This window comes from Tursiops truncatus, chromosome 3 (assembly GCF_011762595.2).
Source record: "Tursiops truncatus isolate mTurTru1 chromosome 3, mTurTru1.mat.Y, whole genome shotgun sequence".
In the NCBI taxonomy this organism is placed as follows: Eukaryota; Metazoa; Chordata; class Mammalia; order Artiodactyla; family Delphinidae; genus Tursiops; species Tursiops truncatus.
Genome location: NC_047036.1, coordinates 103177750 through 103249838, shown reverse-complemented (window position 1 = coordinate 103249838; position 72089 = coordinate 103177750).

Genomic DNA, 72089 nt, shown 5'->3' with positions numbered 1-72089 from the left:
AAAGGAAATGAAAAAACAATAGTGAGTGTAAGGATAACATTTTGCTTCAAACTTGTTTCCCCAGTTGAGTCAGTGTTTTGAACCTGACAATGACAGCCAGAACTCTGTTTGGGGGAAGTAAATGTTTTAATGCTGTTTGGGTGTGTGTAGAAAAAACGTTTTTAGGGAATGTGGAAGACAGAGTTCTTTGCATTTCCATTATTTCCTCAAGTTCTTGATGACCTATGAACATTTACTTTATCATCCTTTAGGAACCAGCCTGAAGTATCTAAGCTTGCAAAGTAGGAGAATATAATGTAATTAATGACAGTAGGTTGATAATATGACAACCCAGAGGGAAAAAGAAACTCTTTGCCATGATTTCTCATGCAGTTTTTTCTTCCTACAAAGTAGGGCTACATTAAAATAGATTATTTTCTGAAGATTCATTGTTAGACAAGAGAAATTTCAGTCTACTTTTTTGTGTGCCTTAAACAAATGTTAACTCTGTAGAAAAATTATATTTAAAATTTAATACCAGGAAAAAAAATTATTTGTAATCCACTACTCTTTCTCAGGAGAAGAAAAAAAAAATCTCTTTTCTTTCTTGTTCAGTAGTGACATTTCCGAAGAAAGCATTTGTTTCAGCCAATTTATTTTTGTAGCAAGCTTGATTTTATGTAGCATCACGTGGCTCAGATCAATTGACATCTTTTTTGGTGTGAGCAGGCACATGTCCAGAACAAAGCTAAGGTCCAACTTGGGAACTAAATGCAGGTGTCTTCAAATGTGCATTTAAAATGAAGAAGATCCAAGACACACTGCTCAAAATATTACCATGAATCCAATATAAAACCAAACCTGTTCACTTGGCAGAAAAGTAGTACAACCCTGTGCTGAACCCACTCTAGCAGAAGATTTTATTGATGCAATTGCTTGGAGTGCATTGGGCCACTATATCCATAAAAATAATAATTAGGCTCTGGGATGTATTACATTCCACAGCTTAGCACCTGAACTATGCCCAGAGCATTGATTAATATTTCTATTTATATGTCTGTTTTCAGTTGTCAAATAAGGTACCTACAGGCCATCCATCATCTTTCATTTCCATATTACTTTTATCACTACCTTTATTAAAAGGGAATTAAGAAAGCAATGGAGTTTCCTTTCTAATAAAACAATAGAAAGGCCTAACTCCTGAATGTGTTTTTCAGATTGAAATCTTCTAGGTTTAGTTGAATTTTCATTTGAAAGTGATGAGTTGTAGTCATGCTGACTGACTGCACATACAGCACGATGGAAGGGGATGTGAATAACACACCATCTACAGTTTGGTTTTTAAGCAGTGCTCACAACTCAACCTCCCATGGATCCAGGGAATCCCTCAGTCTAACAGGGCCAAAGGCAATTTCCCACAGGCACGAAGATCCCTAGTTCTGGAAGCTGTCCTCCCCAGACAACTCTGGTAAACAGCTATGATGTAAACTCAGACTGCCTGGCACCCTCACACTCTGCTTGCACCCCCATTAACACTGTCACTCTCATGCCTACCCTGTAAGAATGGAGAACGAAAATCCATTCTAGTCTAGCAGGTTACCCAGACTGTCTAGAGCTCTTGATGAAGTGCCGAGAGGAAGGAAACTGCAGACTTTATCTTCTTCGTGATCCTTGCTTGAAAAATTTCCTCAATCATCCATACAATGTAACCTGGTGGAATTTTTTTCCAAATTCTGCTACATGACAGGTAGCGATTATAAAGAAAGCCACCTTACTTGGTAAGGAGTGGTTTGCATTCCTTTTCAAGCTGAGGGTGTGGGTCTCCAAGTCCAGACCCAGTGAAGATATAAGGCAGGAGGGAGCAGTAGGGAAGCTTCCTTGTCACATTTGAAGGGTGACAGTTTCAGCCAAAATCTAGGCTGGCTCATCTGCATTGTTGTCTGGTGCCTGTTAAAAAAAAAAGCGGCGGGGGGGGGGTGGTTAGAAGTTGCCAGCAGGAGCCTCCAAGGGAGTTGGGGAGAATCACAGAAGTCAAATAGTTAACTCAGGTGAGTGCTTGGGATAGGAAGTCTACAGTAACTAAACAGAATGATTAGGAAATGAGAACCAGATAGCAAGACTTTATAGGATCAAGAACTTGTGGATCATCCAGGAAGCCAGACCTAATAACAACAGATCCTTAAAAACAACAAAAACAAACAGACAAAACAAAGTGTAAATAGCCAGAGAGAGAACTTGTCAAGTTCTTGGGAGAAAGGCAAGCATCACTGGCAATCTATTGGCTGTTTGATGTAAAAGCAATAATGAAATTTTCTGATCCCTGACATCTACTATCTAAAATGGTTTGCTCATTATCATTGAGAAAGCCACGGTGGGTGGGGGGAATGGAAGAGACCTTTCAAAGCAGAGTATCATATGTCCCAGTTTGTGTGCGACAATCTCAGATTTTAACTTTGTCCTGGTATATCAACAGCACCTCCCGTCACTCTAAAGAAAGAATCCTGGTATCAATGACAAACATTATGGTGACTTAGAGGGCTCCAATTGGGAGAAAAGGGGGAAGGAAAGAAGGAGACAATTATCATCCATTTATTCAACGAATATATATCGATCATTTATTCTGTGCCAGGCTCTGGTGATACTGCTGTAAATTAGATAACTATATCTGCTCCTCTCACAGAGCCAGCTACATAACAAGGAAGAAAAACGGGAAAGGGAAAGTAAACACCAGACATAGTCTGATTAAAACTAACTTAATAAAGGATAACCAGGTGGCAATTAGAGACTGCTATCAGAAAATGATATAAATATTCCAAAAGCATGAAACCTAAAAAGTCAAAAGCTATAGAAAATAAGATGTATTATTGACCTTCTAGCCCTTGTAGTGAACTGGACAGCATATCCCCTTTTTGCACTTCACCCCAACTTGATAGGTATGAGTTGGTAAAATTTCCCTTTAATAGCTATAGGATTGATTTAATCTGTCAGTCTGTCCAGCTACAAAGATTTATTCGTTCCTGCAGTGCTCAGAACAGTTTGCCAGTTGGGTATACAATGGTGAACCCACGGGTAGACCTTAACCTCACAAGGCTGAATAAGTTGAGTTCTGAATAGTCAGAATTATCCTAAATACTTAGAGACTAGCATTACTGAACACCTACAAGTCAAACCAAGCACATGCATTTCTTGAAAGTAGTTTCTATTTTGTATTTTTTAAAAGGAATTGATGTAGTTATCATGAGAATATATATATTACTTTTCTAGGCGTCCTTTACTTGTTTTACATATTACTCTTATCTTTATGTTTAAGAACATACGGTATGTCAGAGTGAGGAAGGGCAAGTATTTAGTTTTGTGCTTAAGAACTGGAAGTATCTTTATGCAGCCCCAGGTCTGATATCTTGCCCCAGACTTCCTTCATTGAGATTTCCTGCCTCTCTGTTTTTTCATTCCCTTTGGCCTCCTGCTGCCTACGACAGCACCCATTATTGCACCCTTACCTTCCCGCCCAGTTGCTGTTCTTTAAGAGATCAGGGAAGGGTTGGTGGAGCATTTATGACTCTCCTCACACCACTGCTGCCCCTCCATCACATCCACCACACTGGTCTCATTAATAGCATGTCAGTCTATCTCCTCACCAATCTCTGCCTGCACACCACACACCTTCCCTCCTGTCACAACATCCAAGATAGCGAGGGTCAAGAGGATCTCCCGAAATTGAGTTAAAGTTTATGTTATCCCACACTACCAGTACTAAATGCTGTTATTAAAAAAAAAAAAGCAACTATGTGTAACTATATTTCTTCCAAAAAGGGGGGATTATTATTTAGATTAACCTGAGTACATAACTGTATGATAAACTCCAGTTGGTGTAAGATAAAAAAATTACATACATATAAAGAGAGAGTTTCAAATCAAACAACTGAATGACTTCTAAAAAAATCTCTTGGAACCAAACTCTTAAAACCATTCAGTTCCTTTTGTTTTGATTCATTAATCACCAAGCAGCTTTCTGATCTTAATTTACTTTTCCCAATGGGAGGAGTACCCTAATGGGTTGACTCAAGTATTTCAAACTATTTAATAGCTAGAATTCCCAGTTTAAATTAATAACTTATCACTGTGGCCTACTGAGAGTTCCCTAGGATGATAACCACTGTGACTCTGCACTCTGGGAACTGATGACAAATCCCTGGAGCCAGCTAATCACTGGATGAAGTACAGAAGTTACCGTGCTTCCAGAGTACCCACAACTCATTTATGGACTCACAAAGCTGCCATATCATTCACAGCCAAAGAACACTAGAGGGTGATTAAACTGACTCATCTCAAAACCATAGCTGATACCTATGTGCGAGTGAAATTGGTTGAAATCAAAGAAAAAGAGGGCTTCCCTGGTGGCGCAGTGCTTGCGAGTCCGCCTGCCGATGAAGGGGACGCGGGTTGGTGCCCCGGTTTGGGAAGATCCCACATGCCGCGGAGCCGCTGGGCCTGCGCGTGCGTGAGCCTGCGCGTGCGGAGCCTGCGCAGCCCGCGCGTGCGGAGCCTGCGCTCCGCGGCGGGAGAGGCCACGACAGTGAGAGGCCTGCGTACCGGAAAAAAAAAAAAAAGGAGAAAAAGAAACAAGTTTTTGTTTTTGTGGTACGCGGGCCTCTCACTGCTGAGGCCTCTCCCGCCGCGGAGCACAGGCTCCGGACGCGCAGGTTCAGTGGCCATGGCTCACGGGCCTAGCTGCTCCGCAGCACGTGGGATTCACCCTGGACCAGGGCACGAACCCGCGCCCCTTGCATCGGCAGGCGGACTCCCAACCACTGCGCCACCAGGGAAGCCCCAAGATTCGAGTTTTTAAAGGGTAAGGACCAGCTTGTTTTTATCTCTGCAACCCTACACTCTAGCATAATTTTTACAAACTAGAGTAATTTATTCTCCAACTATAGGAATTTTGTCATATTTCCCACCTCTACTATAAGCTTAGGTTTGTTTAAAACAAACATTAAATTAAATTACTTTTTTAAACTTAGCCAAATTCTATGAATTCTTCCAGAATTTTATGTGCTAAGTTATATATTTACATATACATATATAATGTATAGATACATAGCTATACAATCATTATAATAAAATCATCACATATATGATTTGTGAAACACAGTTATACTTCAAGAAATTATGATTCATTTATCTCAGCACGTGGAAAATGGAAAGTAGAGGCTGACAGATGAAAGCATGATGCAATAGCTAGCCTCTTACCTCCAAGACCACCCAGCCAACCCTGCCCTCTTTTCCAGTGAACCTGGGACTCACCCCAAACTCCCTCTGAGACCGTTACTCCAGATAACTGCTTTGAATAATCAGAGTGGCCAAGAGGGAAAACCTGCTTACCATCCTGACTTTACCAATTCTCTAATAGAAAATAGCACTCAAAGTTTTCAAGGTTTTTGCCAAGTGCTTTATGTGACAGTGACACTCTTGACCAGTTAACAGTAGTCTGAGGCTATTCAGAAGATTGTCAGAAGCAGTGGTATAGTTCACTGGTCAGTATCGCCTGTGCCTGAAGAATGCATTTACAAGACAACTGGCTCAGGTTAGAGATGTTAGCAAGTGACCATGCCCAGAGATTTTTCTCCATCAGATCTGGAAACCTAGACAGGAAGAGACACAGAACACATTGATTGGAATCCAGGTGGTATTTGTTTCATGTGTTTGTGTGTGTGTTTGGATTAAAAAACTAAAAGATTTTTCTTTTTGCAAAAGCCTGCTCTTAATTTTATCAACCAACACTGCAAATATCCATGACACTGGTGTTAGATAGATTGGGTAGGATGGGTACCTCTCATCAAGTTATCAGTGCTGTTATCTCATGCCTATCAGGTCCAACGATGCCATTCTCTTATGTGATGGACAGGTTATTTGAAGGATTTTCCAATTTTACTAAGAGACTCTCAATTTGTCATCTCATGATGATGATGGTTGGCTGATAATGCCACAAAAGAACATTAAAAATCCTTTTTGTACTTCAGTACTTGATCCAAGTTGTTTTATAACCAAACATTTTCAAAAGCGCCAATTCTGACTCTTCAGTAATTCAAGCATTTGCTTTAAATGGGAATTCTCAAGCTGCAAAGTGAGCAGTAAGAGGTAGAATTGAGCTAAACATGGACATGACAAGGTGCAATATTCAGTGTGTATATCAGATTTAATTTTGCTTAAGAAATGAATTTCTTCAGCTTATATTTTAATTAGCTTAAGCAACTGAATTCAGGAGCCAATAACACAGACTTACGGGAACTGAATTACCGGAAGGGTTCTGAGCCCAGGCTCTAAATCACGGGCCTTGAGCTGATCTCATAATTAACACAGAGCTGAAGCACTCCATCAAATGCAGCAGAAAACACTGCCAAAGAGCGGATGGGGAACACAGCAATCATTAGACTCAGGCAGTAGCATCTCAGGGACTACAAAGCTTTGCTGAACGTTGGGAAGTCAGTTATATCAACGTGCTAAGCAGTTAATGTCCTGTCAGGCACATCTGTGTTTACTACCATCAGATACTCCCAGCTGTTCACATTGCCTCTGTTTGATGGTCATTCTGGGACCTGCCTGATGTCGAGAAGTGTGTTATTAGAGAAGTAAATTCCTTACTGAAGATTGATCAAGGAGGGATGTAAACTCCAGGATGCTGGAGTTGGTTCATAAAGTCGAGGACAGAGATGTGTACTGGCAATTACAGAAGGTGAATTTATTTAGGACTCTTGATCAGAGCTTTTAGGGGTCTGTTATTGCTTTGGTTTAAATTATGCTTTGAAATCTTTCCTGTAGTCAGGTTCTTATGGGGCACCTCAAATAGATATAAACCATTCCTTTCCTGTGGGGACTGGAAGCAGGCAGGTGCCTTGCTACTATATAGATAAGGAAAAAGAGCCATTGAAATGCCAAGAGCAGCCTCTTAATCAAACAGCTGGTTACTGATGGCAGGTGCAGTGGATTTATAAGAGAAAGGGAAGTGTGTCCGCGCTGAGGATCCTTAGTTTGCCTCACCCAGATCCCCGCTCAGCCCTTCTCAGTCATACTCTGTGCTCAGGGGGCTTCTCAGGACTCCTGAGCCCTCTGGCTTCCCCTTGAGCTCAGCCCATGGGTGAGCCTGGCAGGAGGGGCAAGGAAGGTAAGGGAGCATTCTCTCTCTCTTTCTGGCGTGCCCTCCCCCAACTGGCTCTATGAAGGGTCGCAGAACAGAAGCTTTAGGACTCTCTTTTTCTGGCTTTCTTTGAGCTTAGGGTGGTATCTGCCGGTCTGTTACTCCCAGGGTACTGTATTTTCCCCTGTGGTCTCCTGACACCCTGCCCACCTTTCTTCCTCTATTAAACCCTCCTTGAACTATCCTAGTCTGAGTGTGCCAGCCTGTTAGGACCCTGACTGGCATAATATCCCTGCCCCAAACAAGCTTACAGGCTGTGGTGGAGAAAACTAATTAGACCACATAAACAGTAAGGAAACAGATCAAGACCTGGCTTGTTTTGCAAGTGAGTAGCACACCTGAACCAATACAGATCTTGATGCTTCACCAGGGGAACGAGGTCATTAAGTCTATGCTGTTTTCTCCTAACTCTCTCTCTCCTCCTAATAAACTTACAGGATAGGGGAAAAGGGAAGAAAACCTGGCAAGTCAGCGTCACTCTGAAGAGTTGGACATGGTGTTGCGCAAACTTTTACCATCAATCCCAGGGGCTTTCCATCCCATTTTTATTCTTGCTGTCTGTGTTCTCTTTCCCCAGCCAGCCTACCAAGAACACTTTGGCATCCTCTGGATGAGACACGATCTGGTATGAGCCAAAATATTCTGGCTCATGCAGAAACTATACACCCATTTTAGAATTAAATGCTGAAATAGTCCAGCTTGCTTGGACTCTCCTACTACTACTTAAAACTGTAGCTGATCATTTTGGTGCACGCAAGCAATGGTTAGAAGAGTTGGTAAAACCAACTTAACAAACGCGGAGATAACACACAAAGCAAAAGCAACAAAACGGCTTCCCACTTGACTTACTCACTGTAGCTATTTTCTACTCATGCAGTTATATCTGGTGGCCAGTTATCAGGGGACAGGCTTTGGTTTCGATCGCGAACCAAAGTGAAATTTAAGATGGGTATGAGAGGGAAGTGCTTTGTGGTGGTGGTGGTGATTGTTGCCTTCCTGATAAACCTTTCATTGCTCTCCAATGCAGGATTTGTATCTTTCCTGGAGTGACCCAGCAACGCCAAATGGCTCAATCCTCAGGAAGCTCCCACTGGCTAGAAGAAGAACTTCTAGCTGCTCTGCACTGCCTTTATTATTGGCCATGGACCACCTTCGTGGAACTACTCAAGATTTCCACAGGTACAGCAATTTCTTTTTTTGGCAACTTTATTGTCGGACAACCTGCCTTCTGTGTATGTTGTTATCACGGTAGTCAACTGATGTTTCTGACATCGTTCTTGGCAAGCTCGGTTTCCCAGGGCCCCGCTCAGGAAGAAAGCATGAAAAGCCTGGCACTGTTGTATGCCCTTTTCCTTCTTGTGTGTTATATTTCACAAGAATAAAGGTGGGGAAGTTATACTTTAAAAAAACATGGCACCGCCGAATAAAGAAAAAGAGTGACATCCATCTACAAAAATCTGTCATTGCCAGACTTTCTCAGGAGAGCCCTGAGGTGTGTGGAGTTTTAGCAGACAGTTTGAAATTGTTTAGTTCACTTTTCTTTTAATCCTATGTAGTAGATGCATCAAATTTAACTCATATCAGAACTCGGGTAGGCAAAGAAAACATGAATATCTTGTCTTAAACTAATCTGAGCTTCCAGCCCTGTCACTATTCAGTCCCCCCACTCCTGACCCCGGCCAACTCCCCATCTCCCACCTAATAGGAAAAAAATCGCTCAGGGTTCAATCCTGTTTAAAGTGTAATCCATTCTGGTAATTTCAACAGCCTATTCATGGTGTTTCATCTTTTGAGTAAGCATGTTTTTCTCTGAGGTAGCTCCCATCCCGTATTTCTTTTCTTGTGATGTTGTCTGGGCATATTGGTTGTAAGAGGTGGCTTATAAAACTTTCCAGGAGCGGAGAAGAGTTAGGGCCCTGCTACCCAAACTTTTCTGCCTTTTATTCATGTATGTGCAGCTTACTGTGAAGGGGTTCTCAGCTAAAGTCTGCAGCTGGGGTAACTTGCGATCTTGACTCAGTCTGATTGGAGCCTATGAGTATTCTCAGGTTGTTTCGCCCTCATTTGGGTTTGTGCTGTTCGTCCAGACTTCTGTGAGATGTGGCTTCGACTTCCATTTGGCCCCAGCTTGGTTATCCCCTCGGCCGCTCATGCCAGAGAGACAGCTTACCTTCCGTCAGCAATCCTCTAGCCTCTTCTTCAGTCAGACTCTACTACTACCTGCTCTGTCTACACCTGTCAGGAACCAGGGATGCTTTGGAAAGCTAAATATCAGGGTTCCCCTCTGCCTAGACATGGAGCCCTGCCAGGTTAACACGATCTATCTTTTATCAGGATAAGAAAATCTCCTCTCAGAGTCACAAATGAAGATGAGGGCAAGAAATGATACCCTCAACAGTTCTTTTGATGTATTTAACAGGACTCGTGTTCTCCAAGATGATACCTAGAGAGGAAGATTAAAGAGACATACATATGGCCATATAACTCTCCTTTCTACTCCCCTCTAGGTCTCCTCACACAAATTTCCTGGGATCAGAAAGAAAGCTTTTATTTAAAATGCTTACTTATATCTTTCTTAACTCCTGCTAAGCCCCAGTATTGTCAGAAATATTTTGTCTGTATGTATTGTCAGGTAAAGTAATGTTAACTGTTGTAGCAACAACCCCAAATCTTGCTGACATAATACAGTCCAGATTTATTCACGGTCCCACCACAGTCCAATATGGACCAGTGGGTTGTTGGAGATCAAGATTCTCTGATGCATGGAGTTACTCGGGACCCTGGGACCCTTCCAGCTTCTGGCTGTAGCATCTTCTAGGGTATCTGAGTTCTCCACAGGGTCCTCTGCATTTGGCTGCAGCTCAGGAAAAAGAGCTGTACAAGTGGAGGAGTGCACAAGTTTGGGGACTAGGCTTAAAAGTATAAACATCACTCTATCCTTACACTATTAGCCACTTACCTGCAAGAGAGACTGGGAAATACCATCTTCTTGGGTGTCCAGGAGCAGTAGGAGACAGGTGTGATGAGCATATAGCTGTGTCCGTGTCACAATCTAGTGATACAGTCATTAACTGAGCCCACCAAGATTGATAGCTGATACTGTAATGGTAGGGTAAAGAATGGGAGGAGGAGCTTAAAGGAATTTGAAATGCCTCCTCTCAAGCTATGAGCTTCCATTTCAGAAGCTGAATATATCTTTCACTTCAGATTCCTTTTTAAAACAAATACTAATCTCCCTTGGGAATATGGGTATCTACTATGAGCTAGAGTGAAGGTCTGGTATGTAGGCAGGGGGAAAATATTTTTTAATAATTTAAAAATTACCCCACTACAATATAATTTGAACAGATTTAATGATGCTTTCCCAAGGCAAATAAGAATATGAGAATGAACTACAGCATAGACAAGGGTCATTGAGAAAAGATAAACACTGGTTTAGAAACCATTTAGTACAAGGGTTTTCAAGGTAAATCCTGGTCTACACACAAGGCCAGCTTTACAGACATGCAACCTATGCAGACATTCAAAAGGGCCTCATGCTTGGTTCTGCTGTTGTCACCTTGAAATTCTCAATAATTTTTTAACATGGGGCCCTGCATTTCCATTTAGCACTGGGCCTCACAAACTGGTAGTATTTCTGCCCACCTGTGATCATGCCCAAAGGTGAGGGGATATATCTAGATGCTAAGTGCCTTCAAACCACATTCTGAGAAGCCCTTAGGATTTAGTAGCAGTTCCTCAGAGGTCTCTGCATGATGGAAATAGAGGGGAATCAGCAGATGTTCTGCTGCCCACTTTGATTCGTTGTGTGCATCAGGTTTATGCATGATAATTCATTTGAGGAATGAAGTCAATGCTAAAACAAAGTTGAAAACCATTGGAATACAAATTTCCTCTCTGTTTTGATACTGTAACAAAAAGTCAACTACAGTGAGGTGAAAAGAGATCTCAAACTTGGTTTCAGAGCAGCTGGGTTTATTTCCTAATTCTATCATTTATTCACTTTGGGACCTTACGCAAGACATAACTTCTCTCAGTGTCTGTTTGTTTTGTTAAATTGAGATAATAATAAACTTGGTATGATTATTGTTTTTATTGTATAAAGTGTATGACTATTTCAGAAATAATAAACCCATATATAAATAAAAGGTATTACAACAGTATATAAATATATTTTAAATAGGTTTCTTTATTTTAAAATATTTTAATGAAAATTAATACAAAATTGATATTAACAGTAAGGGGGTGGGAAAGAAACAATAGATCATATTTTATTCTACTTTTCTTGGCTGCTTGCTGATTCTATACCTTACATGACAGGTATTATTAATAGCATTGTGTTGTCAACTCAGTAGAAATATTAAAATTAAATGAACAAGATATCAGTTAAATGTGGCTTTCCAAAGAGTGTGTAATTAAATGGCATTTAATACTTAAAATGTTGAGAAACATCACTTCTGTTCCCCAGTGCTCCAGAGTATACTAACAGAATTAGCGTCCTGGAACTCCGCATCAGCTGGCTACCACACCCAGATATTTCTAAAGAATAAATGAATCTACTGTCAGCCAGTATACTCTCAGTGAGTTCTAGAGCTTCTGGACGCCCTGTGGCCTTCCACCTTGGTGACTAAAGGAAGACAGATCCCATTTAGTTTCTTTTCCTTGACTTTGCTCCTTGAGCTATAACAACACAGTAAAGTGAAAACCCTATACAAGGAAAAAAGACTTTCTAGAGAGGAGCTTCCCTTGTTTTGTTTTTTTCCCCCCAATGGATCCCATCCCAGTTTTTCAAGACCTCCCCATTTCAGAAGGCTCTTCCCGAACAGTAGACAACTTTAAATCTCTCACCAGTAACTTGGGAGAGAAGAGGGAGGGACAAAGTAATATGAAGGAATTTGAAGAAAAAAGGGAAAATATTCCAAAGAGAAAATAAATCCCAAAGGAAACCAATCTAGAGTACTCCACTGGCAGGAAGAGCCCTTAACTGCTTTTCTTTGCCCGCTCTTCTGTAGGATAGTGGTCCTATTGTCCTCATCCTTGATGTACACAGCAGAGGTCCCCCTGTTTGCGGGTAGAATGAGATACCGATAGGAGAGACAGAGCCTTGATTTCTCCATAGAAGTAAAAGTTTACAATCAACATAAATTTCCGATTTCATGTTGACATATCATTCTTCTCCTGTCTTTCTCATATGTGATGATTCCTAGGCAACCAGTTGGTAAACCTGGGATCTCATATGACTTAGAAGAAATCGCCATATTAACTTAATATTAAAGGAGTGTCAGAGGGGTTATTAGTGAGAAAACTAAAACAATGATGATGATAATATAACATTTTTGAGCATGTCTAATGACTAAGAACTACATTAATTATCTTATTTCACCTTAATTAGGTATTATAATAATACCTAAATCAAAGAATTTAGGTATTATTATTTTCCAGATCTCCCACTGAGAAAACAGCAGCTCAGAAAGGTTAAATGGCTTGTCCAAAGTTGAACAATTTTTACATGAAAAGGACTTACGCCCAGGATTCCTGGGAACCAGAGTCCATGCCCTTAGCCCTCTCTTTACTGCCATTTTCAGGGCATAAAAATAGCATGGCTACAGGAACCATAAAAAGATTAAAAAATAAAAATAAAAAGACCACTAGACTTGGTAACCACAACTTTAAATTTATATCTAGGACTACAAAAAGGCAAATGTACTTTGGCAGTTTTCTGGTGAATTTGATCTGTGACTTAGAGTCAGAGAAAATTAATCAGTCCTACCCACTGGCTTGATGATTACTAATTTCTTACTTCCTTTGAACAATGTCTCAAAGAAGACATCACTCCCAGTGGGGAGGAGGTGTTTTTCCTAATTCTTCTTCATCCTTCAAACTGGAAAACACAATTTGAATTTATATCCTGGGCCTGCAAATCCACCGGAGGTCTCTTTAGCACAAAGCTTCTGTATTCACCATAAAACCCATTCATCCCATTTATGCCATCACGAGATGGTGTGTAGCTTGAGCATTCAATATAAATCATACTTAATCATACTTTGTTCATGTTTTTATTAACATTTATGAGTTTGTCTTTCTACAAGTTAATAAGAAAATCTACTCCTTTTACCTTTTGGTGTCCTTGATTCAAATATGAAAAGATAGTTCTAGACAATTATAACCCTCAGAGTATAGCACACATTTTAAGATAAAACTACTAGTTATCCACCAGAATCTGTGGCAAATAAAACCCATCAAACTTCCAAACAAAAAATTTCCTACTAGACTGTCCATGAAGGCGGGGATGATGGCGGCCCGTCTCACCACTTTATGCTCCCAGCCTAGTGCAGGGCACAGCATGTGGCAGATAATCACCAAAGAGTTTGGAAGAATAGCCACAGAGCTACAAATCCTCTTTATAGCCCCCTTCTCACATTCTGGGGCTGGCACTGTAGGAAGAAATTACCAGTGGGAGCACATTTTACTTTATAAAATTTTGTCACAAGGCCTTTTTTATAAATTGAAATTTCAGTTCAGTCAAATCGCTCCATCACCCAGTATCATTGCTCAGTGATTATAGTCAAGGCATTGTGCCAAGTTACACATGGTTCTTACCTGAAGGTAAGCGATGACCTCCTCTATGGGGATTTGTTGTTATTTTTGGCCTCCCCTGGATTTTGACCTGCTTCTAACAACCACCTGCCTTAATGGGCTCTCTATCTAAATATACTGGCTTAATAGACATAAGTTTTAGCAAATTTGGGATTGATAGGATGTTACCAAGGGAAATAGTGTCAAGCTACTTGCATCCATAATGTTTCTCCTTAAGTCTTTTATTAATTTCTTCTACTTCATCATGTGGCACAAAAGCTCCAAACTCCCAGTCCTCCCTTGCCAAGCAGATGCTGAAAAATAGGTAGCATACATAACGGAGAAGAAAGAGGTCACAGAGATGACATTTTTTTTCTGTTCAGTTCCTCGTATAGGCCTGTTCTGATTTCTCTTAGGCCTTAGGCCTATTTTCAAGGCTGCTTTCAGCTTTAAGTAATTCTAATGGTTCCTTCTTGACTTCAGCTCCACATTACACATTGTTAATGACAAATAAATGTTTCCGCCATCCTTGTCACCATTGCTTTATTACCGGTTTGTGTGCATTACTAAGTCCAATGGCAGAGTCTCATTTCTTTGAAGAGCTTTGCAATTTCATGCACCTACCATAAAAACAAGCAAATTGACACCCTGCCAGGAGTAGCCAGAGGAGATCTTAGAAGAGAGTTCATAATGACACTGTTGCCATATTGCATGCCTGTAAATAATTCATTAAGTCAACCACCCTTTTGTTTTAATCAAACACAGGCAGATGCCACTTTAAATTGGATTCAGACAACAGTCTTCAGAAAAACATTATTGTAATATGACACTTACAAAGAATAACATATTTGCTTTATTGATTTTTGCAATAGTGATACACAGTGATTACTTCTGTCATCCATTTTGCCTGACTCATGGACTTTGTCTTTCACTCTTATTATTTTATACTTGTGTGCAATTTCATTGTTAACAGCAAGAGTGTGGAAAGGTGATGAGATCAATTCATAATCAATCAAGTAAACCCAGGTGATTTACCTGGTCAACACTCTCAGCCCAAAGAGTTATAATGTTAGACCCAGAGGCAGAACTCTGCTGACTTCTTGTTTGAGAAGAATATATGTAACCAGATTATTAAGGGAAATGGAACAGTTTCCAAAAGAAGCATCTCTCTCATATTTAAAGGATTGATGAGTTACTGTCTTTTAGATAAACCAATGTATATATAACTGTCAAGTGAAGTTTGGGACCAAAAATGAGGTTTATATTTTCTAAAAGGTAAGATTTGTCTGTGCTGACAGGACAATTTACTTCTTGAATTTATGTATTTATTTATAATATCCCATGTTCCAGGAAACATTTTGTCTGATTCACTCCTTGAAGTGGTCATTTTAAAAATCAGTGTTCAATAAACTGACATATTGATTATTATAGTAGTTTACAACCTTAGCTATAAGTTTGAATCACATGTGAGAGCTTTTATAAAATACATATGCCTTGTGCCAAGGAGTTGGGTTTAATTGGTTTCAGTGGGCCCTGGCAATAGATTCTATAAAAGCTCCCCAGATATTTCTTATGTGCAGCCATGTTGAAAACTATTACAATTGTCTATTGACTAGATATTCTCATTTATTTAGGATGATCACCATACCTGGGAAATTTTTAACACATTGGAACCTAGTTATTAGTAGAATGTGGGTTATAATTATCATCATAAAGATAGTACACAATTATAGGATGCTAGATCTGGAAGCAAATTTGGAGATAGGGCTTCTGCATGGTGTAAATGAATAGAAATTCTAGAAGATCACAATGCTAGTTAGCGTTAAATCCAAATTGGAATCTTAAAATATGTCTCAGAATTTTCACCCAGTTGTTATTCTGTGATACATAGAATTTGGATTGGCCAAAGTGGAGATAAATGTGAAACCACTGGGTCCAATCTAGCGAGGTCAAGAGGTGTAGAGAAGAGGAAGCAATCAAGGGGCTCTAGGGAAACAAGAGCTCAGGTCTGGAAAGTCAGGGAGCAGAGAGAAGAAACACTGAGGAGATTGAAGGGTCAAGGGTCAGCTACTAAAGTGGGTGCTGACCAATATGACAGCAGGAACCCAAGATGAAGTCTGGACTAAAAGTAGTCAGAGTTTAGGCAAAAGGTTTGGGAACAGGCACAAAATTACAGCAACAATAACAGAGGTTGAGGTGCTTCTTAGAATCAGTGAATGATTGGCATGCTTCCTATGTAAGCTCAGATTAGATTCAGAATGTGGGTTGGCCTGGGCTGTAGCCAGGGGCAAGGTGGTGTGCCTGTCTAGGGGTAGGCAGAAATAGGGTGAGGGAAGCTGTTGCTGACGGTCAACACAGCTCAGTCAGAACCTAGATACCTAATACAATCCTTGGGGGACACCCTTGCAAAGGGAAACCCTAACCAGATGTTCTTATTATCACCATTAGTGAATAGATTAGAATATTAGTACTGGGTTTATTGGTTCCTACAAGGCTCTCATGGTGATTAAAATGAGTGCAAATGTTCCTTCTGACCTATATAGCTAAGGAAACATTGCCCAGTGCCTCTTTTCTGTTATCATCTATAAGAAATATAGTAAAACTAAAATTTTGAAATGATCTGCCATTCTTGTCACTTCAGATGTTGGTATGATACTCACTTCAGTAAGATTATTATTTTTGTCATTCTATAGATTATATGCATTGTGCATGCACTTAACTTTCCTGGTGTGAACCTAATTAAACAACTTTATCTCTTTTTCTTTGTAATACTTTATAGTGTACATTTTCCTTCCTGAAAAACATAGAAGTCTTAGAGTGAAATACTGTAGGCAAACTGATAGGGCTGAAGTGTAAGAATAAGTAGATTTCTTTTTAAAACTAGATGGAATAAATATATATTCTCTATATGCATTCTTTAAAAATCGTTCTCTAAGAAGAATCATTCTATAACATGTATGCAAGATTTTTAATTGTGTTCATTTAGTAACGTGTTTTCAGAAAAGAAAATTTTAGGTTATATCATAATAACTTTTGACCTAAAACTACCTGAGTTAGAAGGAATATTTATGCTCACTCCTATCCAACACCACCCCTGCAGCTTAGAATCACTTGTAATTAGTTGTTTCCGATGCCTTTGAAGAATTGACTCAGTAACATCGTCATTTTTGTGTAGTCTTCTAGAATTCAAAGCTTCAAGTGTTCAGGTAGCCATGAGAAACTGTCTCTCTATTCCAGAAAAATTTGTTTCAATGTATTTGGTTAGAAAAACATTTACCTCACACCAGTTAGAATGGGTGTCATCAGAAAATCTACAAACAATAAATGCTGGAGAGGGTATGGAGAAAAGGAAACCCTCTTGCACTGTTGGTGGGAATGTAAATTGATACAGCCACTATGGAGAACAGTATGGAGGTTCCTTAAAAATCTAAAAATAGAACTACAATATGACCCAGCAATCCCACTACTGGGCATATACCTAGAGAAAACCATAATTCAAAAAGACACATGCACCCTAATTTTCATTGGAGCACTATTTACAATAGCCAGGTCACAGAAGCAATCTAAATGTCCATTGACAGGTGAATGGATAAAGAGGATGTGGTATATATATATACAGTGGAATATTACTCAGCCATAAAAAGGAATGAAATTGGGTCATTTGTAGAGATGTGGATGGACCTAGAGACTGTCATACAGAGTGAAGTAAGTCAGAAAGAGAAAAACAAATATCGTATATTAACACATATTTGTGGAATCTAGAAAAATGGTACCAATGAACCGGTTTGGAAGGCAGAAATAGAGACACAGATGTAGAGAACAAACTTATGGACACGAAGAGGGGAAAGCAGGGGAGGGGTGATGAACTGGGAGGTTGGGACTGACATATATACACTAATATGTAAAAAATAGATAACTAATAAGAACCTGCTGTATAGTACAGGGAACTCCACTTCGCTGTACTAGTAGAAACACAACATTGTAAAACTATACCACAATTTAAAAAAAAAAAAGAAAAACATTCAAGAATTTCACAATTCATTTGAGCTCTGGGCATTAAGAATAGTCTAATCTTGATAGAGTTTGAAATTGTGTCACTTACGTGGTATCTATGATACACTGTTTGTTTGGTTTTTTTTAAACAAGAACAAGCACTGAAATCTCTTTTGGAGAGATTTACAGCATTAATAACCCCAGGCTATTTTAAGTCCCAGTCAATCTTTATGGAAGAAGTACAGAGATTATACAGCAATTATTTTATATTTTTCCTCCTAGAATTGCAAATAGGTATTTCACATATAAGTTATTTGAAGCAAACAGTGCATTCACACTTCAGAATATGCCTAAGGTCATTACTTCCCTTTTTTTAATATTTCCATCTGTGGTCTAATGTCAGTGAAAAAAAAGAGCACTACACTAAATTTATCAAGTCCGAGCAGAGTCTGAAATTTAAACGTATTTGGTGGTCAGAAGTACATAGTCCTCCACATAAACCCCAGACTATCAGTTTTGTAGGGAGAGATTGAGACTGCCTGTGGATGAGTTGCAGGGTCTAAAGAGCAGTATAGGAATGTTCACAGCAGTGTTACTCAGTAGTAAAAAATTAGAACCAGCCCTAGAGTCCATAAATAGGAGAATTAATAAACAAATTGTGCTATAATCATAACAGAAATCCCTCTGCAATAAAAAAGAGTAAACTGGTGATAAGCCCAACAATATGCTTTTTGAAAGAAGCCTTACATAGTAGTACATACTATGTGATTCCATTTATAGAGAGAAATCTATGACGGGAACAAAAAGAAGAGCAGTGGTTGTTTCTGGAGTGCTGAGGGCAAGGTTTGACTTGCCCTTTCTGGAGCAAGGTTTGACTTGCCCTTTCTTGGAACTTTCTGGAGGGATGATCATGTTTGATATCTTTGTAACATAGATGCATGCATTTTTCAAAACTCGGAATGCACATTTAAGTTGTGTTCTTTTCATTGTATGTCTATTTGCATCAAAAGAATAAAACTATAAGGAAACATTGAACTCCAGCTAATGATATGCATGGTAAAATATTTCGGGGAAAATGTAGTGATGTCTGAACTGCATTTAGAAATGCATCAAAAAACAGATGGATTGATTGACTGTCTAGAGGGATGGACAGACAGATGGATAGATGGTAAAGCAAGTACAGTAAAATGTTAATTGTAGAATACAGGTAATGAGTATACAGATGTTCACTGTAATATTCTTTTAACTTGGCTGCTTATTTGAAGTTTTTCATAACAACATTGAAGAATGGGAGGGAAGAATCAGTCTTGAGAAAAAATATCTATAAATCTATAGGTGATTTTCTCAAGAAGCCTTAGTCTGCTGACATACTGTTTCATGTAATAAAATACATGAAGATGTCACAAAATAGTGTTGAAGTATCAACATTAGCCTGAGGGTGATTTAGTTCCTGAACATGCAAGTCTGAATTGTGAACCTTACTAAGTTAAAACACCAGAATGTCTTTTTCTCTACATAATACAAACATATTCTTTGACTTTTTACTTCAAGTGTATCCCACTAACTGACTTTTTTAAAATTAGAAACCAAAGAGAAATGAAAACATTCTTAGTTCTAGAAATCCCCTAATAGCTCCTAATAGGTGTGTTGTTTGGTTTTTAGCCAAGATTAGTGTTTGGCTTCTTTGGTCGGGGGAGAAAAAGCCTTTTTATTCACTCTCTCTTTGGGAACAACCATCCAGAAATCTTACAGGTTCTCTCTACTGTTCAAAAAATCTGGTCATGGGACTTTTCAACAGTAAGTAAAAATACTTACACTGATTTATCTGGAGGCTGGTTTGTCTCAATATGATTCCTTCAAACACCTCATTACTAAGTTGCTGTTTAGTTTCCCGAAGGCGGTTGCCATCTGCAATTTTCATAGCTTTTAGAAAATGAAGGACAGTCCATATGTGGGCTGTGGGATGATTGATAGTAGAGTCACATTTTTGCAGTTTGTGACAAGAATGACAAGTCTCTCAAGACACTGTTCATCGTGAGCCAATTCAGCATATCCTTCTAAATGTTTCTTCTGACCTAGATTTATCTGTTGCTGAATAAATGATCTTTCCATATTGTCTTATATAATGTCAGATCTTTGTGCAGTGTTGTCTCTGACCTTTAAATCTCCTTGGCTGTTCCATTGCTGCAACTCTACTCTGCAAGGTCAAGGACGAAGCTGTTTTAGCAGCAACTGGAATCTGTGCCTTCAGTTTGTGCTGGTTTGTTATTGATGGGGAGTAAACAATGTGCAGTTGCTTTGCCATAAATTTCTCAAGATTGATCGTAGCAACATTTGGCTACACACACGTTAGAAGCTAGGAAATTTGGTACAGATTTGCTGCTAGTACTATGAATAAAATAGTAGTAATAAAAATAATAGTAATAAATGCCATTTCATCTTTCACTGTCCATTATGGTCCAGGCATTTTTATTATTAACTAATTTATTATCTTTTCCTCTCCTCACTGTATGTATATCTTAAGGAGAATAGGAATTGATTTTGTATTTGCTATCCTTTTACCCCTTTTCCTCCAAATTTTCTGTGCCAGAGAGAGAGAGGGCTGTTGGGACCAAGAAAAAAAAGTCTCATCAAGCAGGAGAAATAGACCCTAATGTGTTATTTATGTGATATGATTTTGTTTATGAGAAGACACTCGGGATGCCAAAGATGGATAGTCTCAACATATGCTCCACTTAATCTCTTTGATTGTTAGAAGTCAAACTGTTAAAAGAAAATAAAAAAGCCTGTTTCAGTAGGGAGAGTAGGAGCTTCTATACAAATTAGCTGAAATAGTGTTCAGTCTCTACAAATAGCTTGTAATACATCCAAGAAGAAAAAAAATTTCCTTTTGTCTGTCATTTTCATTGAAGCCATGAACCTTGAGTATATAAATGAGTTATATGTGCTCCTTTCTCTTTATTCTATCCTTTATTCTTTTTTCCTTGTTTACAAGTAGAAGTTTTCACATTAGAAAAAGCTGCATGATTGTTCTAATTTATTTCATACCAAGTTTATGTCTATGCCCGCCATTTTCACGTGCATTTGCACAAATCTTCTATACAATTAGCCATCTGGAGTAAAGTGCCTTTCTTGTCTACAATATTTTGTGTACTGGGGATTTCAGTTTTGTCTAATTGTTTCATTGTAATCTGAATTTTTTTCCTTGTCCAAAGTATATGTTACATTTTTTTGTTGACTCCATACCCCCCATAAAAGTCTGTTTTCATGTCATAACATTTTAAAACTAGAAGGGACCTTTGAAACACCTCGTAAAAAGCTCTCCTAGTTACAAAGAATGAGTCCCAGAGCCGTGAAGCCACACCTGGAACCCACATACCCTGACTACCAGTCTAGCTCTCTTCTCTTTGCAGGGCTGTATATGATCTTAACTGATTCTTATTCCACAAAGCTTGCTTTAGTCCATAAGTAAGGCAACTATTAATTTTCTGTAGATAAAAGAGTTGAGTTATGTACACTAGGATTTTAAAGAATGTCCTGAGAGTTTATTTTTCTCATGGAGTCCAAGAGCATCATTTGGAATCTAAACCTCTTAAAGTGATTTGAAAGGCACTGTATAATGCCATCTCTCTCTCTTACTTTCTCTTTCTCTCTCTCTCTCTCTCTCACACACACACACACTTACACACACATACATCTCTCTTTCCATCTTTTTCTACCTCTTCCTCTTTCCCTCTCCCACTTGCCCGGGTACTATATGAGACACTAAAGATAGAATGATAGATGAGGCATAGACCCTGCTTTGAGGAACACATGATTCCAAAGAAAGAGAAATAAAGTCATGTGATGTTTGAACTCAGCAGTGGTGCAAGCACTGCGTTCAGCAAAGAAGGGAGACTTAGGAGAATGATCTGGGAATGCTTCCTCCACGAGGTCACACTAAATATCCAAGGATGAGGAGGGATTAGCATGTAAAGGACAGAAGAGAGGTCTTGGTAAATATCATTTGCAAAAACCAGGTGCCTAGCCAGTAACTTTCCTTTTTGTATCCAATTGAATAGTATCAAAAGGTACTAATTGGACCCTTGCTATCACAAATATATTCACTATATTTACCTTGTTCTCATCAAATACATGTAAGTAGCAGTTGTTGTTGGAAAAGATGGGAGGTAGGGGGCACAAAGTGGAGAAAATGGAGAGATTACTAATTATGGAGTCTATAGTTCTAGAACCCTCAATCAGCTCCATCCCTCGAATCTTGAAAATAGTGTTTAAGTTCTTTGAACTTTAGTCTGCTCAAACTTTACTAGAGAAAAAATCTTTACTTCCTCACAACCTAATGGTGAATATCAAATGAGAAATAAGAAAGTACTGCAGAAAGTATATAGCATTATACAGATATAGTTATTGTTATCTACATATAATGTGCCTATAACAGCCCTCTACGTGTACCAATAGCTCTAATGTTTATCTGTACATCCGCGGAATGGAGGAAGCCTGTGCTGTATCCCACACTGATAAACACATGTCTATTTGTACTTTTCCTTTACAGTCCTTTTCACACTGGTAATACTTAATGTTTTCTTTTTCTGTTAGATCTGAGATTGTCTTATCCACCTCCATCTTCCCTGCACCTAGTAAATTGCCTAGGAATATGCTGAAGGGGGAGACACCAACCTAATCCTCAGTAAATATTTTCTGAGTAAAGAATGGGATTTTAAAACCTGAATTATATAACTAGCTGATCAACTTTTCCCTAGCTCTATAGGCATAATTTTCCATTTATTGTACGTGAAACAATATTTAATTGCAGAAGTTAATTTCCAGTGGATTTTCTTCTATGGTCCTTTTGGCCAACTGTGTTCCTTTCTGGGTTTTTTTGGTTTGTTTTTCAGTTGTTGTTTTTTTTTTTTATCTTTGCTTAATATTTTCTTTTAATTTTATTTATTTTTTATTTATTTATTTTTAAATTTTTATTGGAGTATAGTTGCTTTACAATGTTGTGTTAGTTTCTGCTGTACAGCAAGGTGAATCAGCTTTACATATATATATATATATATATATATATATATATATATATATATATATAGCCACTCTATCTTTTAGATTTCCTTCCCTTTTAGGTCCCACAGAGTATTGAGTAGAGTTCCCTGTGCTATACAGTAGGTTGTCATTAGTTATCTGTTTTATACATAATAGTGTATATATGTCATTCCCAGTCTCCCAATTCCTCTCACCCGTCCCTCCCCGCTTGGTAGCCATAAGTTTGTTTTCTACAGCTGTGACTCTATTTCTGCTTTGCAAATAAGTTCATTTGTACCATTTTCTGGAGCCTACGTATAAGTGATATCATATATTTGTCTTCCTCTTTCTGACTTACTTCACTCTGTATGACAATCTCTCGGTCCATCCACGTTGCTGCAAGTGGCATTATTCCCCGCGCAGCCAGCAGGACAAAAGAAAGAGCTGTGATCCTTTTGAACATGCATAGGAGTATTCTTAGCCACATTCCATTTCTTCAGTATATATTTGCTAAGTGCCTACAATAATAGTCTTATGTATGTCCTGTGCAGAGAAACAAGAAGTATCTAATAGGAGTCTCTTATCCTATATAAAGTTAGCAACACATGTCTAAATGTGCAATGAGGGATTCAGGCCAAAACAATACAGTAATTTAAAGGAAGGAGAGATGTGGGGCGGTCAGAGAATGATTTCATAGAGTGTTATAATAGTAGCTCAGATTTATTGAATGCTTGCCAAGTGCCAGGCATTGTTCTAAGATTTTACATATATTAACTCATTGAATGCTTACAACAACACTTGAATTAGGTCCCATTGTATTCTCATTTTAAATACAAGAAAATTGTAGTTGAGTGAGGTTAAATAACTTAATGACAGAGCTGAGTCTGAACCTCCACGACTCCAGTGCCTACATTCATAATTACTATCCTTTGCCTTTTCCAATAGAGTGTTCAGAGCCAAGTCAGATATGGTCTCTCAGAGAAAAAGTACGTTAATGAAGGATGGGGGAAGTGTGAGTAAGAGCAAAGGCAGCAAGGTGGGATAAGAGCAGCCCAGTCAGAATGCTGGGTTCCCACTGAAGAATAGAGGAAGTCTCACCTGGAAAGTTCTGACAAGCTCATCTGTGAAGCCTTGAGCTTGTCGCTGAACAATTAGATAGTGTCATTTGGGCAGTGAAGACTGGTTATCACATTTTCAGTCAAGCTTGAAAACATTTGGTGTGCAGAGGTTTGCAATAGGATCTGTACCTTCTGGCCTTAGAGGCCACCTTTATTTTTCCAGAAAGGAGTGTGTGCCTATCTCTGAAAATGCTACTATTTTCACCAGTCTCATACTGCACTCTATTTGGGCATCCATGAGTTTCCTAGGTTAAGGCAATCAGTGACTTGGAATCCTCTAACAAGAGAGATAGTCAAATTTGCATTAGTCTTAGGACTTTACCTTGAGGTCTTCAGACAAAGGCTGGAGCGGGGTATGGGTAGGAGCAAGCCTGAAAATGCATCCAACACACAGGGTGGAGCACGATGAAGATAATAATAAATAGAACTCGAGTCCTCATGGTAGCACTGACCTCTGAATCCCATATGCCTGAAGCCCACGCAACTTCTGGACTTTTCACATGTGTGAACCACTACATTCTCTTTGTTATTTAACCTAGTTTGAGTAGGCATTCTATTCATTGCAATAAAAATCACCCTAACTAATCCATTGCCTGATGCTTAGGATTTCCCCTTGATTTTAGGACATACAAAAGCTCTACCTGAGCTTGGTGACACAGCTCATAGTATTGTCTCCCTTTTTTTATGACCCCCCTCTTTGTGACCTCTTCACCAGGACAAATCTCAGTGATTTTTTCATAGTTCAGCTCTGAAGCCTCAAACCCCAAGTCAGTAACTTCTTTCCCAGGACTGCTAAAGTCCCTGCAATCTGGAGCTTGTAAAGCTCTGGGTGACCAAAGAACGGCTGTATATCACACCCAGAGCTTTCACATCAAAGTACCCAGTGGAGGCCTCATCCTGTTCAAAATGACAAAACGAATCCCAGAGCTTTATTCTTGAAACACATGAGACATGTTTTCTTCTTGAACATTTCATTGCACCGTCTTCAGAATCAAGCTCTCTAAAGAATATTATTGTACCTTGAGCTTCTTGACACGTTTCCTAATAATTTGAAGCTTCTGACATTTCTACAATAAAAGATTGCACTTCTGGAAAAAAAAATCAATGAATCTTTTTGGCAATCATCCTAAATCTGCAGAGATTAAATTCACTTCCCAGACATTGCTATTTCATATCAAATACAGAGTCCCGGAGTATAATTAAGATAGTTGCAACACGATGTATTTCATGCCCTAGCTGTCTGCTTTAAACTGTCTTGGGGAGTTCAGAAATAATAAGTAAGCTACATCTTGACCAGAGCAATTACATTTGCTAAGCAGAATGGGATGAGCAAGCGCTATATAAAGGAATAAAATAAATCCACCAGAAAACCAAGAAATTCTATATTCATTCTGATATATAAACCTTGCTGATTAAAAAAAGAAAAAAGAAAAAAGACTCACCTCCAGTTACAACCCCCAGGAGAATAGCAGCTATTATCCCCTATTGAGTTGGTACTTACCATATAGAGCCTGAACAATTCATACAGAAAAATAAACCGTAACATTCCTGTTTATTATTACTTTAGCTGAGAGGTGGTGACATTAAACAGTTCTGCACTGCTGCTATCAATCAGCAGGCTGGGGATGTTCTCAGCATGGGACTAAGACTCCTTGGAAACCATGCTCATCAAAGCAACCAGCTGTCAGAATTCTTCAAATTAAACTGTTATTACAGTAGTATTCATTAGTCAGTTACTGACTATTAAGATATTTTTATATCGGCACCATTGACATTGGCTGTTGCTTTTTAATATGCACGTTATATATAAACATGATTCAGTGGCTCGGGTGAGGATGACAGACTCTATTAGAGCTTGGTGTCCCCTGTCTAAAGGGTGCAGCAAAGGGCTCCTGTCTTATCCACGCACACTGGAATTTCACTGGGAAGTTGGATGTTTGTTCTGGTGACTGGAGAAGGGAGAAGGGTAGTAATAATACATTTCAACACTAGTACTTGCCCAGCAAAGTGATAGCTCAACATCAGAAATTATAACTCTGAAAGCTGTTACTGAGCCCCGATGACAGTGGTTTATGCTTCACCAGCTTGATGGTTTGGATTTCCTTTTTGTCTGAGTTGCTGGGCGCATGTTTAACTTTTGCTTGAAATCCAGAATCAAACAAAGCATGTCAGATGGGGTGTGTGGAGAAGTAAAGAGGAAAATCACTATACAAGCTCTGATAGGAGAAAAAATGTGAAAAGACATTAAGACTTGGGTTCTTATTAACTTAAATAGTATCCTTGGCATTTGGAAAACTTAAATTTTAGTTTCTAGGCAAATTTAACCTAAATCATTTTACTTCAACTAGAAAAAAAAGTGTGTTAAATACTCAGTAACTTAAAAAAGTGATACATTACTTACACGCTTAGCACAAACTTATTCATACATAGAAGCCACAGAGCTTCTAGTTCTCCCCTCCCCTGATGTTAATACCCATACAGCATTTAGAATACTAGTCTGTTTTGTTGGAATGGAGAATATTTAGTCCAAATTGTTTATGTTGTAGATGAAGAAAGCGAGATTCAATGTATTAGGTAACTGGTGTCAGCCTTAACTTTGTTTTCCTTTCTCTCTATTTTCAAAAACATCTTGGCGCTCCCATTCCACCTAGAAGCCAAGCCATTTCCTGGTCCTCACATGCACGAAGATGCCATGGGACAATATATAAACCACCTTTACCCCTGCTGTGAGAAAGTGTGGGATTAGTCCTTTTCCCTGACCCAGAATCTGAGACCCCCAGGGTTCAACACTTGGGTAGGGTTTGATTTGCTGTGTGAGAGTTAGTATGAACCATTGATATCATGTTAATAGCTCATGAAAGTATTAACTTTTCAGGAGTTTTGCCAGCCACTGACATCATGTTAGCAGCTTGAAATGGGCTATGGTTGGACGGACTATTTACACCACGGAAACTGGCAAACACTACAAGTCAAGCAGTGTTGGTGGTTGTTTCTTTCAGAGGTTGGTTTGTTCTCCACTTATTAGCTGTTTTGCTGCTGAGTTTTCTTTGCTGCATTCAGAGCCCGGGAGCGAGTACTCTGCTGACAAGCATTGTCACAACCACCCGTCACAAATTCATTCAGTAAACAGTTACTGAGGGGCTACCATATCTCAGGCACTTTGAACACCTTCTACCATTGTGCAGAACAAGCAAAAACTAAAGTTCAACCCACCATCTGCTTGTACACCTCATTTAAGGCCAGCATCTGCCTGGAAGAAGGAACACACTTTTCTAAATCTCTCAAAGGGACTCATAGAGCTATGGGTGTGTGGGGTGGGATCTGCAGTCCTGTGTCTATCAAGAGGGCTACTTTTTCTTAATTTCCTAGAGAGCCCTGTGGGCTGACAATGGTGCTCTGCATTTGCTGAAGACACGGCAGTGAGCAAGTCAAAGTTGGGATTTCATGGCTCGCCTTCAAGGAAGGAGACAAAATGAACGTGATGATTTGAGAAAGTGATGATGCCATGAAGCAAAGCACCAAGGAGATGTGAGAGAAATGGAAGGTGGTGGGAGGGGAGCTGCTTTGGGTCTGGAGTTCAGGACAGGCCTCTCTGTGGTCTTGGAAAAGAGTACTCCAAACGGAGAGAACAACAGCAAATGCCCAGAGCCAAGAGTGAGCTTGTGTTACTCAAGAACAGAAGACACCCAGCGTGACTGGAGGAGAGTAAGATATACAAGATGGGAATAGTGAGGTCAGCAGGGGCCTTTGGAACGGAATTTGGGTTTTATTCTTTGTGTAGTAAGAAGCTACTGGAATGTTTTAAGCGAGAAGTGATTTGCATTTTTTAAGAGATCACTCAGGCTTTTGTATGGAAATTAGATCGTAAGAAAACAAAAGTACACACAAGAGACCAGTTACAAGACTGAATTCTGCTCTCCTATGCCTGAGTTCAAGCTTCCCAAGACAGGGCGTCTTTGTGTTTTAATTTTTATTTATTTTAGAATCTTGCTTCTGAGGCCCAGCCCAAACCTCCTGACTCAGTTACCACTCACCAGCTCAAAGACCCAACTTCCATCTCTGTAAGCATTTGGTTTTCCTTGAATTGTTTCTAAATTACTTTTTATAAACACTATATCATGGTGTGTTTACTGAAATGATTTAAAAGATAATTTAAGGAGCACAGGACAATAGAAACAGAGCAACAAGACAAAGGAAAAATATGCCTGTTACATGCCAAAATTGATTTCAGTTTGAGACCTCACACTAGAGTTATTATGAAATAATAACTCTTGCAGGACTGAGGGTATCTTTTCTAAAAAAGCGGTTGTCCATTCTGGAAGCATGTTGGTGTCACCTGAAGGATTTTTAAAAATACCTATGCCCAGGTGTAACCCAAGAGTTTCTGATTTCATTGGTCTATGGAGGAATCAAGACATTGGAGTGTTTTAAAAGCTACCCAGATAATTCTAATGTAGAACCATGGTTGAATATTACACTTCTAAGTGCCTGGGCTTTTGGCCGAGAGGAAAGGAGAAGTAGCAAAGGATTCCATATAGCACGGAAGAAGCGTCACCTATCATCCTTGAGCCTGGAATGAGCAGCAGCGCTGTTTTTCTCCCATGAAGAACGGACAGTTCATTTTACAATTTAGGCCTCAAAACGGATGGACGTCATCCATCCCCAAAACGAGATGTACACCATCTCAAATACTAGATTTCTAGACGTGGATGTTTGCCAAATAGAGACTGACTCTACTTCCCTCTTATCTGTGGTCAAATACAAATCTGAAGTGGAATGATGGGCGAGTCCTCTCCTGCAATCCCAACTGCCACTCAGATACTCACATCTTGGAAGGAAACGTGCACCCAAATAAATGTCAAAAGAGCTCCCTCTCCCTTTCTAACCACCTGCTCCCAATATCTCCACCTTCCGGAAAATAAACGTTCATCAGGGAATGATGCAAAAAACCAGAGTTGAAGAATTCCAGGAAAGGGGAAGGAAATACCATGCCTTGCTTTCCTAATTTCCGTCAAGCATTGTGAGACTCTTCCCAAATTATCTTCCTTATCATCAAAATAACCCATTATTAATATCACCTCCATTTTGCAGTTTTTGAAACTGAGGCTTCCAGTGTTAAGTGATTTTATTTTTTTCAAGATCCCACATCTAGAAAACAGAAGAGAAGGGATCAAATTCCAAATCCCATATTCTTTCATCGTACTATAGTTCTTCCTCAGACAAAATACGGTGGGGCAAAGGAGCTTAGAAACTGGGAAAACTGGAAAACAGATAATGGAAAATCTGGAAAATTAAGAGATTGAAGAGAGACAAATACCAAAAATATTTTTCTTTCCCATTCTTTCTGGAGGAGAGGTACTGTATCAGGGCTGCAAAGGAGGAATTTCACATGGAATGTGGAGGGATCCCCAAATAAGAATGCCTTCATGGAACAAACCAGCAATGACATGGACTGCACAATGTAGGACAGAAGAAGAGAGAGGCATCTTAGATTAGAAGCACGTAACACCAAGTGTCAGCAAATTGCCTTGTGCGTTAGAAGACAACTCTTTCCTTTTCGTCATCTCCCCCATAAAGGCGTTGCAGAGAGACTGACTTTCAAATGTTTTTTTTTTTTTTTCACTTTTCCCTTGTCAAACTATGATATTCAGGAAAAATTCCTGTCTGCTTCTATGTTTACTTTATATAAGAGCTCATTCATCATCGTGATACAGAAGAAAAAGGCTTTGGAACGTTTGGGTTTTTGTTTTTTTAATTTGCAAAGGGATTTTGAGAGTTCTGCAGAGTACACCTGTTTTCTTCCCATGGAGTAAACATTTGCTGAAATGGACCAAGGAAACGGAAGCCAGTATTTTCTACCTGCTGCAACCCTTTCAGCCTGTTTTTGAGCACTTAGACACTTTGCTTCTAGTTAAATGACAATTTCTTACAGAACTCCACTTTTCATTATGAAATCATTGTCATTGCTTGAAGGACAAAATACTTTCTTCTCAACGAATAAAAATCTTGATTTTAGCCACTTACTCCAATCAGTAACTAAACTCCTGTCAAAAGAAATGGAATGGCACACAGATTTTCATAAAGGTTTATAAATGCTTTCCAACCTGCGTTTTTGTTTTTAAAACTCTCACAATGATTCTCTTTAAGCTTCTATCAAATTCCTTTTCTAGGTCTTCGTGAGATCCAAGTCATTATGAAGAGACTGTGTACTTATAAATGGCTAATGGGCATCTGTATTCTGCCCATCCATTCAGTGTATATGGGCCTTTCTCTTTGTTTTATTTTGAGTTCTGAAGAGCAAAACAAACACAAAGTTGAACACAAGGCAGTCACTCTTTGAGGAAGGTTGGGATGATATCAGAGGCTGCGGGTTATCTGTTAGGGAGGCTATTTGAATCCTGCCGCCTCATTGGTTTCCTGTTGAAAAGGTTGCTGTGGCCTTTTCACACACTTGGAGAAAATCTTATTCATTGCGTTGTCACATCTGTGAAATAGAGCTCTTTGATGACAACACTGCTGTGAAATAGAAGGTAACCTTTGCTTCACTATCAGGCAGCTGGGGAAGCGCAGTCATATCTCAGGGCTAACAGTGATGTCATTGAAAGGCGAGGCTGTTAAAAGAGAAACACCAAACACAAAACAGTGGACTCGCACTGCATTCTCCCTAATAGGAAGACATTCCATCCGGGAATATATGTCATGGCTGGGTAGGATTACCCCTGGAGTTACAGTGCCACACTGGAACAAAAGGTGTTGATAGCTGCCAGGAAACCAAACTGTGATATAAAACAAGTATGTCACGAAGTAGTTGTGTTTCCTCTCTTTTTGTTCTGTTGCCCTAAGCAAGAGAACTTTATCCCTGTAAAGAAAACACCAAGGCAGAGGACAAAACAGATAAAAGGTGATGTTGGAGACTTTAATTTTCCAAATTAGTAACCATTCTAAACCATAACTTCTAGCTCAGAGTTTGAGCTGGTACTTGGCTTTCTCTTACTTTAAACTAAAATGGAAGCAGTTCTTCTTTTGGGGAATGCCTAGGCGTCCATAAAAAGGTGTCCATAAAAATTCTCTATATGCTGCTCTATTCTGAAATGATAACTTTTCTTAACTGTGTGCTATATTCTTTTTTTTTTTTTAATCTATGTATTTATTTTGGCTGTGTTGGGTCTTTGTTGCTGCTCGTGGGCTTTCTCTAGTTGCGGCGAGCGGGGGCTACTTTTCATTGCGGTGGCTTCTCTTGTTGCGGAGCATGGGCTCTAGGCACGCGGGCTCAGTATTTGTGGCACACGGGCTTCAGTAGTTGTGGCTTGCAGGCTCTAGAGCACAGGCTTACTAGTTGTGGCACACGGGCTTAGTTGCTCCACGACATGTGGGATCTTCCCGGCCCAGGACTTGAACCCGTGTCCTCTGCACTGGCAGGCAGATTCTTAAGCACTTCGCCACCAGGGAAGTCCATGTGCTGTATTCTTAAGCTCAGTATTAAATTTTGAACTGTTGCACTCGCCAGCAATGTAAACATGTACTATTTACCATGTTTTCAGCTGCCATTTCCATTATCTGAGTGTCAATTTTTCTTCTGATTCTAGGCAACTCTGGCATCTTCAGTGATTTATTATTCACTTTGTGAATTTTTTGGACCCTTTCTTCATTTTCTTTCTCTCTCCTGCTGCATTAGCTTTACCTCACTATTCACTCTTATCTTTGCCAAATGGAAGTCAAGGATATAGGACTGCAACCAGGCAGCATGGCTCCTTGGAAACGGGTTTGGCAGAGGACTTGATGGGTGAGGACGTACTGGGAATTCTTGGCTGAAATGTGGTTTTAGAATTTTCCATGGATTTTTTGTTTTCTCTGTTCTCACTCTTTCCCATCCAAACTTATAATTAAAATATAACCGTTTTATGTGTCTGCATCTGGATATAATGCAGTCTGTTTGTGCACTATGACTGTAAAGATGCTTGGAGTGGTAGAACATCTGGTGGAAAAGAGGAGTTTTGATACTTGTCTAAACTTTGGATGTTGTCATTTTTATTTTTCTGTTTCTAAAAGAGTAAGATTTTCCACATTGTTGAGAGAAATTGCATATTGAAATCATATGGAGATTTTTTTTCAAAACACACATATGCCACGTCCAAGCCTGGAGATTCTAATTCAGTAGTCTGTGGTGGGGATCAGGCATGTGTGCTTTTTGAAACTTTCTAGGTGATTCTGAACTGGGCCTCTAGCTGAGAACCTATAAAGAGAATTTTATTTTTTACATGTTTTCTTTAATGGTATTACTTTGAATTTTTTAAAAAAAATTGTAGCTACTTCTCTATCTGCTATCCATCTTTAAAAGAACCCTCTGGAGGTTGTTTAAATGATTTTCATTTACATATATATTTCCACGGGTGAAATTTTTAAAAGATCCACTCCATTAAGTTGCATGCTGAGATCCTGATTGCTGTATTCATTGTAGTTGGCAAAATTAGATTTCTCGGTCTCACCAATTAGAGAACAGACATAGAAACACCTGTGGTCAGATGCTTAACTTTAAAAGGACACACTGTATAGTAAACCAAAGATTGGATTATGAGTCAGAAATGTGGGTTCTGATCAAATCTGTGCCCTTAACTCTAGGTCTCAGTATCTGCATTGGTTAAATGTAGGGTTGGTTTAGGTGAGCCCCGGGGTCCCCTTTGGCTTCAGCATTATGTGATTGCATTTACACTCTAGTCTTGTGTGAAATGGACTAGCAGTTGTTAACAGAAACAACAAATGCATGAGAGATTGCCTTTGCTGCTTTCCAGAGAACCGCTGTAGCTATGGAGTCAGGCGCACCCAGGAGCTACCCTTCCTCTGTGCCATCTGCCCTAGTCAGGAATGGCTTGGTTCACACAACCTGTTATCTAGGTAGCAGGCCTTGGACTGTCAGCTTGCTGTCAATTTCAGTTCCCTTAGATTCATGACCCTAAAAGGTATTAGTTGCCTGAGTGACTGACTGATGATGACTGACGCGTATACACAATTAACTCTTTAGGTTCACTAGCCCTAAAATGAGACCCATATGTTCCTAATCTACACATGTGTGTTAGTCTCTCCTCCCACAGTGAAATCACAATCAGGCGCTTCCAACGAGATGTAGACCAGTGATTTTTAAGCACTTTGGCAGTCATGCAGAATTTCCACTCCATTGACTGATCTGTACCACACTTAGTAATGCCTCTCTTTTACATGTGATTTTACAACCATCCACAAGAGACTGGGCATAGAGAAGTGCACTTTTTAAATGTTTTTGCCAGATCATACTTAAACTACCAGTGATCAAGAGTTTTTCTCTATTTTTTGCCTCTGGGCATTTTGGTTACAAACAACTTTTCTACTAAAAAGATTCTTTAAAAAGTATCCTGTACAAGTAGTAACAGTACATAGTTAAATTTTAACACATTGTACATACTAATAGGTCAATATATGATTCACAGGAATAGTTGCTTATTTGTGTATCTATGGTATAAAGTAGATACCCACTGAATTCCTACCTTTGATTTTGGAATGCCCGTAAGTTCTTGAATATGGTGCTGAGTGAGGCTTATAGGGGTAGATTGTAGACCTAACAGCACCGTCTCCATTTAAATACATGCCACCTACTTTTGCTCTTAGAATCCTTCAAAGCTGTTTACTTTTAAAAGAGGAAGAAATAATCTATTTTCCATATCATATTCATTTCCTGAGGGTTGTAAACCATTGAGGAGAGGAACAAGATCTATTCTTTGTTTGTACCCCGAAATAACAGTTCTCAGCACTTCACGTGTGTCAGTACCCTAGACTATCATACACTTTTCTCAGCTGCCCAAACATCTGCCTACTGTTCCTTCATGTGTTCAGCAAACATCCAATGAGTATCTACTGTGGATAAACCCTCCACAAGGCAATAAGGGAGACATCAATAGAAAAGAAGATGCTGTCCCAATGGAGCAAGGAAGACAAATGAATAAGTAAATAAATGAGTAAATAAATAAGTAAATAAATGAGTAAAGTAAATGAATAAATGTTAGGTTGATGCCCAAATTGCAGTGGGTTGAGGAATGAGTAGGAGATGAGAATGTGGAAACAGGAAATGTGATTTATACTTTCTAAATGGTCCTAAAGGGGAGAAGGAACAAAGCTCTGTATGGCCTCTCCCTGTATGGCCTCTCCCTTGAGGAGTTGCATGACCTCAATGACAATACACTAAGAAGTGAAAACTTAATTTTGAACTCTAGCAAACAAAATTATAGATGTTGAAAGAACTAAAATATCTTCAGTTCCCTGGAATCAGGAAGAACAAAAATAGAACCCTCTGCAGAATGCTCAAAAAAAACTAGCAGAAGACAATGACGATTCATTAGCTTCTAGAAGAGAGAAATTTTTTTGCAGGATGTTTCCGGACTAACAAAATAAATAACAAAAATGAATTAGTCAATAATAGTCAAACATGAAAATTATGAGATTGCTATTCTGCGAAGCCTTTTAACCATATAAAAATAGAGGCAGACACGAATTTAAGACTGACTCAAATATAAAAATGTATGACTCACACTCACTTCCTCCATTCCTGATTCACTTCTTTCTGCTTGTTTCCCCACAAACTGAAAAGTGCACCTTAGGTCAGAGAAATCAGTTGAAACTCCAAAAATACATTCCTTGTTAAAACTTTTAATACTAGCTAGGGGTGTAGATGTGTTATTTTTTCTGAACTCAGAAGACCTAAATGCTGTTTCCCATTGGCAAAATTAGATGCTCATTTATTGGGATACAATTTTTAATCAAGAAAATTGATTATCTCCAAGTATACATTAAAAATTATTCAACTCAATTTTTTCATGATTAACCTGAGGCCAATCAAAATTCCAAATATTTTTGGAGTGTGTGGTAGTATATTCAGCATAATAATACTAAGTTAGAAGCCAGCCTGGAAAACAAATTTATGAAAACTTTCAGGAAATTTCAGAAAGAAATGAAAATACATTCCTTCCTTACACTAAGTAAGTTTCAGGTGAACCAGTGATTCAAAGACAAACAATGGACACACACAAAATCAAAAAGAAAGACTGGGAAATTTTCTAATTATGAAATAAAAATACTTTGTTTCCTACATAATATAAAACCTAAACATCATAGTGGACTCTGACTAGATAAAAATTCTAAATATCATGTAATAAAACAAAAACAGAAGAATCACTTGCAATCATTATGACAAAGAGCTAACTTTCTTAACTTCCAGAAAGTGCATACAATACATTAAGAAAAAGATCCAATGGGATGATGGGAAGATATGAATAGGGACTTCATAGTGTAAAAAATGTTAATTGTTAATAAAATAGATGTAACAATGTATTCATTCACTTATAATTAAACTATCACAACTGCATGAGCTGAGGGTACTGTTATTACTCTCATTTTTAGAAAAATAGCTGATTGTTCTACCTCCATTTGCTTAAAAATCCCTCTATTTTCCACTGATTTGTAATGCTACAGCTGTCATACAGTAGATTGCCCCATATCAGTTGGATTGTTTCTGCACTCTCAGTTCCATTGTTGTATTTATTTCTGAACAAATGCCACAATGTCTTCATTACTGTTGCTTCATGATGTCTTGATATCTGATAAACAGTGTGCCTCCATGATAGTGTTCTGCAGAAATTTTCAACTATTTAGGGGTTTTCGCACTTTTATTAGCTTCAGAAAATCAGTATTTCTTTTTCTGTTCCACAAAACAAAGCATCTAACAGGAATAGGAAATTAATATGTTTGTGGAAAAAACATCTTTTCAAAAGTGAATCTTCCTCTCCATGAACATGGTATAGCAATGCATTTATTTAGGTCTTCTATAATTTTCTTCAATAATGTTTTACAATTTTCTCTGTAACCTCCTAAGATATCCTTTGTTAGAATTATTACAGTTACATCAGACTTTCTAATTACCTTTTTCTCATGTAGAAAAAGTTAAACAACTCTTAAAAAAAAAAAAAGTTAAACGACTTTTTGGATAAGGTTGTAGGAAAAAAAAACACACACTCAAAATTTTTAAGAACTGGATTATGGGAAGGCAAGGAGGAGAGTGCTTACCAGACAGTCTAAACGTATCAAAATGACAGCCTTTCTTTATATATCTGAGTATATCTAAGACCTGCCACCCATCTGTCAACCTCACTTCCAAGAATTACTTAGTGATTCACTGAAAGAGAGTTTACTTATTTACCCACAAGTAAATAAATTTTTAAAGAGTAAACTGGCAATATCCACTTAGAAAGAGGTCAAATGTACATTTGAAAGGAAAGGGAATCAAATTATTCAAAGGAGATTATGGCATTAATGATCTAATAAAGAGTAATGATAATTGGTCAAATGAGTAAAATGTCAAAAAAAATTTTTTTTGCTAGTTTTTAAGTTTTAGAACCACATGACATAATCTGTTGATTAAAGAAAATTATTTCCTCTTCAGTAGCCCTTAAATATCATGAACAATTGTCCCTATTCATTTCTTTGTAAAATTATTCATATTCCAAATTTGCAAGTGATGATCCAGTGAACAGTGAAAGGAGGAGTCTAAGAAGAAATATGGTTTTAAAAAAAATGATTGAACAACATAACTTCTTTTTGACCCATTAAATTCTACTCGTTACTGCTTTATTATATGCTGTATCTCTTCCTAGCCATTGTCACATTTTTGTACTGCTCATATCAATTGAGATATTTCATGAAATGCCTACTCTATAGCACTGTGCTAAGGACATATAAAATAATATAAGATACAATAAAGCCCCACAAAGGAAATTAAAATATTTTTGTGGAAGTAAGAGATACAAATATGGAATAGAGAATAAGTATGCATAGCATAGGTAACAGGTTCCAAAACATGCACTTGTTTGCTAAAAAGCAGAACAAAAGAAAGAAAAACTTAGAGCTTCCAAAGAGTTCTATGAAATACAAACTGAAGAAAAATAGAAAGGAGAATATATTCCCATTTTCATAAAGTCCAGTGCTTATAATACTGGATTCTCTGGTCTATCCCAGTTTCTTTTAGGTCCAGAGCACCTGCTCCAGAGAGCTAGGGAATAAAATGGGAAAGATTCAGTAGAACATTATAATCTTTTTACCCCTCCTTCAGTGAGAGGGAATGACCTATTCAAAAATTTTGTTTAACGTTTAGTTTTCATTTGCAAGAAAGAAAATGATCGTTCTCCGTTGCTTGTGTGGTTTCTATGGCATGCCTAAGCTTCTGAGTGTTATTCGTTGCTTGCATGTGCCCAAGTTAAGCAAAGATGTTCCTCCAATGGAGTTAAATCAGATTCTCCAAAGGTTACCCTAGACATAAGAAAGTAAGTCCAGCACGGTAGAGGTCTTTGTTTTGTTCACTTAATAATGCTTTGTACATAGTTGGCACTCATTAAATTGTTGAATAAACATTCGTTTATTTAGACCTGTTATGGGAAATAATACTCAACACATCATATTAGGGGAAGGCCATATGAAAGGGAAGATAATAACAGTGAACAAATGGTTAGGCTTCATGAATCACCATCCTCTGGGGCAAAGTCAGTAGGTGATGCTTTTGTTTTCTTTTGTTATATGTGTCTTTGGATTTTTGACAAAATTTTCTGTGATTTGTCAGTTTTTTTAAAGCAGAGTAGAAACGTTTCAAGAGAAGATATTTCAAGTAGATAAATATAGTAATTTCTCCATGTAATTATTCAATGTTGAGGGGAAATATTTTAAAATAGAACAAACTTGAACATTTACAAATAAATAGTACCATTTCACAGGTGAAGATGAGCAGGGAGTTTGATAATGTTGATATCAACTAATTTACTTCTTTCATTAAGCAAGACAAAAGATAACTTCCTCTTCCCTGCTGCAACGTGGAAGTAGTTTGTGAGGTGGAGAGTAAAATTTCAGTTTGATGGATAATCTTTGTTATACTAACATACACTGTCAATCTTGACCTTCAAAGTTCTCTGATATAGAAGCTGATTTCAACTTCAGCCTTTGTTCAGACTTAATGACCATAATATTTAAGTAGCAAAAGTTATTTTAACATTGCAATTGTTAGAATTTAGGGATGTCCATGAATCAAGGGAAAGGGGGATGTTTCTATGAAGAGAGATTTACCCTAACACATCCTTGGCCCCTCCCTGTTTTTTAATCACTCTGCCCCACAAAACGTGGCATGACCCACCTGACCGGTGAGTTTTCAAGCACTACCTGGCACAAATGACTCTCTCAGCTCTTCTTCCTCTTGAGAACCTTCATCCTCAGCACATCCAGGGGCTGTCTACCAGAGATGAGTGGGGGGGCATATTAGTTTCCTGAGGCTGTTACGACAAATTACTTCAAATTTAATGCCTAAAAAACAGAAATGTACTCCCTCACAGTTCTGGAGGCCAGAATTCCAAATTTAGTTTCACTGGGTCAAGATCAAGGTGTCAGCAGGACTGTACTCCCTCAGAGGCTCTAGAAGGGGGAATATTCCTTGCTTCTTCCAGCTTCTTTGGCTGCTGGCATTCCTTGACTTGTGGCTGCATCACTCCCACCTCTGCCTTTGTGGTCACATTGCCTTCTCCTCCTCAGCCTGTCTTGTATCCCTCTGCCTCTCTCTTACAAGGACACTTCTCATGGCATTTAAGGCCCACTTTGATAACCAGGAAAATCTCTCCATCTCAACATCCTTAATATAATCACATCTGCAAAAACTTTACCAGTTAACATTCATAGGTGCCAGGAATTAGGACCTGATATTTTTGATGGCTATTATTCAGCCCACTACAGAGGGGAAGACTGCCCTGTCCACTCTGATCAGGACAGAGCAGGAATCTCCCAAATTCTAGTCCATTTATCCCACAGACTAAGTTGTATTCTCCAACTTAACTTTGTCCATAATAAAGCTAGTGTTTAGTCTCCTAATATTTCTCTTCTCGGCATATTTAGAACATAGACATGGAAGCAGGGTGCTATTTATTGGGGGTGTCTTAAAACTTAGTGGGAGAAATGAGATAAAAATAATGGTATAGATGATCACAGGCAGAGTACTTGAGAAATCCCCTTTTACCATGTACCACCGTGAAGAGGTAGAGAAGCAAAAACAAAATAAGGTGAGGGAAGGGGAGGCAGAGCATGGAGATGTAGACTTAATTCAACCACTGTGTGCACCTTCATTATGCACAATGGGGTATCTACATATGGCACCTGAAAAATATCACTGAATTAATAATTTAGGTCGTGATTATGCCTCTAATTTCCTACCATATTCTACTAAATAGACATTGTAATGAAAAGCATATTTTATTTACAATTATAGTTTATGAACCCAAATGTAAACTGACAGTAATGAGAAGATGGTGTCACTAAATCCATTTTAATGTAAATTGCCACATTTAAAATATTCTGAAAGCAGGAAGGACAGTTAATGAACCTAGTACTGATATCCCTGTCAGAAATGCCTGGCTTAAACCCTCATCTTCTGTTACAGAGTGCTTGATGATCACCTCCTCATCGTTTAAGTGTTTATTGTTTCTCTTCCTGGTACTCTAATTATAACAGTTTTTCTTCCCTCCCTTCCACCCCTCCCAGCTATCAGCAAACCTGGTTTGAATTAAAAAGGAACAACTCTGGCTATAAACACAAATCTGTCTCCCAAGCAAGAGCTCACTTGCTGTGTATATAGCAGAGAAAGCAATGAGGTAACAAGGGTAATTATAACCTGAGCTGGCTGGTGTCACTGCAGAGAGGGCTTGTCAACATTTCACTGTGCATAATAATACCACTGCCTCTGCTGATATGAAACACCAGGTGTTAGGTTCTTGGACAGCTTTAGGTCTAACAGTGCAACTTTTAATTGAAGACTCTGCTACAAAATGCTGTGCTTAGTGCACAGTCTTTTTTTCCCCTGGTGGAGACCACTCTAGAATTGGGAGCTACTTAAAGCTAAGGCATTAGAAAGGAGCCATGAGAGGAATGATTCAGACTCAAGGTGAGAAAGTGAAAAAAGCAAGTTTATTCAACAGTTCTTTCTTCTTTTTTATTTCTTCCCTCAAAAACGTGTTATCTTGCTGGTATTTTAGCTTGTGTTACCCAGAGACCTACAACACTTTTATGAAATTTTCATAGAAACTAGAGAAAATAATGAAGAGGTCAAGGCTCACCTTTAAATTCATAAGAAAAATGAATAATTTGGGGGAAAATAGTTGCAATTCCTGTCACATTTGAAGTCCTCATCTTCTGAATATATGAAGAACCTTTAGAACTTGAATAGATAAATATGAACAACCCAGGAGAAAAGTGAGCAACAAACATGAATAGACACTCAGTACAAATAAACATCAATGTAAGGATGCTCAGCCTTATTGGTACAAAGAGAAATGCAAATTTAAATCACACTTAGATACCCTGATGAGAGTACAAAGTGGTTCAAGCCCTGTAGAGGGTGTGTATTCGTTTTTTGTTGCCGCTGTAACAAATAAGCATACTTTTAGAGGCTTAAAACAGGACAGATTTATCACCTTATAGTTCTGTAGCTTTAGACATCCCACAGAGGTCTCACAGGGCTAAACTCAATGTGATGGCAGGGCTGTGTTCCCTACTGGACATGCCAGAGGAAAATCCATTTCTTTGAGGTTCTAGAACTGAGGTCCCTATTTTCTTGCTCATTCAAGGTGTTGGCAAAATTTGGTTTCTTGTGGCTGTCAGCTGAGGGTCATTCCCTTCATTCTTTGACTCATGACTCTCTTCTTCCATCTTCAAAGATAGCAATGGCAGGTCAAGCCCTTCTCATACCACATCTCTCCCACGAGCTTATCTGCCTTTTTCCTCTTCCACTTTTAAAGACTCATGAGATTATATTAGGCCAAGATAATCCAAGATAACTTCTCCGTCTCAAGATCCTGAACCTTAATCACATCTTCTAATTATCTTTTGCTGTGGTAGGGGAATATACTAACAGGTTCCAAGGATTAGGCTATGGACTTTTTTCTTCTTCTCTTTTTCAGCTTTATTGAGGTATAACTGACAAATAAAATTGTAAAATATTTAAAGTGTACAACATGATTTGATATACGTGTACATTGTGAAAGGATTCCCCTAGGATATGGACATCTTTGAGGGACCATTATTCTGCTTACCACAATTTTCAGCATCTACTTCAGGGCAATTTTTCAGCATCTACTTCATTACAAGTACATTTATCCTTGACTCAATAATCCCACTTCTGGAAGTGCATTTTACATATATAACCGTGCACAAGCAAAAATAGATTCTGTGCTAACTTATTCTTTGTAGTACAGTTTAATCGTATCAAAAAAAAAAATCCCAAATGTTTACCACTAGGAGACTGATTAAACTATGATATATCCTCTTACTGCAGCTATAAAAATGGTATAAATAAACTTTGTATTGTTGTAGAAAGATCTCCAGAATATATTACTAAAAAGCAAGTTTATAATAATATATGTATGTGTACATACAGTATGCTACCTTCAGTTCAAGAACCTAATATTGACATTTTTGTAAGACATGCCTAGCTTAAACATTCATCTGTATGTATGTATATACATATATACTGTCTTTATAGTTTATCAGTAACATAAATATAGTCTATATACATATAGACTTTTTATAGTTATTTATTAATAAACAGGAACACGGCATAAGAAACTAATAGAAGTGAGATTACGTATAGGGCATAGATGGGCAGAAAAAGTTAAGACCCGGACAACGGTGCAAATATGATTTCTCAATAGACCACTTCTTAATATAATTTTGACATTTGAACCCTTTGATTGAATTACAGTAAGTCCCCTACATACAAATGAGTTCCGTCCCACGAGTGCGTTCGTAAGTCCAATTTGTTCGTAACTCCAATTTGTTAAGTCCAACAAAATTAGCCTAGGTGTACCTGACTAACACAATTGGCTATATAGTACTGTACTGTAATAGGTTTATAATACTTTTCACACAAAAGTAAAGTACACAAAAGCACAACCACTTGTAGAGGATGCATGCACATGACAACTTACGCCAGACACGTGGACTAACTTATGTGATTGGACATGGGAACAAACGTTCACGTCTTTTTCGCAACTTGAAGGTTCATATGTAGGGGACTAAGTGTACTTATACAGAAATATAGCGTTAAAGTAAAGATAAGTTTTAAAAAACTGTCAAAAAAGCCACTGGAATTAGGGAAATGGAACATTGTTTTGCATCAGAGTAGCTTTATTTTGTTAATTTATGCATTAAGATGCATCTTACATAAGTTAATAGGGGACAGGAACGCTAGTTGACATGGAAGTTTGTTTAATATTAAAGTTAGGGGAAAATGGTCAAATATAGAATAATCAATAGGAATTTTTGTACCCTTGGGAATAATGTGAGTTTAAAATAAAATGTTTTTCCACAGTAAACGTTTAAGTGGTTGAATGTCCACTGATAGTTTTTCTCCCTTTCTAATATTTCCTGTGCTTTTCAGTTCCTGTAAGTCCCATTCTTTTTAAGAAGGTAAATGTCATTAATTACAAATTTCAGCCTGGCATGAGCTTTTCAGTTTCTGCAAAGCATAAGAAAAGCAGGTGAGCCAAAGAACAGTGGTTCTGTACCCAGATCCACTACTGGGGTCAGTACCCTAAGTATCTCCAGTTTTGTCAGTGTCTACCCTCAAAAATGAACCCGTGTAAAGGTACATACTGGTAAAAACCTCTTACTTCAGTGGTGCAGTCTGAAACTACTTATAAGGGGTGCAGGATTTTTATATCACCTCGGTTTCCTACAAGCCTTCAAAGGACAGAACCTACAGGAGAAACATACGGGTTCTTAGTCATTTTTTGCCTCTCAGTGATGTAGTAAAACTCCAAAATGCATCACAATCTTAACACAGTTGAGAGTATTGTCTCCGGGTGTAGGAATTACATGATTTATATTTTCTTCTTTGAAGGTATATTTTCCAAATAAATATATGTTACTTTCTGATCAGGAAGAGGGATATATGATATTTAAATATTCATTATAAATATCTCACTCTAGCTTTGTATGACTCTTTCATACCCTACAATAATAATTAAAAAACTATCCAGGGGCTTCTCTGGTGGCGCAGTGGTTGAGAGTCCGCCTGCCGATGCAGGGGACATGGGTTCGTGCCCCGGTCCGGGAAGATCCCACATGCCGCAGAGCGGCTGGGCCCGTGAGCCATGGCCGCTGAGCCTGCGTGTCTGGAGCCTGTGCTCTGCAACAGGAGAGGCCACAGCAGTGAGAGGCCCGCGTACCGCAAAAAAAAACAAAAAAAAACTGTCCAGTGTTTGTCCAACAATCATGCCTATCAAGTTTATGAAATTTAGCTTCATTACCTGATTCCATTCCTTCTCATCACCCTCATCAGCCGGCTGCCTGTGATGCTTTGCTCTCCATCATACTCAAGAATGTCTTAAAAGTGAAATCGAGAAGGGCTCTGTGTGTGTGTGTGTGTGTGTGTGTGTGTGTGTGTATGTGTAAAACAGTGAGGGAGAATGCCTAGTTTCCTGTGAAAAACACACCCTACAAAACCAACCTATCTCCCACAGGCAGAAGAAGGAAAGAGAAAATCACGTGATCAATTGTTGTTTGTTAATAGAATGTCTCATGGTTTGCAATATACCATCATTTATGTGTACTTACTTCTTTATTGATTGATTACAAAATCAGCCCTCTGGGCATAAGGAACACAGGTTCCTGCCAAGGATTCAGCTTAGCATCAGCCTGGTTGCTCAGACACCTTCATTTTTAAGTCAGAAAAGCATCCCCTCCACATAACATTTTCTTTAGTTGTATTAAAAATATAACTTAATGCAGGTTGTTGGAAGCATCCGTCTTCATAGAACAACATTAGAACACTGCTTCTGAGGAGGATTTGGGCATTCACAGGGTGGCTGTACTTTATATTAAGACAAGTAGGAATTTCTCTAAGAGCTTAAATAGGACCCGTATATAATCTACCTATGATTTAGAATTTAAAAAGTCCTATATACCATATACACATTTGTACACATAAATACCTTTTTTGTATAGGCGTGTGATGACCTGGTTTATAAAAATAAATTACCAGTTTGCAGTTTTATCATTCTGCTTAGACTCAAGTTTATGAAATTTATTGGGATAGATATCAGTGTGAAGATACTGTTCACAAAGTATCCTAATAGAAAAAAATGGTCAAGATGTGTTCAGTATATTGAGCTTCTTACCCTCATTATAGCAAAGAGAACTAGACATTGAAATTGGGATGGATAGGGGGAAATAGACAAGCTTTATTAGATGTGAAAAATCCTTTTCCCCTCGATTTTATCCTTTAGGGAAACAAATAGAAAAACCTCATTAAGTCAATATAAGTTTAGTCACAATGGTTCACCATTCTAAGTAGCTCTAAATCCCTAGCCAAATAGATACCAATCCTGTTGTTTAATTAAAACATCAAATAACCCATTCTGGTCCAGATATTGGTGATCCATGCTTTTCAAATTAGTGAGGTTTTCCTGGTTGCTTGAGATTTTAAATAGTGAAAACAGAATACCAAATGGTATAATCCCTATCGGCTCAGAATGTCCATCAGTTTACATACATGTGCTCAAGCATATATACACACACAGGTGCCTACACAAACACATACAAACATTGAAATTGCTTGAGATTGCTTCCCAAGTCAGTTAGATAATCAGTTGCTGGAGCTCAAAATGTCAGAGTTACGTGAAGAAAGTCAAGCAGATGGAAGTCTGTTGCCATTGTGGCAGTCAGGAAGCCACAGAGAAATGACAGACTTTTATGCAGTTTGTAAAAACGGGAAAGAGAAATTTCTTTTTTTACTAAAAAGTCAAAAGTTACAAAACATGTAACCCCCCCAACTTAATTCTGGATCAATCATCTGATAATTCCACTTTTATGATCCTCTTTGAGGTAGACTTCACATTGTAAATCACACGAGAATCTGCTCTACCAAACTGCCCGGTACTCGCTCTCTGGCTTACTGCTGGAAATTAGCATAAAGCCTTTCTGTTACATCACTGAAGCTACTTGGAACAAAACCTCTGTGAACTCGAGAAGGTCAAAAAGAAACAAGAAGTATAACAAAGGAAAGCTTGGGTGAACTTTCCTGAACTTCAGAGGTACTTCAATTTGGTTTATAAATTACCTTTGAGAAAGAGGATCAAATACATTTTTTATTTTACCACTCCATCAAGACTACAAGTAGATCTTCACAGCACAAAGCAAACTACACGTGCTCTGATACGGGCACAGTTTGCTTGTGCCTATGACTAGCCCCGTGCCTAGACCATAGCAGGCATCCATAAAGGTGCTGGATGGAGTACAACTTTTACCCCAGTTACACACAGTTCTATGTCATTTTCTGCCTTTAATTGGCTGCATAGAATTGGTTTCAATATCAGATAAGCCTGAAAATCCAGAATCTGCTTCTGCTGACATTACTTTCTTTTATTCTGTTCTGTTTGATAAAGCAGCAAATGTTTGAGGACTGGTGCCAGGCATTAGCTTATATGTTGGAGTTAAAGGGTGTGTAAGATGAGTCCCTGACCTTAAGAATTGACATGTACACACCGCTGTATTTAAAATGGATAACCAACAAGGACCTACTGTATAGCACAGGGAACTCTGCTCAATATTCTATAACAGCCTAAATGGAAAAAGAATTTGAAAAAGAATACATACGTGTATATGTTTAACTGAATCACTTTGCTGTACACCTGAAACTATCACAACATTGTTAATCAACTATACTCCAATATAAAATAAAAAGTTAAAAAAAAAAGAAAGAAATGTACCAACTATTGGGTGGGGAGCAGTCACAAGGCTCCTTTTCAAGTGCTAAATTAGTAGTGAGGACAGTTTTGGGAAACTTTGGTGGAACACTTCACACAGATGTCACTTCTCCCCAGGACACCCATTGGTGAACCCCTGAAGAATCTGATTCACTGTCTCTCTCACGTATACAGCTTTAATGCATTGATTTTATGGCAAAATAACAGAAAACTGCCAAACACATTATTTGGTGAATATAAGAAATGAGTATATTATACTACGGCAAGAGAGGCACTGGATAGGACTATGTATTGAGTTACTTTTTAACCTTTTTTTTTAAATTTTGGTTTTCAAGTCAGTAGAAGAGTCACGTCTCTATCAGGAAGAAAAAAGACTATTTAGTTGCAACTACAACTAAATGTTTCTGATTCAGTGGTTATACTTTTCCCTGAGGCTAATTTGAGATAACTCACAGTTACCTACTGCAAAATTACCGTGAGTTTAGAGCACAGAGAAAACATCTGTATTTGGTAATGGAAGTGGAAAGTTTTTACAAAATATTAATAAGTTAAATTTATATATAAATATTTGCAATGTTGGAATAAAATGAATAAATAGTATTTTGCATGTTTATTTTATGTGATGCCCCAATTAAGAATGAATTTCTGGGGCTTCCCTGGTGGCGCAGTGGTTGAGAGTCTACCTGCCAGTTCAGGGGACACGGGTTCGTGCCCCGGTCCGGGAGGATTCCACATGCCGCGGAGTGGCTGGGCCCGTGGGCCATGGCCGCTGAGCCTGCACGTCTGGAGCCCTGGAGCCTGTGCTCCGCAGCGGGAGAGGCCACAGCTGTGAGAGGACCACGTACAGGAAAAAAAAAAAAAAAGAATGAAGTTTTTCAAGTATGAGATATTAAATTACTGAGATTTCTTATTTTTCACTACCAAGGCCATTGTTACACTGGTGGGGGGATTTGTTGTTGTTGTTTGGCTTTTGAATTATTTGACTCTATGTGCTGTTTGCTGAGGCAGATAATAGGGTGTGTATAATATTACTAAAAAAAAAAACCCATATTCTTGTATATAAATGCATGTTAAGTTTACAAAGTTGGGGATTTTTGTTAATACTTTTTTCATATAGTAGATGCTAGGAACAAGCCTAGAATTTCAAAGTACCATAGAGATCTGTTGTTACCGGTGCTTTGTGTAAGCTATCATGTGTCCTGAATCAGGAAAAATAAGTGTAGATTGGTCTGTTACTAGATTTATCACATGCTTTCTCTTCCTGCGTCAACCACCCATTATCTTCAAGGGATGTATTGCAAGCTGAGGGAGGAAACCCAGCAACGGGAGTGTTAGGCTCTCTTTTAACACTTTCTAGAATTCAGATGTCAGTGTGCATTTGAAGTCCTGATCCTGAGAAACCAAGTGATTTTTTTCTCTGATATTTAAGAATCACTTTTGTACTGGCTTTCACTACTGTATGCTTGCTGACATATAATTACAATAATTAAAACCTATTGAATGTTTACTAGCTGCCAGGCCTGAGACCAAGGTTATTACAGGCATTTGTTTTTATTGTAAACATTCGTTACATTTAACCTTCACAACTCAGCAAGGTAGGTATTATTACTCACCTCATTTTACACATGAAGAAAGTGGAGTTTAGAGAGGTTAAGTAACTTGCCACAAAATCACGCAACCAGTAAGTGGCACAGCATTTATTGGAAGCCTGAGCTTACTGATTTGGAGCCTTTGTTCTTCACCTCAGTAATACTCTGCTTAAGAAAATAATTCCTTGCTGGTAAAACGAGGGGAAAAAGAATATACCTGCCCACAAGAAATAGTTAAAGTTAAGTTCACAGTTTAAGTGAACTTTAGGAAGAAAAAGCAGCTAGTGTTCTCAAATAATTTACCAATACTCTATCTTTTGCCACTGGTTTGATAAGTGTCAAAAAATGAGGGGGAAGCACTGTAGGTATTGGGTGTTAGGGATAATCATGAATTTGAAAATCTGTTTATTTCTACCTAAATTAAATCTTGAATGTTAATGTATTTTGAATGGTAGGACTAAATTTGCCTATGAATTTTCAAATGCAAAGTACATATTTGCATGTATGTCAGCAAAATAAGGCCTTAACTTTTAGACTTACGTAGTCAAAGCTGTTTGCATGTATACGTTGCTAGCCAGGTATCTTTAATGTTTTTTATTATGTAACATTTGATACCTACAAAGGAATGTGTATAACCAATATATATACTACGAAGCGTATAATTAAAAGAAACACCAGTGATGCCACCAGCAAACCTAAGACCTACAGCCTTGCTAACCTCACCGATGGCAAGGATACCTAGCTCTGTGCCCCTTTTCCATGCTTTTTCCAAATCCCTGCCCCAAACACATCACTACCATCCTGAATTTAGTTTTATCATTTCCATCTCCCTGCTTTTTTTTAATTGAGGTATAACTGACATAGAACATGATTTTAGTTTCAGGTATACAACATAATGATTCAATACTTGTACATATTGCAAAATGATCACTGTAATAAATCTGGTTAATATCCATCATCATGCATAGTTACAGATTTTTTTCTTGTGATGAGAACTTTTAAGATTTACTCTCTAAGCATCTTTGAAATATGCAAGACAATATTATTAATTATGGTCACTGCTATACATTATTTATTTTATAATTAGAAGTTTGTACCTTTTGACCACCTTCATCCATTTCACCCACCCCCATCCTCCAGCTCTGGCAACCACTAATCCGTTCTCTTTATCTATGAGCTTGGTTTTCTGTTTTTTGGGTTTTTTAGATTCTACATGTAAGTGAGATCATATACTGTTTGTCCTTATCTGTCTGACTTACTTCATTTAGCATAATGCCCTCAAGGTCCATCCAAGTTATCACAAATAGCAAGATTTCCTTCTCTTTTATGGCTGAATAATATTCCAGTGTGTGTGTGTGTGTGTGTGTATATGTATTTCGCATGTTCTTTATCCATTCATCCATTCATGGACACTTAGGTTGCTTCCATGTCTTGACTATTGTAAATAATGCTGCAGTGAATATAGGGGTGCATATATTTTTGAAGTTATTATTTTCTTTTTCTTTTTATAAATACCCAGAGGTGGAATTGTTGGATCACATGGTAGTTCTATTTTTAAGTTTTTGAGGAACCTCCATACTGTTTTCCACAGTGGCTGCATCAATTTATATTCCCACCAACAGTGCAAGAGGGTTCCCTTTTTTCTACATTCTCACCGACACTTGTTATTCCTTGCCTTCTTGAAAATAGCCATTCTAATGCTATAAGGTGGTATCTCATTGTGGTTTTGATTTGTATTTCCCTAATGATAGTAACATTGAGCACCTTTTCATGTATGTGTTGGCCGTCTGTATGTCTTCCGTGGAAAAATATCCATGAGATCTTCTCTTCATTTTTTAATCACATTGTTTGGTTTTTTGCTATTGAGTTGCATGAGTTCTTTATATATTTTGGATATTAACCCCTTATCAGATATATGATTTGAAAATACTTTCTCCCATTCAGTAGGTTGCGTTGCATTTTATTGATGATTTCCTTGGCTGTTCAGAAGCTTTTTAGTTTGATATAGTCCCACTTGTTTATTTTTGCCTTAGTTGCCTTTGCTTTTTCCCTTGCTTTTAAAATAGAATTTCAGCATCCGTGTATGAATTCCCAAATAACATATTGCTTAGTTTTGCTAACCTTTGAATTTTCTAGAAATGGCATTTTACTGCATACATAGGCAATCTATGTGAACTTGTTTATTCATTCACCATTGTTTTATAGATTTATTCTTATTATTGAAAGTAATTGTGTTTTGTTGTTCATGGCAATATAACCTTCCCTTTTATGAATATAAGAGAATATCAATGATCTTAGTGATAGGCATTTGTTTCCTGTAGTTTGCTTTTATAAATGGTGGTCCTATGAACATAATTGTACATGTTTTCTGTTTGAGTCCATCTGAGCTGCTAAAACAAAATACCATAGACTGGGTGACTTCTAGACAAGAGAAATTTATTTCTTACCATTCTGGAAGCTAGAATTCCAAGATAAGTGCGCTAGCATGGTTGGGTTCTGGTGAGGACCTTGTTCCGGGTTGCAAACTGCCAATTTCTTGCTGTGTCCTCACATGATAGAAAAAGCAAGGACGATCTCTGGGGTCCCTTTTGTAAAGGCACTAATCCCATTGATGAGGGCTCTGCCTTCATGACCTAATTGCCTCTCAAGGGCCCCATATTCAAATACCATCACAATGGGGATTAGATTTCAACATATGAATTTGGGGGTCATGGAGGTGGGGGGCATTTGTTCTATAGCGTCTTCTAAACATGACTTACCTCTATATTTAGAACATCTCTTTCTAGAGCAACATTTAGAAGCTATTAATGAAAATCCAGCTCCCAAGCTAAGCTTGTTTTTTTATTATAGCAAATGCTTGCAAAGTTGTATTGAAAAATGAAACTGTTGTTAAGTGTACATTCTGTTTAGTGTATTTTATAGTCGTGAATATTTGCCAAGGAATGATTTAAATATACATACATATATATCTATAACAGAATTGAAAAAATGCCAGTGAAATTATTTGAACTTTTGTAGGTTTTTTGACAAAATAAGAAAGCTAAAGCATTTCATTTGTTTAAAAGGCTATTAAAAGTGTTAAACTCATTTTCGCTTAATAGGAGTCTGTTGTTACTCTTACTCTAACAAAAGGAATAAAACTGACATTTTAAATATATACATACATATAGGTAATGGAAATACCATACAAAGCTGGAAAAGACGATAAAAAATCACTGGTAATGCCAAGTGCATTGCTGCAGCTAGTGTCTCATCTCCTTTGCAGTTCATTGTTACTGGGATTGGGTTCGAGATCCAGCTATCATTAGGAGAGGAAGTACCTAATTCAGTGCTCGTAAGACTGTGAAACTTCAGTTAAGTACGTTTTTAAATGAAACATTGATCTGAATTATTATATTGTACATCAGAATGCTTTTCATTGCAAGTGACAGAAAACTAAGCTAAATCCAATTGGGCAAAAAGGCAAGGTATTGGGTTATGTTATTAAGAAGTCCTGGGTAAATCTAGCTTCATCTGTGGCTGAATTCAAGATCTCAAACAATGCCATAAGACCTGATCCTTCTCCCAATCTGGGCTCAGCTCTTGTCCCCACTGGCTTTCAGAGCTGTGCTATCCCAGATTCGGTCAACAGGAAAATGGACACACATTTCTGTCATCAATCCCTGCCAAATATCCTGCATTTCACTGGCTGACTGAGTCACATAAGCCATCCCCAAATCAGTTTCTATAGCCAAGAGAATACAAGACTCTGATTGGTCAAGCCCTGCTTACCTGCCCACTTCTGGCAGGGAAGAAGTCAAACTTAACCAAAACATTAAGCTGAGCCTGATAGAGAATGTGATTCTCCGGGGAAATATGGGGGTATGCATCCCAGAAGAGCATTGAAGAGATACTGAGTGGCTGACTTTCACTCCAATTTAAAAAATTTTTCTGGTCCTACAGAATTTTATTCCAAATTCTAAATCTCATTCCTCATTACCTTTCTCTTTCTTGTTGCTTTTGGTGCAGTTATTTTATGGTCTTGAAGTGGAGGGGGCTTGATTTGGGTGCTCAGCGTCACCCTCCACACTGTCATTACCAATAAGTATATTCTTTCATTCAGCATCACCCACTACAGCAGTCTGCATCTGTAGCGAGGAATCTGACATTCTCGTACTCTCCCTCCAGCAAGTCTGAAGGGAATAGTTATGTCATTCAGTAGATTCAGAATGTCCCAAAGCAAGTTGTAAGCGTTTTGCACTCAAGATTGCTCTTAAGTTAGCTTATAATTATCACAGATCTAGTTTCAGTTTTCTTTCATCCTCACAAAATTCTGTTATCATTTCAGGCCAGAGGAGATCTACCCTCTTCACACCCAAACAGTTTAAAATTTGACAGTATACTGTGGCTAAAATGACTCCCTTCAAAAACAGTCCTCATGCACTGATACTTCTACTGGCTTATTCCTGTGAAACACATATGAAATATATGCTCATTAGTTACAGGAACCAATTTAAATGATAGTGTTTTCAAATGGCCAACATCAAGTAAACTTAGGGAGTAAACATCATTGCAACATGGTAAACAAGCTCTGAAGTGCAGCTGAGTGTGAAGATGATTATCAAGGGACAGAGCTGGTGGGTACAGGGTAAGAAACGAATCTACTGCCAGATAATAATATAAATTTCTCATACAGTGCACTCCATTACTTCTCTTTTAGTTCTGCTGCCACTGTCCCCTGCAGGTTAAAAAAAAAAAAAATTCCTGTGCTCTTGCTGGTATGTTCAATGTCCATTAAAAGCAGGGAAAGTTATCTTACATGGGGGAGGATGGACATGAGGATTTGGTGTGTAGCTGGATAGCTCTGTAAGGTATAAATAGGGACGTGAGTATTGTTCTACTATTGCTATTAAGTATATTCAAATTCAGAATATCACAGATTCATTAAACAAACTAAAGCTAGCTGCTTTTATAAACTTCATCAACAGAAGCTCATTTTTAAAAACTCATCCTTTATCTCCTAGTATTAAGCATATTTTTAAATAGTGCCATAATACTTAGAACACTTTAGGAGAAAAATCAATGCCAAGTAACATTTGATAGGCACTAAATATACCAAGCGCACAACAGACTTTGCATATTTGAGTTGGTATGAAATGGTAAGAGGGGAGTTTGTCACTTCCCTGGTGGTGCAGTGGCTAAGAATCTGCCTGTCAATGAAGGGGACACGGGTTCAAGCCCTGGTCTGGGAAGATCCCACACGGTGCGGAGCAAATAAGCCCATGCGCCACAACTACTGAGCCTGCACTCTAGAGCCCGCAAGCCACAACTACTGAGCCCGTGTGCTGCAACTACTGAAGCTCGTGCACCTAGAGCCTGTGCTCCACAACAAGAGAAGCTACCACAATGAGAAGCCCACACACCACAACAAAGAGTAGCCCCCGCTCACCACAACTAGAGAAAAGCCTGTGCTCAGCAACCAAGACCCAACACAGCCAAAAATAAAATAAAATAAATAAATTTTAAAAAATTTAAATTGACAAAGGGGAAGGAAAAGATTTCCAGCAGAAAGCATTATGTGCAGAGGAATGAAAATATGTGGTCCTTTTTAAAATTAACAAGTTAAGGAGTGGGAGAAGGGGAAGGAGTAGGAAGAAATGGAGCTAAAAAGACAACGTAGGCCTTATTTGCTTTAAATTTTAAATAGCAAGTATTACAAAATTTTAAATAGAGAAAAGTAAGACAAAGAAACCAAATAATGGATCATAATCTCAATATCAAATTAACCTTGTTGACAACTTTCTAAATAAAATCACAAATATATATATATATATATATATATATATATATATGTTATTAAAGTCATGAATTTATTGGGGAGACTAAAATACCCTGTTTTCAGATTGCTAAAGATACATAAAGATAAAAGAAGAAAGTAAAAGCACCCACTTTATCATCTCTGAAGTCTTTCCCCAAAGGGAATTACTATTAATAGTTAATCTTGAGTTTCCTTTAAAAAGAGTGTTTTGAATAATTTGAATTTGTACATAAAAGAAATCATATTCTACATGTTCTGCATCTTGCTGTTTTTTTGGGTGGATTATGACATATTTCTGGGATCTTCCCATGGCAACATATATAGACCTAACTCAGTAGTCTTAGCAATTGAATAGTGTTTCATTGTAGGGTTGAAACAATTTAACTGATTTGATTGATGAAGGTTTGGGTAGTTTCTGGAAGTTTTGTGTTAATTACAATGTTATTTATATAAATGTCTTGGTATATAAATATCTTGTCCAAATGGCTCTCCAGAATCTTTCCAACAATATATCCTTCCATCAACAGTTTATCAAACATTTTCTTCTCATAGACCTGGTAGCCTTTTAAATTTACTAATGTAATAGGTGAAAATTTTGTGTCTTGATTATTTTATTTTTATTTCTTTTAAGAAGAGTATGATTAAGCATCCTTTCATAATATGTCTAGCCATTTTGGGACATAGGTTTTGAAGAAATTTTTTATACTATACTAAGAGCTTTAAACGTTTTCCTGGGACTGAAAGTTTTTGTGTCATTAAAAGTTAAGTCTTGGTAAAACCTGGATGATACAAATATATATATATATATATATGTCTGACCAAAGAGTTCATTTGGGTTTTTCTGTAACATCTTACGGAAAAACCTGAATGAGCTTTTTGGCCAACCCAAGAGAAGAAGAAATGACTGAACTATATTTTATTATTCTTGTCATTGTGTTTTATTATGTTTTGACCTATATTCTTAATTACTATATAAAGTTTACTCTTGAGGCATATAGAATAACAATTATTTGGATGGGCAGTCAGTCCTTCAAGATTTAGTGTTAACCTACCCAAGAAAATTAAGAGGGTAAGTATGGAAGCTCTCATGCATGGAGTACCAGTGGTGGGAAAGGTGCTACCATATATTTAGCCACATAAATTCACTGAAATCTGTATGCTTATTAATGATTTCTCAACAAATGTTTATTTCTTCTGATTAAATCAACTCCATTATTTGAACTACTAAAAAGGGGGGGTTCGGTTAAGAACAATAGATAACTCTTATGTTGTTCATGTATTCAAATATTTATCACACCCTGATTCTATAGCAACAATATGGGTCCTTTGTCATCACTGTATTGAGTGGCAATAGAAACTCAGAAAGATTAAACAGTATTTCCAAAGGGCAGGAGTCCTCACTGCAGGTATTTGGGTAGGTCCTGCTGCACCAGGCATAACAGAACCCACAGCAGGCTCTGGCCCTTGTATGTCACTCTGTAATCATGCACTGTGACTTCATTGTAACACCAGGTCTTAGAGACAGGCTGTACTTCAGCATTTCTTCTTTTTTTTTTTTTAACATCTTTATTGGGATATAATTGCTTTACAATGGTGTGTTAGTTTCTGCTTTATAACAAAGTGAATCAGTTATACATATACATATGTTCCCATATCTCTTCCCTCCTGCGTCTCCCTCCCTCCCACCCTCCCCATCCCACCCCTCCAGGTGGTCACAAAGCACCGAGCTGATATCCCTGTGCCATGCGGCTGCCTCCCACCAGCTAGCTACCTTACATTTCGTAGTGTATATATGTCCATGCCTCTCTCTTGCTTTGTCACAGCTTACCCTTCCCCCTCTCCATATCCTCAAGTCCATTCTGTAGTAGGTCTGTGTCTTTATTCCTGTCTTACCCCTAGGTTCTTCATGACATTTTTTTTCCTTAAATTCCATATATATGTGTTAGCATATGGTATTTGTCTTTCTCTTTCTGACTTACTTCACTCTGTATGACAGACTCTAGGTCCATCCACCTCATTACAAACAGCTCAATTTCGTTTCTTTTTATGGCTGAGTAATATTCCATTGTATATATGTGCCACATCTTCTTTATCCATTCATCCGATGATGGGCACTTAGGTTGTTTCCATCTCCGGGCTATTGTAAATAGAGCTGCAATGAACATTTTGGTACATGACTCTTTTTGAATTATGGTTTTCTCAGGGTACATGCCCAGTAGTGGGATTGCTGGGTCATATGGTAGTTCTATTTGTAGTTTTTTAAGGAACCTCCATACTGTTCTCCATGGTGGCTGTACCAGTTCACATTCCCACCAGCAGTGCAGGAGGGTTCCCTTTTCTCCACACCCCCTCCAGCATTTATTGTTTCTAGATTTTTGGATGCATTGGCTATATTCTGTTAACATCCCATCTCATTGACCCCCATACCACCGTTAAAACATGCTTTTATGTTCAAAAACGAGTACCCTGTTTGCCTATATGATATATGACTACTAGAAACAAATCTGCATTCTCAGTCACAGTATTGTTTTGGAAAGTGTCAACATAGGATATCGACAATTTGCAATTTTCAGAGAATAGATCAGTCAGGAGCAGAAAAGAATTATTCCTTCCAGAGACACCATTTCCTTTTGTAAATCTCTGCTTTTGCAGACAGGCAGGAAGAGTCTGCTGAGGGACCACATGCTTGCCTTCAGTTTACTCTCTGTTTAATTCAAAGATTGCTGTTTTTGAGGTAAATAACCACAACTTAAACTGGACTTTAAGGGAATATTTTCATACCATGTGAAATGACTCATGAATTTTGATTTTTGGTTCTGTTCGGTTTTGTTTTTCCATAATGAGCCACATTCAACATGACTGGCATTCACAAAATAACAATGAATTGTACAACTTCTGCTCTGATAGTTATCCTGATAAGGTTATTTGGATAGAAATTTCAGCTATGTTAAATGTTACTAATGTTGATATCTCTCTCCATGGCCTCCAACTCGATAGTCTATTAAAGTCTTATTTGTGGACTTAAACCTCATGAATTTATTGAAGAGACTAAAATACTGTTTTCAGATTGCTAAGCAAGAATTCTCCTTTTTCTCTTTGCTTTCTTTTTCTCTAGATTTGTAATCCAAAAATCAGAGAAGCCAAAACCTCATCACTATGGAGATATTCACATGCCTTGTTCTTTTTCTCTGGCTCTGGAAAAGAAGTCTGTGCAGTGCACACAACAGTGTAATTGACTCTCTGGTGCAGCTGCCATTGGGTCTTTTCTATAAGAAATCATATTAGCCTTCCTTTTAAGTGTGTTCAGGGTAATAAGTCATCCTTGACATTCACCATTCATACAACAAAATGTCTGTGTTACTAAATCAGCCCCAAGCTTATCAAATAATTAATACCAGATTTGTAAGTGACACAGATGATGTCAGGTTTTTGTATTAAGTAGGACCTTGATCCCCAGCATTTACTGGTTGCAATCCTTTTACTAACAGATAACATCTGCCAGTGAGTAATACTTGGTTTCAGGGAAGAACAGCTTTTAGTGATTTTATTCCTATGAAGTTTACTAGGTTGATAACGCTTTAAGCCAAATGCTTTTGTTTAACCACCATAAAGCAAGAAATAGCTGTGCAAACTCTATCACACGTTTTTAAGCCTTGAGGGAATCACATTTAAGGATAAGAAGACTCCTATTCAGTCCTTGGCATGGACTCACTTCAGAAATCACCAATGAGCTCATTGTCTTTATATTTTGGGTAATATCATCCTGTAGAGTAGGAAGTAGGAAGACATTCTACACCAGGGTCAGATAGGAAAGGCTTTGAGTTATGAACTGTCATCTGTATCACAAAAGAGGGGATGAAGATGCTCCCAAATAGCCAAGTTTCTTACTGCTGGAGTCAGAGGTCCCAGATGAGCAAGGGGGGAAGCTACTATGATCTGTGACTATTAGGTTTGGAGAACTCGCTATCAATTCATGTTTAGCTAAATACAGACACAGTTATATACAGAAATATTTATAAATATGTGGCTGAATTCAAGATCTCAAACAATGCCAATATACACACAATGTATTTCCTTGCCCTGTCAGCTGCAAGGACATAGAAGAAACGATACCCTAGTAGTAACCAACATTCTAGCACCCAGATCTTTTTTTCTAATTCCATTCTCCAATGAAAAGAACCAGACTCCTTGGAGAAATTGATGATTCTAGGATTTTTTTTTTTTTTGGAGTATAGTTGATTTACAATGTTGTGTTAGTTTCAGGTGTACAGCAAAGTGATTCAGTTGTACATATACATATATTCTTTTTTAGATTCTTTTCTCATATAGGTGATCCCAGAATATTGAGTAGAGTTCCCTGTGCTATAGAGTAGGTCCTTGTTGATTATCTATTTTATATACAGTAGTGTGTATATGTTAATCCCAACCTCCTAATTTATCCCTCCCCACCACCTTTCCCCTTTGGTGACTGTAAGTTTGTTTTCTAAGTCTGTGAGTCATTTCTGTTTTGTAAATAAGTTCATCTGTATCTTTTTTTTTTTTAAGATCCCACATAGAAGTGATATCATATGATATTTGTCTTTGTCTGTCTGACTTACTTCACTTAGTATGATAACCTCCAGGTCCATCCATGTTGCTGCAAATTGATTCTAGGATTTGAATAGAAAATATAAAAGATGAGGTTGGAACACCTTGCAGTGCCAGAAAGTTAGAAAGTGCTAAAAACAAAAATTTCAGAATGATGAGGTCATGTCAAAGGGACATAGAGGCCAACTGAAAAAAGTTCCAGATGGCCAAAATTGTAACAATTTGAGAAATGAAATAAAATAGTATTGGATTATAACCCAAAATATAAACATCCATGAATCCATATTGATATAAATGATTGAACAAATAAATGGGGGAGAATAGACAAATCTCCTAGGAAGGAGAATTCCAAGTAATTCAGGTAGATAATTCATCCTCAAGGAGGTGAAGCATAACTCCCCACTTCCTAACTGTAGGCTGCACGTAGTAACCTCTTTCCAAAGAATACAGTATAGAAAGGGGGCAAAAGCGTAACCTGGCAAACACTACCTCAGCAAGGTAATGAGGGTTAACATCAACAGTGATGAGTCACGTTGATAGCATGTTTTCTTGATATAATGAGATAAGAATGGAACTTGTCCTCTGTGGTCTTTGAAAAACCTAGTCTAATCATGAGAAAAGCATCACACAAGTCCTAATTCAGGGATGTTTTACAAAACACTCCTCAAAACTGTCAAGGTCATTGAAAATAAAGGACGTCTAAGAAACTGATAGGCACTGAGGAGCCTAAGGAAACATGACACCTAAATATTATGTGATGTCCTGGATGGAAATCCTGGAACAGAAAAAATGGATAGTGGGTAAAGAAGGAAATATGAATAAAGTGTGGGCTTTAATTCATAATGTATTAATATTGATTCATCCATTATGACAAATGAATGTACCACAGTAATATAAAATGTTAATAATTGAGGAAACCGGGTCTATAGCTTATAGGAGCTACATAGTATCTTCATAGTTTTTCTGTAAAAATCTAATTTAATTATAAATTTTAAAGTTTCCTAAAATTTTTTTTAAAACACTCCCTAATTTACTCTTTTTATTATTCATGTAGACTTTAGTTAGATGGCAATATTCTTATGACATCCAAGCTAAATTATTATTCTCCGATGCCCCATAGGTTCATGAGGTGGTTCTTCTAAGTGCTTTAATCAAAGCTTTAATTTTACCCTGAGAATGGTCTTTCCAGTTAGGGAAATAGTTTCTAAGCTGTTCATATGCTGTCATTTTGGTTATTACACCATCTCTGATAAAAGACCACTATAGCTTGACTCTCAGTTTTATTAAAACTCTATTATGATTATCCTTCTAAAAACACTCTAAACTCTGGTCAGCCTCACTCAGAGTGGTAATGAGGGTGGAATGTATCATTGTGAGTCTAATTTTGCCCATTATATTCCTGCCTCTCCATTTATGCTAGGCTGAAAGTGTTATTTGAGCTAGAAGATCATTCTGTAACCTTCAGATTACTGCTGGGTGGCTTTGGCAGAAAAGGAATTACCAATGCATTAAATTTGGATTAGCTCTGAGAAATCATGCAGATGTATGCATGGAACATTATAGCAGTACTGTCTCCCAGGCACAGCAGAATTGCTTTCATGCAGTTTTAAAGAATCACTTGAGCAACCCTTAAATTGCACACATGATGAAGCTGAGCCAGCATCTTCTGCTTAAAAAAAAAAAAAAAAAAACTGCAGCCTAAATCTAGCCTTTCAGGGAATTGTCTTTCAGAGAAACCTGATCACACTGGGACTGCTGCTGAGTGGACTGTTTGGGTTTCAGCCCCGGCATATTAGAGTGCCCTGACAGAGTGACTGCAGAAGTGTCACTTAGACTAATGATTATGAATTATGCAGAGGGTCATATCCTCTTAGTTACAAGTCATTTACACGGTCTCCCTCTAGACTGCCTAGCCTGGTTCAATTTTTTTTTTCCTCCTACTAGGAAATAACTCATTGAATAGATGTTCAAAGTTGAATTTATTGACATTCTATTTTTCTTCCATAATGCCAAGCTTGCAAAACAACCAAATGAAAAAAACAAGACACTTACCCTCAGTGAAATTATAGCAGTAACAAGTCTCAGTTTATTTTTTCCTTAGTCTGTCAGGGTGCTTCCCATTTTGAAGGTCTGACAGTTCTAATATCTCCCCCTCTGTCTCACTCTTCTATCGTCAGTGAAATTGAAAAGGTGGTGTAAAAAAGTGTGCAGCGAAAAAAGGGAGAACACAGTTGATGCTGAAATCCACACATCTCAATCCGTAAGATACATACTGTTTCAGCGAACTACAGTGGAAGAGGGTACAACAGGAAAACCAGATAATCTCCTTCTTGAAATTAAAGAAATCTATCAGATTTAACTGTTTTCTATAAACCTGAGGCCTTGAGCCTACACTTAAGATGAAAGAGACAGGTCATAGAGAATTCTGTATGTTAAAAGCGGCTTATTAAGCATGACTGCAGAGATGGGTAGAGCACTCAGCTGAAATACAGGGATCTCCTTTTGTGTTGCTGGCTGAACTTAGATTGCAGTGGAAGATATGAGGAGTATTGACCTGTCCCAGAAAGTGAACCATCCATGATTAACTTCAAAGTCATAGGCTATTTTTCACAGTAAAGCCAGCCTGGAGCAGGACAAAGAGTTTTTTCCAAATTGATTGAACAGATTTTGTATCTAAGAGCACTAATCAAGGCAGAACCTCTCAAGACTCCACAACCAACCTCAGGGCCAAGAAGCCTTGTTATTGTTGGTGTGGCACGTGGTCATTCAGCCACACAAAGTGCCATTCAACACAGACGTCCATCCAGGGCAGCTACCCTGACAGCTAGATTTGAAAGAAGGTCCTTGCTACCAGGAATGACAAGGGCCAAGTAAAGATAACAGGTGGAGAGTGCTCTGGAATGCTGTTCACACTTCCAACAAGATACTTGACGTAGGTGGTAGAATGATACAGTGATGGCTTCCAGCCGCCACATTTGCTGTTCCTGAGGGACCTATAGGGTCTACAGAGATTTTTCAGGAGCACAAATGTCTTCCCGGTAGTAGAGCAAGAAGTTAACTGTCAAACTCCGCCAGGTAGATCTCCTTCCTATTATCCCTGCGTGCCCCAAAAATAAACCCAGAAAAGTTCCCAAAGGACAACTTGTGCCAGAGCAGTGGAGTTAAATGTCACTTAAAAACCTTCCTTGGGAGGATAATTCATTGAGATAACAGCCAGAGGGACTTTTAACACAGAACTCCTCTGCTCCAACACGAAAAATGTTCTCAACCCTCTGAGAGAAAATAGAGGTGCGAGAATGACCTTCGAGCTGACAGCTCTGCTCCTCCCCAGCTCTCCGCCCTCCTCTCCCTGCCCTCCACTTCAGGACCACACTGTCTTCTTGCCCTTCCTCCGACAAACTCGACTTGCTCCAGCCCAGGGCCTCTGCTTATGAAGCTCTTCCCTCAGGTGACCACCCACAAGGCTTCTTTCCTCACCCCCTTCAGGGCTCAGCTCAGATGTCATCACTGACGCATTCTGTGACCTCCCTGTAACAAATATAAAACCCCACCCAGACATAAACTGTCCCTTGAACTGCTTTATTTTTTCTAAATAATGCTCTTCCCCCACCACTGCACAGTACATTTTACTTATTTGTTCATTCTTAACTCCTTTGACAAAAATGTCAAATAGACAAGTGGCAGGGACTTTGTCTTATTCATTGCTTTATTCCTAGAATCTAGAAAGTGCCTGACATATAGTGGGTGCTCAGCAACATTTATTGAATTAAAAGACTAAGTTCTAATGTGTGTTTTCTGTATGTATTTGCCCCTTCTCAGCCTAACATCCCTCCACCCCCCATCCCCTACACACACACACACACACACACACACGCACGCACGCACACACGCACATGCACATACACATACACATACTCACCTCAATGAGCCTTGCTGTTGATAGAGGTCAGCAAAATGCTGTTGTCAGACAGATCACAGACACAGCGTTCTCAGATGCAAAAGACAGAAGTGCTTCTTCCTATCGAAGATAAACAAAAAAAGAACTCTTGAGCTCTGAAGTAAGAAGCAGATGTCCACTACCCTCGGCCTGTGGTACACAGCATTGTGGAGCACACGTATATGGGCCCCGTCCCACAAGCGCTCCCTTGGGCACGTAACCGCAGTTCCATATGGGGAGAGAACCAAAGGATGACAGCAGAATCCATCACGTGTTTTTTGTATTTTGTAATGTAGAGAGCTATACAATAAATGGTAAAGACTTCGTATTGTAGGCTATAAGTTCAGTTATTCTCCAAATATAATTTCATCGTCTTTTAAAAATATTTCCAAAGTACAGAATATTCTTGTTTGTAAATGCAGGTGCTCAGATCAGGTAGACCTTTAAGTGCCCAGAGATGGTGCACTTAGGTGAGCAGCTTGTTCATTCAGAGTTCTGTCTGGATGTGCTTTGTGCTATATCAGCATGCACATTATTTTGATTAACAGACCCTTCCATTGTAAATTCACATACCTGGAAATTATGCCCTAAACCAAGGGTGGAAAGTTGACCTCATCTTACGTGACAGCTTCAATTCATCAGTATGGCTATGTGGAGGGTTATTTTGAGAAGTATCAGATACTATGTCTGAGCACAACAGAAAAGAAAGTGACACGGCCCATGTCTGCCGTGGATAAAAAAGGGGAAAATGACAAGCATATTGTGCCTTCATTTGCCATCCCATCCCTTTAGTTTCCAGTAGCGATTCCAAGCTTGGGGATATACCAACTAGGAGAGTGTTTCAGAATTGGCGAGGGATGAGCACATGTCTGGTGTAACAAGACATATTCAAAAATCACCATTGTATAGATACTTTTATTGGTATATCATTTACTTTGAAATTCCAAATAACATCTGAAAAAGTGAGAATTTTAATGCGTGGCAGAAAAAAGTGATGTGTTTTTAAATGCTGAGAAACATTGCTCTAGTCTTGATTCATAAATAACTTTGTTCTTGCATCTTGGCAATGAATATAGTTTAGTCTAACAAGCATTAATTGAACACCTCTGAGTACACTACTATGCTGCACACTTGGTCAGCTCCTACAATCAAAGAGCTTATAATTGCTGAATTAAGTGCACATTCATGTATTTTTCTTTTATCTTGCGGTACTGAAACTATACCCATTGAACAGCTCCTCTTTTCTCCCTCCTTCCATCCCCTGACAAACACTATTCTACTTTCTGTTTTTAAGAGTTTGAATACTTTGGACACTTCATATAAGTAGAATCATTTATTATTTGTCTTTTTGTGACTAACTTATTTCATATAGCATAATGTCTTCAAGGTTCACCCATGGTGTAAAATATGACAGAGTTTCCTCTTTTTTAAGGCTGAATAATGTTTCATTGTGTTTTATATATATATATATATATATATATATATATATATCATATTTTCTTTATCCATTCATCTGTTGATGCACATTTAGGTTGCTTTCACTTCTTGGCTATTGTGAATAATGATGCAATGAACATGTGTGCAGCTATCTCTTCAAGATTCTGTTTTCAATTCTTCTGAATATATACTCAGGAATGAGATTGATGGATCATATGGTGATTCTATTTTTAATTTTTTGAGGAACCTACATACAGCTTTCCATAGAGACTGTATGAATATACATTCCCACCAACAGTGCACATGGGCTCCAATCTCTCCACACCCTCTCCAACACTTGTTATTTTCTGTTTTTTTCATAGTGGCCATCTTAATGGATGTGAGGTGATACCTCATTCTAGTTTTGATTTGCGTTTCCTGGTTGATTAGTGAAATAAGCATTTTTTTTCATATATCTGTTGCCTATTTGTATATCTTCTTTTGAGAAATGTCTGTCAAGTCCTTGGACCATTTTTTAATTAAGTTTTAAGGGATTTTTTGTTATAGATTTATAGGAGTTCTTTATGTATTTTAGAGATTAATCCTTTATCAAATATATGGCTTGCAATATATAGATTTTCTCCCATTCTGTAGGTTGCCTTTTCAGTCTTCTGATTGTTTCCTTTGCTTTACAAAAGCTTTTTTATTTGATGTAGTCCCACTTATTTGTGTTTTTTGTTTGTTTGGTTTTTTTGCCTATGCTTTTGCGGTCATATCTATAAGGTTAATGCCAAGACCAATGTCATGAAGCCTTTTCCCTATGTTTTCTTCTAGAAAATTTACAGTTTCAAGTCTTAAATTTAAATTTTTAATCTATTTTAAGTTGATTTTTGTGCATGGTATAAGATTCCAATTTTGTTCTCTTGCTTGTGAATGTCCAGTTTTCGCAGCACCATTTATTGAAGAGACTTTCCCTTCCTGCATTGTATATTCTTAGCTTCCTTGTCAAAGACTAGTTGACCATATATGCATGGATTTATTTCTGGGCTCTCTATTCTGTCCCACTGGTTTTTGTGTCTCTGTCTTTCTGCTAATACTATGCTGTTTTGACTACTGAAATTTTTTTTAATTAATTTTTATTGGAGTATGGTTGCTTTACAATGTTATGTTTGCCTCCACTCAACAACAAAATGAATCAGCCATGTACATACAGATATGAAGCTTTCTAGTATACACTGAAATCAGCTTTCTTGCCTCCAGCTTTGTTCTTTTTTCTCAGGATCTATTGGTCTCTTTGTGGTCTTTTGTAGTTCAATATGAATTGTAGAATTGTTTTTTTCTATTTCAGAAAATAATGTCATTGGGATTTTGATAGGGATTGCACTGAATCTTTAAATTGCTTTGGAAATATGGACATTTTAACAATAAGTCTTCCAATCCATGTTCATGGGGGGTCTTTCCATTTGTTTGTGTCTTGTTTAATTTCTTTCATCAACATTTCATAGTTTTCAGTATACAAGTCTTTCACACTCCTTGGTTAAGTTTATTCATAAGTGTTTTATTCTTTTTGATGCTATTGTAAATGGTATTGTTTTCTTCATTTTCTTTTCAGATAGTTTTTTAGTTAATGTATAGGAACAATTGATTTTTGTATATTGATTTTGTATCCTGAAACTTTACTGAATTTATTAGTTCCAACAGTTTTTTGATGGTATTTGTAGGGTTTTCTATATATAAGACCTGTAAACAGGAAAGATTTTTCTTCTTTCTTTCTTTTTTTTTTCATGTCACATTATTTTCTTTTATATTTTTTCTTTTATTCTTTTATACAACAGGTTCTTATTAGCCATCCGTTTTATACACATCAGTGTATACATGTCAGTCCCAGTCTCCCAATTCATCACACCACCACCCCCACTTCCCACCGCTTTCCCCCACTGGTGTCCATACGTTTGTTATCTACATCTGTGTCTCAGTTTCTGCCCTGCAAACTGGTTCATCTGTACCATTTTTCTAGGTTCCACATATATGCCTTAATATATGATATTTATTTTTCTCTTTCTGACTTACTTCACTCTGTATGACAGCTTCTTGATCCATCCACGTCTCCACAAATGACCCAATTTCATTCCTTTTCGTGGCTGAGTAATATTCCATTGTATATACGTACCACATCTTCTTTATGCCTTCGTCTGTTGATGGGCATTTAGGTTGCTTCCATGAGCTGGTAAATAGTGCTGCAGTGAACAGTGGGATACATGTGTCTTTTTGAATTATGGTTTCCTCTGGGTATATGCCCATTACTGGGATTACTGGGTCATATGATAGTAATATTTTTAGTTTTTTAAAGAATCTCCATACTCTTCTCCATACTGGCTGTATCAATTTTACATTCCCACCAACAATGCAAAAGGGTTCCCTTTTCTCCACACCCTCTGCAGCATTTGTTGCTTGTAGATTTTTTGATGATGCCCATTCTGACTGGTGTGAGGTGATACCTCATTGTAGTTTTGCTTTGCATTTCTCTAATAATTAGTGATGTTGAGCAGCTTTTCATGTGCTTCTTGTCCATCTGTATGTCTTCTTTAGAGAAAAGTCTATTTAGGTTTTCTGCCCATGTTTGGATTGGGTTATTTGTTTTTTTAATATTGAGCTGCATGAGCTGTTTGTATATTTTGGAGATTAATCCTTTGTCCGTTGATTCATTTGCAAATATCTTCTCCCATTCTGAGGGTTGTCGTTTTGTCTTGTTTATGGTTTCCTTTGCTGTGCAAAAGCTTTTAAGTTTCATTAGATCCCATTTGTTTACTTTTGTTTTTATTTCCATTACTCTAGGAGGTGGGTGAAAAAAGATCTTGCTGTGGTTTATGTTAAAGAGTGTTCTGCCTATGTTTTCCTCTAAGAGTTTTATAGTGTCTGGTCTTACATTTAGGTATAATCCATTTTGAGTTTATTTTTGTGTATGGTGTTAGGGAGTGTTCTAATTTCCTTCTTTTACATGTAGCTGTCCAGTTTTTCCAGCACCACTTATTGAAGAGACTGTCTTTTCTCCATTGTATATCCTTGCCTCCTTTGTCATAGATTAGTTGACCATAGGTGCATGGGTTTATCTCTGGGCTTTCTATCTTGTTCCATTGATCTATGTTTCTGTTTTTGTGACAGTACCATATTGTCTTGATTACTGTAGCTTTGCAGTATAGTCTGAGGTCAGGGAGTCTGATTCCTCCAGCTCCGTTTATTTCCCTCAAGACTGCTTTGGCTATTCGGGGTCTTTTGTGTCTCCATACAAATTTTAAGATTTTTTGTTCTAGTTCTGTAAAAAATGCCATTGGTAATTTGATAGAGATTGCATTGAATCTGTACATTGCTTTGGGTAGTATAGTCATTTTCACTATATTGATTCTTCCAATCCAAGAGCACCATATATCTCCCCCTCTGTTGCTATCATCTTTAATTGCTTTCATCAGTGTCTTATAGTTTTCTGCATAAAGGTCTTTTGTCTCCCTGGGTAGGTTGATTCCTAGGTATTTTATTCTTTTTGATGCAGTGGTAAATGGGAGTGTTTCCTTAATTTCTCTTTCAGATTTTTCATCATTAGTGTAGAGGAATGCAAGAGATATCTGTGCATTAATTTTGTATCCTGCGACTTTACCAAATTCATTGATTAGCTCTAGTTTTCTGGTGGCATCTTTAGGATTCTCTATGTATAGTATCGTGTCATCTGCAAACAGTGACAGTTTTACTTCTTTTTCTCCAATTTGTATTCCTTTTATTTGTTTTACTTCACTGATTGCCATGGCTAGGACTTCCAAAACTATGTTGAATAATAGTGGTGACGGTGGACATCCTTGTCTCGTTCCTGATCTTAGAGGGAATGCTTTCAGTTTTTCACCATTGAGAATGATGTTTGCTGTGGGTTTGTCATATATGGCCTTCATTATGTTGAAGTAGGTTCTCTCTATAACCACTTTCTGGAGAGTTTTTATCATAAATGGGTGATGAGTTTTGTCAAAAGCTTTTTCTGCATCTATTGAGATGATCATATGGTTTTTATTCTTTAATTTGTTAATATGGTGTATCACATTGATTGATTTGGATGTATTGAAGAATCCTTGCATCCCTAGGATAAATCCCACTTGATCATGGTGTATGATCCTTTTAATGTGTTGTTGGATTCTGTTTGCTAGTATTTTGTTGAGGATTTTTTGCATCTGTATTCATCAGTGATATTGGTCTGTAATTTTCTTTTTTTGTAGTATCTTTGTCTGGTTTTGGTATCAGGGTGATGGTGGCCTCATAGAATGAGTTTGTGAGTGTTCCTTCCTCTACAATTTTTCAGAAGACTTTGAGAAGTATGAGTGTTAGCTCTTCTCTAAATGTTTGATAGAATTCACCTGTGCAGCCATCTGGTCTTGGACTTTTGTTTGTTGCAAGATTTTTAATCACAGTTTCAATTTCATTACTTGTGATTGGTCTGTTCATATTTTCTATTTCTTCCTGGTTCAGTCTTGGAAAGTTATACCTCTCTAAGAATTTGTCCATTTCTTCCAGGTTGTCCATTTTATTGGCATAGAGTTGCTTGTAGTAGTCTCTTAGGATGCTTTGTATTTCTGCGATGTCTGTTGTAACTTCTCCTTTTTCATTTCTAATTTTATTGATTTGAGTCCTCTCCCTCTTTTTCTTGATGAGTCTGGCTAATGGTTTATCAATTTTGTTTCTCTTTTCAAAGAACCAGCTTTTAGTTTTATTGATCTTTGCTATTGTTTTGTTTCTGTTTCATTTATTTCTGCTCTGATCTTTATGATTTCTCTCCTGCTAACTTTGGGTTTTGTTTATTCTTCTTTCTCTAGTTCCTTTGGTGTAAGTTTAGATTGTTATTTGAGATTTTTTTTGTTTCTTGACGTAGGCTTGTATAGCTATAAACTTCCCTCTTAGAACTGCTTTTGCTGCATCACATAGGTTTTGGATCATCGTGTTTTCATTGTCATTTGTCTCTAGGTATTTTTTGATTTCCTCTTTGATTTCTTCAGTGATCTCTTGGTTATTTAGTAACGTATTTTTAGCCTCCCTGTGTCTCTGTGTTTTACAGTTTCTTCCCTGTAATTGATTTCTAATCTCATAGCATTGTGGTCAGAAAAGATGCTTGATATGATTTCAATTTTCTTAAATTTACTAAGGCTTGATTTGTGACCCAAGATGTGATCTATCCTGGAGAATGTTCCATGCGCACTTGAGGAGGAAGTGTAATCTGCTTTTTTCGGATGGAATGTCCTATAAATATCAATTAAATCTATCTGGTCTATTGTGTCTTTTAAAGCTTGTGTTTCCTTATTAATATTCTGTTTGGATGATGTGTCTATTGGTGTAAGTGAGGTGTTAAAGTCCCCCATTATTATTGTGTTACTGTCAGTTTCCTCTTTTATAGCTGTTAGCAGTTGCCTTATGTATTGAGGTGCTCCTGTGTTAGGTGCATCTATATTTATAATTATTATATATTCTTCTTGGATTGATCCCTTGATCATTATGTAGTGTCCTTCCTTGTCTCTTGTAACATTCTTTATTTTAAAGTCTATTTTATCTGATATGAGTATTGCTACTCCAGCTTCCTTTTGATTTCCATTTGCATGGAATATCTTTTTCCATCCTCTCACTTTCAGTCTGTATGTGTCCCTAGGTCTGAAGTGGGTCTCTTGTAGACAGCATATATATGGGTCTTGTTTTTGTATCCATTCAGCAAGCCTGTGTCTTTTGGTTGGAGCATTTAATCCATTCACGTTTAAGGTAATTATCGATATGTATGTTCCTATGACCATTTTCTTAATTGGTTTGGGTTTGTTTTTGTAGGTCCTTTTCTTCTCTTGTGTTTCCCACTTAGAGAAGTTCCTTTAGCATTTGTTGTAGAGGTGGTTTGGTGGTGCTGAGCTCTCTTAGCTTTTGCTTGTCTGTAAAGCTTTTGATTTCTCCATCGAATGTGAATGAGATCCTTGTCGGGTAGAGTAATCTTGGTTTTAGTTTCTTCCCTTTCGTCCCTTTAAGTATATTGTGCCACTCCCTTCTGGCTTGTAGAGTTTCTGCTGAGAAATCAGCTGTTAACTTTATGGGAGTTCCCTTGTATGTTATTTGTCATTTTTCCCTTGCTGCTTTCAGTAATTTTTCTTTGTCTTTAATTTTTGCCAGTTTGATTACTATGTGTCTCAGCATGTTTCTCCTTGGGTTTATCCTGCCTGGGACTCTCTGCGCTTCCTGGACTTGGGTGGCTATTTCATTTCCCATGTTAAGGAAGTTTTCGACTAAAATCTCTTCAAATATTTTCTCGAGTCCTTTCTCTCTCTCTCTTCTCCTCTGGGACCCCTATAATGAGAATATTGTTGCATTTAATGTCCCAGAGGGTATCTGTCTTAGGCTGTCTTCATTTTTCATTCCTTTTTCTTTATTCTGTTCCACAGCAGTGAATTCCACAGTTCTGTCTTCCAGGTCACTTATCCGTTCTTTTGCCTCAGTTATTCTGCTATTGATTCCTTCTGTTGTATTTTTCACTTTAGTTATTGTATTGTTCATCTCTGTTTGTTTCTTCTTTAATCCTTCTAGGTCTTTGTTAAACATTTCTTGTATCTTCTCAATCTTTGCCTGCATTCTTTTTCCGAGGTCCTGGATCCTCTTCACTATCATTATTCTGAATTCATTTTCTGGAAGGTTGCCTACCTCCACTTCATTTAGTTGATTTTCTGGGGTTTTATCTTGTTCCTTCATCTGGTACATAGCCCTCTGCCTTTTCATCTTGTCTATCTTTCTGTGAGTGTTTTTTTTTTTTCCACAGGCTGCAGGATTGTAGTTCTTCTTGCTTCTGCTGTCTGCCCTCTGGTGGATGAGGCTATCTAAGAGGCTTGTGCAAGTTTCCTAATGGGAGGGACTGGTGGTGGGTAGAGCTGGCTGTTGCTCTGGTGGGCAGAGCTCAATAAAACTTTAATCCTCTTGTCTGCTGATGGGTGGGGCTGGGTTCCCTCCCTGTTGATTGTTTGGCCTGAGGCGACCCAACACTGGATCATACCTGGGCTCTTTGGTGGGGCTAATGGAGGACTCTGGGAGGGCTCACACCAATGAGTACTTCCCAGAACTTCTGCTGCCAGTGTCCTTGTCCTCATGGTGTGACAGAGCCATGCCCTGCCTCGGCAGGAGACCCTCCAACACTAGCAGGTAGGTCTGGTTCAGTCTCCTATGGGATCACTGCTCCTTCTCCTGGGTCCCAGTGTGCACGCTACTTTGTGTGTGCCCTCCAAGAGTGGAGTCTCTGTTTCCCCCAGTCCTGTCAAAGTCCTGCAATCAAATCCCACTAGCCTTCAAAGTCTGATTCTCTAGGAATTCGTCCTCCCATTGCCAGACTCCCCCAGGTTGGGAAGCCTGACATGGGGCTCAGAACCTTCACTCCGGTGGGTAGACTTCTGTGGTATAAGTGTTCTCTAGTTTGTGAGTCACCCACCCAGCAGTTATGGGATTTGATTTTATTGTGATTGCGCCCCTCCTACCGTCTCATTGTGGCTTCTCCTTTGTCTTTGGATGTGGGGTATCTTTTTTGGTGAGTTCCCGTGTCTTCCTGTCGATGATTGTTCAGCAGTTAGTTGTGATTCCGGTGTTCTCGCAAGAGGGAGTGAGAGCACATCCTTCTACTCCGCCATCTTGAACCAAATCTCTGCTTCTTCCTTTCTTATTTGGATGCCTTTTATTTCTTTTTTCTTACCTAATTGCTCTGTCTAGAACTTCAAGTACTATGTTGAATAGAATTGATGAGAGTGGGCATCCTTGCCTTGTTCCTGATGTTAGAGAAGAAGCTCTGTTTTTCACCATTGAGTATGATGTTAGCTGTAGCTTTTTATATTTGGCCTTTGTTTTGTTGAGATACTTTCCTTCTCTTTTTAATTTGTTGAGAGTTTTTATCATAAAAGGGTTTTGAATTTTGTCAAACCCTTTTTTTTGCATCAGTTGAGATGATCATGTGATTTTATCCTCTATTCTGTAAATGTAGTGTATCATGGTATATGATCTGTTTGATGTGCTGTGGGATTCAGTTTGCAAGTATTTTGTTGAGGATTTTTGCATTTATATTTTAAAGGGATATTGACCTGTAGGTTTCTTTTCCTTGTGGTACCTTTGTCTGGCTTTGGTATGAAGGTAAGACTGGCATCAGAAAATGAGTTTGGAAGTATTCCCTCCTCTTCAATTTTTTGGGAAGAATTTGAGAAAGATTGGCATTAATTCTTCTTTAAATGTTTAGTATTCACCAGCAAAGCCATCTGGTCCTGAGCTTTTCTTTGTTAGGAGGTTTTCAATTACTGCTTCAATCTTCATACTAGTTATAGATCTGTTCAGATTTTCTATTTCTTCATGATTTAGTCTTGGTAGGTTATATGTTTCTAAGAATTTGTCCAATTCTTCTTTGTCATACAGGTTTTTGGTGTATGACTGTTCATAGTAGTCTCTTGTGATCCCTTTTATTTCTGTGGCATCATTTGTAACCTCTTCTTTCATTTCTTATTTTATCAATTTGGGTGTTCTTTCCTTTTTTCTTAGTCTAGCCAAGGGTTTGTCGATTTTGTTTATCTTTTAAAATCTCTTAATTTTGTTGATTTTTTATTTCATTTATTTCTGTGCTTATCATTATTTCCTTTCTTCTGCTAACTTTGGGCTTAGCTTGTTCTTCTTTTTCTAGCTCCTTGAGGGGAAAATTAGGTTGCTGATTTGAGATCTTTCTTCATTTTTTAATGTAGGTATTTCTCACTATGAACTTCTCTCTCAGTACTGCTTTTGCTAGTTGCCATATATTTTGGTATGTTGTGTTTTTATTTTAATTTTATCAAGATATTTTCTAATTTCCCTTATGATTTCTTCTTTGACTAACTTGGTTGTTCAAGAGAGTGGCATTTAATTTCCAGTTCATATTTTTTAAATGCTCTGTTAGAGCCAGCTATTACAAAGAGGACTGAAGGAAAAAAACAAAGAGTTCTGATGTTCTCCAAATAACATGGAAATGCAGGTCCCTTGTGTACAAATGAATTTAGTATACCTCACTTCAGAAA